The sequence below is a fragment of the Equus quagga genome, chromosome 14 (genome assembly GCF_021613505.1).
Source record: "Equus quagga isolate Etosha38 chromosome 14, UCLA_HA_Equagga_1.0, whole genome shotgun sequence".
In the NCBI taxonomy this organism is placed as follows: Eukaryota; Metazoa; Chordata; class Mammalia; order Perissodactyla; family Equidae; genus Equus; species Equus quagga.
In genome coordinates, this window is record NC_060280.1 from 40677523 (window position 1) to 40749611 (window position 72089).

At 39.7% G+C, this 72089-nt stretch overlaps 1 protein-coding gene across 1 annotated transcript; it reads right to left on the bottom strand.

Annotated features, from left to right (window-relative positions):
- Window positions 1–22962: 22962 nt before the first annotated feature.
- On the bottom strand, window positions 22963–58796 carry CTSC (cathepsin C). Its single transcript, XM_046685061.1, has 7 exons — window positions 58516–58796; window positions 56607–56752; window positions 38500–38666; window positions 35390–35545; window positions 30632–30747; window positions 25168–25299; window positions 22963–23859 (listed from the first exon to the last, which is right to left on the bottom strand). Exons 1-7 carry the CDS (start codon window positions 58685–58687, stop codon window positions 23357–23359), a joined length of 1392 nt encoding a protein of 463 aa, XP_046541017.1. The 5' UTR covers window positions 58688–58796; the 3' UTR covers window positions 22963–23356.
- Window positions 58797–72089: the final 13293 nt, after the last annotated feature.

The window sequence follows — 72089 nt, forward strand, 5'->3', positions numbered from 1 at the left end:
TCATACCAGGCACAGCCCCAATTTCCATCTGAAAGTTGATGATTAAAATCTTCAAATTTCTCTTGGAAATTGGCCTTCATTTCTCAATTTCTCATCTCTCTCTCTCTCACACACACACTCATACACACATATATGTGTATATATACATATATATATACCTACACATGTGTATGTATATAAATACATATACATGCACATAATATCCATACTTTACTGATTAATTTCCCTTTGATATATTGTGTTTAAATAAATTCCATTCCTGATAGCATGGATATTCTTTTGTATCCTCTCATATAACTCAGAATTCTTTTGGCTCCTTGTTTTTTTCAATCATTTATTTTTATGTTCTGGATTTCTTCAAAGTCTGCTCAGGGCCTACCTCTATAACTAAGTAATAGATTCAGGGCAACAAGAAATAGCTTTTTGATTTCTAGTAACCCAGGTGTGTTTCATGATATTTTAGTCCATCTTGGCTTATATAGGACATGAAGGTTTTATTCTGGTCACAAGAAGAAAGGAGTCCATGTTCTCCCTCCTTGGCAAGCAGCCTATTCTTCAGAGGTGGGGTTGTTGACCTAGATATACTACAGAGTGATCCGGTCACTTCTCCTGACTTACTTCCAGATGTTATTATATGGACCGTTACATAATTGCTAGATGACCTCTAAATATATCCTCCTCATCCTTCACACTTCAGAATGTCTGTGCCGTTATCCGAGATCAATATGAGGTTTACAGAGCAATTATTCCCCACAGATTCACTACCAAGACCCAGAAATAAAGCATGACTAGGTAAGGCACTTTATATGTGTGCACAAGGCAGGGATTGGTCTGGAAAAGCCAGAGAGGTTTACTACCCATGACAAAGGAACTATGGAGATACTAGCATTTTTACTCTTTATTAGACCTTTTTAGTCATATTTAGAACAAGTTATCCCAGAGGATCTTTGATTATCATAGAGGCCTGCCTTGTAGAAGGCCTACTCCTTCTTTGCCCTTATTTCCTGCTATCCAGCACAACAGAAGAACTCTCTTTTTCCTCTTCATCTACCTATCCAAGTATATGATATGATGGAGTGATTTTTAGAGTCTATTTCACTGGTCGTTTCCAAAACAATATCTGAATTTCAGCACAGATTAAACAATAATTTAAAGGTGTATAATTAGTAGATGGGACTATTCATATTATTCAACCACCAATGTTTTTTGAGCATCAATTACGTGGCAGCAATTGTGTTAAGTATGGAAAATGCATCATCTGATTTCTACATTTTATTAGGGTGTAGAAAGTCAGAGGGGAATGTTGCTTCCACTCTAATCATGAAGACAAGCTGGATAATATGCTAAACCTTAAAAGACTTTTTTAGCCTATCAGAGAATTGATGGTACAAAGTAACCTAATGAGCTGAAATGCAGAAGGTGACAAGCTTCTCTGATGAGAGAAAGGACTCATCTTTGGTGGGGCAGTGAGAGAAAGAGGCAGCTGCTATAGATACGGGTAAGAAGAAAGTAGATGGAATTTTAATTGATTTTTAAAAGCTGAGGGACAAAGATCTCCACATCCACCCACCACCTGTTTCCCCCAAGTCTTCACCAAGAGCTCACAAGAAAGATTGGGGATAGAAAAGAGGAAATAAAAGAGACTGTCTCTGTGGTGCAATTGTGGATGGTTACCTAAATCTGATGGTGAAGAAAGATAAGCCTTCTGCATCCCAGACACTGAGAAAGTTGATGTGACTTGTGATTTAAACAGTCGCCCTTGGGGCTGGCCCCGTGGCCAAGTGGTTAACTCACGCGCTTCACTTCAGTGGCCCAGGGTTCGGATCCTGGGCGCGGACATGGCACCGCTCATCAGGCCATGTTGAGGCGGCGTCCCATGTGTCACAATTAGAAGGACCACAACTAAAATGTACAACTATAAACTGAGGGGATTTGGGGAGAAAAAGCAGAAAAAAAAAAAAGATTGGCAACAGTTGTTAGCTCAGGTGCCAATCTTAAAAAAAAAAAATGTTGCCCACTCATTAACACCTTGCTACAGGAATCAACAATCTATCCTGTTTTGACATATCTATATCCCTGAATATAACATCTATTACCTTACTTTCTCTGCACAGGCCATGCTTTATTTGTCATATGTTGTATTCTTCACTGCAAAGCATCCATGTATTTTTCTGATTATTTATAATGAACTTAATGCTATTAAATTCAGCAAATTCACCAAAGTTTACAATCTCTTCAGAGAAGTATGATACAGAAACAGATAATAAGTATTAAAGGATTTGGTAAGGGTAGTCCATTCTACAGATATTTGGAAAAAGAAGTCTGACAAGGATAAAGGTGAGACAGACAACATTTTGAAGATATCAGCAGCCTCCTAATTGGGCTTGCTGTTTCTAGTCTTCTCTTCCTCTCAAATGTTCTTTAACGACGCTTAAAAATAGTATCGAAATAAAGATCTGATTATGTTATTTCCCTGCACAAATGCTTTCTCCCTACTGACTCCATCCTCATCGTCAGGTGGGTCTATCTAGTATGGTTAAAATCCAATGTATATGGGATGAAACCCAGGCCCAAAGCTGTAGCCTTTTTTCCTCCCTAGAACCTTGAACACTCTCCTAGATTGTACTCCAGTTTCCAGGCCCTCTAACCCCCCGCACCAGAGCCCTGGCCCATTTTCCTGGGTTCAGACACCATGCTTACCTATTATTTTTGTTGTGTCCTAACACTATGCCTACCCATCTTATCCAGGAACTAACTGAGAATCTTTTGCTCAAATTTAGAACGATGTCACTGCCCCAGTTTGTGTCCAGGAGACTTCTACAGCCAAGTTCCATCAACTATAGATTTCCCCTTATATATCAAAGCTGCCTAGATCACATCACCATGTTTCGCTGAAATCCATGGATTGGACTGTTGCTTCCCTTTATCCCACACAACCCACCTCTGCGGTCCTCGATTGTCTCACAAGTATAGGTTTATAACACTGTTCCATTTGACTCTTCCCTCACGGACTTCTAATCACCCTTCTCCAAGAAAAAGAACAAAAGATGATAGGAAGCAATATGCACAGGATTGAAATAAGCCGTAATTATTATCAAACTGAAAGACAGTGAGTTAATGCTATTGGCTTTTAATACAGAGGAGACAGACTATGTCCTTGTCTCATAACAAAGATCCCATTTAGAGGTCTCAGACTTCTAAATGATATGATGTTATGGGTTGGAGGATGGTGAATTTACAGAGGCAGGGGATTCTAGTTAAAATAAATTGTTTAGGGAAAAAGAACGTGGGTGATCCTAATTTACGGCACTAGAACATACTTACTTATGGGCGTATTTGTAGACAAGCAAGCCCACACCTGTTTTATAACAGATCAGTCATGAGTAAAATAATTACCTTTAAAAATATGTGAAAGTACTAATGTTGAGGAAGGCATAAATAATTCTCCAAGTCATTATTGGCTAAGAGTGGTGTATAATTTTCTGTCGGGTTCAGTTAAAGGAAGAATTACTAACTCAATGCCTACCACATTGCATTTCAGATGATAAACATTAAAAATAATGTGGCAAAATGGAACAAAAACAGGCTGAAGTCTAAAGCTGAGGATTCAAATACTAGTTCTCTCAAACACCCTTGAGCCAGGCTTTTGGTCTCATTGAACCTAAGTTCTTATATCTATAAAATGGGCTGTTAAAACCAATCTATTTTTTTCTATCTCATAGGTTGTTTTGAAGAACAATATAAACAGTACACTACCATGCAAAAGGTAGTTATTTTGTCTATTATTATTGCCATTATTATGGCACAGTATCTCATAATGGCTAATATAATGTCTTATTTTTCACATGTAAATGGACGGCTATTAAATGTTTTAAAACCTTCTTCAACACAGGAGATTTGAAGACTAGCTTTCCAGGCCAGAGTTTTGGGCAGAGGCCAAGATAATTCAGCTGCCAGCTACAAACTATTATAGCAAGTGCCAGAAACACTACTCATTTTTGAATGGGAAAATGTCTTTGCCAAACCACATCTTAAGGATTTTTATACTTATTTCTCGTATGTCCCTATGAAAACATTATTTTTCCTAGCTCGTTTTTGAATGGGGCTGTCAGGAAAACAAGTATGAAGTGTTTTCCAGGCCTGAGAAGTTGATTCAGTTAAAGTGAATTTCAGGATAAGGAGCATTTTAGGGAATCCAGTGACTTGGGTCTTGACGCCACAGGCAGCACAGGTTGAAGCAAGCACAGGTGTCTGGGCTATAGTTTATGGTGGGCACACCCATGTCTGCTTCTGCATAGGCAGCTCCCAGAAACACTCCCGAACCGGCATCAACACATCACGGGGACAACAGTCAGGGAAATTTTTGACAACCAATCATGTTACAACTGATTAGGAAATGCCATTTTCACTCTTAGCCATCCCTCATGGCCAAATTAGAAACAGGAGAGATTCGTTAAAAAAGCAGACCACAACATATCTAAATTCCAAGCAGCTAGAATTGAATATGCTTTGGGGATGAATTAGAGGTCTGAACTGATATGCCCAGGCCCCTCCCTCTTCTAGGAGCTGCATGAGAATATTTTCTTGTTCTTACATTGGCGTCCTGTGGGCTAGCAGAGACGCTGAGAGACTGAAATGTTAGAATAAATACGTCTGAGTTTCCTAGAACTGGTGTGTAACTTTAATAAATGAAAATGCCTGGAAAGTTATACGGTGGGACTGAAATATCTTCAAGAGATTCAGCCCTCCAAAAAGATAATATTTTAAAGAACAATTGACAGAAGTTATTGCAAATACAACCATTTTGACTTTATGTTCCCTATACTTGAAGTACCACACTAAACCACTTGTATCCTATTAAGAAGTTTGGATACTATTCATATAAAAAGCTATTCCCTTCATAAATATTTGTCAGTCAACTTCCATGTATCCCTACCAGCCAGGAAGATTTTGCGGAGTTTAAATTTCTGTAGCCCGCATTATGAAAACCACAGGTTTATTGAATGTTCATTTTCACACTGTTAGCCTTGTCTGCTTGAAATATTCCTGAGCTATGGGAAGCCGATTAAAGATTTTAAGCAGAAGAGTGACACTGTCACCATTGCTGTGGTGAGGATTGGAAGAGGACAAGGCTGCAAGTAGGAAGGTAGGCTAGGAGGCTATAGCAGTTACACACGTTACAGATCATGAAAGCTTAAACAGACGTGTATGGGGACAGACATATTTAGAAATTAGAATTAGTTGGTGGTCATGACTAATTGAATGTTGGGGGTGAGGAAGAAGAATAAATCAATGATAGTACCTAGGTTTCCAAGTTTGTAAACTTGGTGAATGATGATGCTATTAACTAAAAGGAAGAAAATGAGCTTGTTTTGGGGGATGAGAAAAAGATGATGTAGTCAGAGTTGTGCATTTTGCACTCACTAATGAGACTTGTACATCTATGTACAAGTGGGAAGTGAAATATCTGGTTTAGAGTTACAGTAGGTGTCTTTATGATGGCCCTGATGATCACCCCCTCCTGGTGTTCAGGCTTTTTGTAATACTCTCTCCTTGATAATTTGCTTCTGGCCAATAGAATATGGAAACATTGAGGAGATATCTTTTCCAAGATTAGGTTACAAAGACTGTGAATCCTATCTTGCTAGTACACTCTCCCTATTGCTTTCAAAGCTTGCACGCTTAGATGAAGAAAGCTGTCCTACTGGAGAGGCCCATATGGCAAAGCATTGAGGGTGGTCTCTGGCCAAGAGCCAGCAAGGAACTGAGGCCTTTAGTCCAAGAACCTCCAAGGAACTGAATACTGACTACCATCTCTGAGCGAGCCTTCAGATGAGACTGCAGACTGTGAACTGACTCCTTAACTGGAGCTTTGTGAGAAGCCATGAAGCAAGAATCCAGTGAAACTGTACCTGGATTCCTGACCCACAGCAATTGTAAGATAATAAATGCATTTCAGTTTAAATCACTAAGTTTTTGGGTAATTTATTGTGCCACAAAAGATAACCAATACATGTGCTCTGGAGATGAAGCCTAGATTTGGGATTCACCAGAATGTAGATAATATAAACTGACCGTGAAAAAGCTCAACAAGAGACAACGTGTAGTGATGGGGAAAAGGAGACTGGTGTGGAAGCTGGAGAAATAGTAAATTACGGCATACATGGAGGACCAGGAGCCTGAAAAGAGAACTGCAAAGAAATAGTGATCTGAAAGCTGGGAATGGCACAGGTAAGGAAGGCAAGACCAAACATCAAATGCTGAGATAAAGACTGAAACCTGCTTTTAGCAACAAGATGTTTTTTGCTTATCTTGACATGAACAGTCTCGAAGAAGTAACCTGGCAGAAGGCAAATTTCAATAGATTGAGGAGAAAACACAAAGCGAGAAGGTAAAAGAAACTTCTTAGAAGAAGCTTAGCTGTTGAGAGAAGGAAAGAATAATATGATCTTTACAGTAGGATGAAAAGTTGGTGGCTTTGATCTGAGGGGAGAGAGACTGGAGCATATTTATGTGATGAGGGCTTCTTGGTCATACAAATTTTGGTTACATTTTCTGTTATTTATTACAAAGCTCTTACAACAAAAACAATAAAAGAAATAACTTGTTTAGCCATTCATAACCTGCCTGCCCTTTTGAAGGAGCTTACGCGTCCATTTGCATTTTACACAACAAAACACAGCATCATTTTTCTACATATTAGAACATAAACATTTCCTGGTGTTGTTACATTGGTGGCAGGGTTATTTTTAGCATTGTATAATATATTGTCAAGCTTGCATTCTATAAATGATCTATTTCCTATTTGTTGGACCTCTAGGTTGTTTCCAACTGTTTATAACTGTAAATAACGCTGTGATTAATTGCGCAAAGTTGCTCTAAAACAAGAACAGAGAAGCTCCTCCCAAGAGACATTTTCTGGATGCTTGCCAAAGCCAACACTATTCACATGAACGGGCTCTGAGCTGAAGTCAATAAAAATTCATGCCAAAACTGCAGGGGCTCTTTCTTTTTTATTCTTTTATTATCCCAAACTACAAAAGACCAACAGGTGGGCAGTTCAAATATAAGAAAGAAATCATTGAGTGCCCAGATTGAAGTTAAACTTTCTGCAAACCCTAACCCAAGGTGTTCTGCGAACCCATCCTGAGTTGATGTCTCTCAACCAACATCCTGAGGTACATGAAATACAGGAGAGAGGGCCTCAGTCATCTTTCTTCTGTTATTTATTTAGTTTTTATATTGGAGCAAATGTTGTTGTCTTTCATACCTTCCTTGCCATTGCACTCCCAGTAAAATAACCCACTCTTGCTTGGAGGGCTGAGTGCACTGCCAGAAAATAATTTCCATTTGAGCTTACAGCAATTGTTGCAAATCTGCTAAACATTAGGTTCGCCAAATCCTTCTTAAGAATCGCTATCACATTTCCGGTTAGACACTTGCTGAAAGGAAAAGCTTTTCTGGCTTTTGCAGTGGTCAGCTGAAATTCAACATGTTTAAAATAGAGTAGGTCATTCCATTCTCACGGTTCCTCTCCTGACTTAACCTCTTTATGTCTCTGAGACCACCCTTCTTTTATTCATCCTGATTTAAGATGCTAAAGGCATCTTCTTACCTCTCAGCATTTGTGCAAGTATGAGAGTTACCCACAAAAAGACAAGGAAGAACAAAAGGGACCAGGACATGAAAAAGCAACTCTCCACTGGGGAAGACCCGGGAAGGACATGCTGAGGGAGGAGGCGTAGAGTAGTTAAGAGCTGTGGTTCTAGAACAAAGAGACATGGGTTCAAATCCCACGTAAATGGATGAGCTCTGTGATTTAGGGCAAGTTACTTAACTGCTCTGATTCCTTATTTGTGAAACAGGATCTTTACAAGGAATTGAGTGAGATATTGTATACAAAGGGCTAACCACACCATCTGGCACAAAGTAAGACCTTGATAAATGGCAGATATTATTATTATCAATAAAAACAGAACTGTTTTGAGGGCGCACGACTAACTGGGTGCAACAATAAAGCATAGTTTGGCAGTTAGAGCTATCTGCTGGGTGAAGCTGCTGCAGTGGGCAGTCAAGGTAAGGAGGCAGCAATAGGGTCAAGGGGAGGGGAAGGAAATGGTCTTGCCTCTGTGGATGGCAGGAGCACAGCGAGGGGGACTCCACAGGCTGCACAAAATGAAGAATTCCCGAAGGCAGGAAGTGGCATCAGACAGGTCTCTCCATTGGTGGAAGGTGGGGCTTTACTGGTCAGAGTCCTGCTCTACAGACACTATCACAGGAGTAAGGCTAGGTCCCGACCCCAGAGAAACCCGGACAAGGGACTGGGAACCACTAGGCTCAGAGAACAAATGAGCAGCTCAGTTTCCAAACAGCATCTGCCCAAGAGTGGGATTACGACTGGAAGTTGAGTTATCTACCTGGTATAGGCTCCCTGAATTCCCTGTGCCAAGCCTTTTCAATGGTCCCTCCCAGCCTGTAGCTGAATGAAAACATCTGCACTTTGGAATGGCTGCTTGCTGGGAGAAAAAGCACCTGTGTATGCAAAGGCATACTGTGCTGGGGCTTCTGAGTCTCCAAGAGCTTGCTGAAGTTTTATGCAGAATTCAGGATGAGCATGTGCCTTTTTCTCGGGAAAGGACCCATGGTTTTTATCAATCTCAAAAGGGTTCACAGTCCATGACCCAGCAAGGGCAAAGGATCAATGCTTGAAGCAAATGTTCTTTTTAAGCAAAAATAATACAGTCTACCTGTTTCCTTCTTATCCTTATCTTGATCAAATGTGTAGTGAGTTGAGATGGTGTGTTCATCTTCTATGGCAGAATTTCCTCACACACGTGGGCCTCCAATTATCGTTCTATTGTCCCATTTGCTCCTCCCCTTTTTTTTAAACAAGGATTTATCCAATGCCTGGTCCACTAATGACACCATTCTTCCTAAAAATTATGGCTCTGTATTTAATAAATTTTATAGCTTTTAAAAATCATATCAATGGGTTCCTGTTGGGTGGGGGCTACTGCAGAATGGGCTCAATCTATCGTCTTGAAACTGAACGCAAGTGCCCTCCCTGCTCTCATTACTTCAATCTTCCCCCTGGGCCTCGCATGTCTTCTACTACTCCTCTTTATCCTTCACAGCTCTGCTCAGGTTCCACATACAGGCACACCTCATTTTATCGTGCTTCACTTTATTGAGCTTTGCAGATATTGCAATTTTTGCAGGTTGAATCTTGCATCGAGCAAGTCTATTAAGGCCATTTTTCCAACAGCATTTACTCACTTTGTGTCTCTGTGTCACATTTTGGTAATTCTGCCAATATTTTAAACTTTTTCATTGTTATTATATTTGTTATGGTGATCTATGATCAATGATCTTTGGTTACTATTGTAATTGTTTTGGGGCACCACAAACTGTGCCCATATAAAATGGTGAACTTAGGGGAGGGCGGAACCAAGATGGCGGAGTGAGAGGTCTTCTTTGTCTCTCCCCCGTCGTATCTACAACTAATTGGACATTCACCGATTAACAAAGGATATGCAGATAGCATCTCAAGATGCCTAAAAGTCTCGTGCTACTACACATCAGAAGGCAGACGGACTTCCCCCCGGGAGGCGGTGAAAATAGGAGCAAACTCACCCACCCCTGACCCCCGACCCCAGGACAGCCTAGTTCCTGCAGGAGGTTCTCTTCCAGCGGACTCCCCCATAGTATCGCCACACACCAAGGGCAGGAGTGTGCACTCATCAGCGGAGTGATGGTGGAAACAGGTGACAACACCCCTACCCAAGCCCCCACGATCACACCTAAGCCCAGGGGGAAATCCCCAGGGTCCCACACCCACTGGCAGGGAAGGTCTCCACTCGCCATTAGCAGGGAGGCCCTGCCCAGAAGCCAGATCAAAGAGAAGCTCCTGGCAGGCCCAGCATGACACCAGACCGCAAGCTGCCACTGAGCTCACGGTCTCTGGCACACGGCTTGGTGCAGGGGGCGCCCAGACTTCCCGTAGACATGCTTGGGGACACGGTTGGAGCTCCAGCGCCTGGCTCTGTGGCACAGGGGAATGCTCCGGGGTCCCGCATCTCCCTGGCAGGGAAAGCCTCTGCTCGCCATTGGCAGGGAGGCCACGCCCAGAATCCAGGACAAAGGGAAACTCCCAGTGGGAGGGTCCCCTGGGGCGGCTCCAGGCCACAAGCTGCCGCTGGGCTCACGGTCTCCTGCACACGGGTCGGTGCAGGAGGTGCCCGCACTTCCCGTGGACGCGCTTGGGGACTGGGTGGAGCTCAAACACCTGGCTCTGTGGCCCGGGGGGTCGCTCCAGGGTCCCGCATCCCCCCAGCAGGGAGGGCCTCTGCTCACCATTGGCAGGGAGGCCCTGCCCAGCATTTGGAACACCAGGAAGCTCCCTAGAGCAGAATTCCCCACAAGGCAGCAGCTTACAAGCCACCGCCAGGCCCACGGACTCTGGCCGTGTCCCAGATGAGGCAAGAGGCTCCCAGAGATCCCGTGAGAGTGAAGTGGGGCAGAGTAGAGCACCGGTGAAATGGCTACGTAGCCCAGGGGGGATCTCCAGGTTCTTACAGCAGCCTCAGCGAAAGCCTCTCCACAGCACTAGTGGAGAGGTCCCAACTGGCAATCTCAAGGCAGGAAGGACCTGGGGCAAAAGCAGCACAGGTGAGCTAATGACAGACTGCAGAAGATACCCATAGCTCTGCTGGGACCTATAGTGGACAAGTGTGATCTTGTGGGCTCTGTTAGGGACAAATCGGAGATTATAGGTGATCCTGCTCCTGGCTGATGGGAAAGCCCACAACACTGCTGCAGACCACAAGGAGGGAGCGTGTCTAGGTGGACTGCAGCAGTATGCACCAGCAGCCTGAGGCCCCCTTGCAATTGCCCCCACAACCGATGAGGGACCCCACAGGACCACTGTGACTATGAGGAGGAGTCCAGGCCCAGTGTGTAACAGCTGACAGGGTTCCTGGTTGGGGCAGTCTAAACAGCTGCCCCACACACACACCAGACACAACAAGTGGAAGCAGTGACTAAACTCTATCTCTATGAGGAAGCACAAATCCACGTCATCAAACAGTATGAAAAAATATATTAACTCTCCAGAACAGAAGGAAAATGATAAGCACCCAGAAAACAATCCCAAAGACAATGAAATCTATAACCTAAATGACGATGATTTCAAAACTGCCATTATGAAAAAACTCAACAACCTAAAAGAGAATTCAGATAGACAACTCAATGAGTTCAGGAGCTATGTCACAAAAGAGCTTGACACTATAAAGAAGAACCAATTAGAAATACTGGAGATGAAGAACACAATGGAGGAGATTAAGAAAAATCTGGACTCTCTGAACAGTAAGGTCGATAATATGGAGGACAGAATTAGCAATTTGGAGGATAGGAATATAGAAATGCTGCAGGCAGAGGAGGAGAGAGAATTAAGACTGAAAAAAAATGAAGAAACTCTCCAAGAATTATCCGACTCAATTAGGAGATGCAACATAAGGATTATAGGTATACCAGAGGGAGAAGAGAAGGAGAAGGGGGCAGAAGGCCTGTTCAAAGAAATAATAGCTGAGAACTTTCCAAACTTGGGAAGAGAGATGGAACTTCATGTCACAGAAGCCAATAGATCTCCAAACTTTATTAACGCAAGAAGGCCAACCCCAAGACACTCTGAAGGACAAAAACCTGCAGCCAAGAATACTCTATCCAGCAAAAATATCCTTCAAATACAATGGAGAAATAAAAACTTTCCCAGATAAATAAAAGTTAAGGGAGTTCATCACCACAAAACCTCCTCTTCAAGAATTGCTCAGGAAGAAACTCATTCCTGAAAAATCAAAAAAAGGAAAGGGGTTACAAAATCCAGAACAAAGGAGATAAGCAGAAGGACAATAACACAAAGTAACAGCTCTCCATCAGGACAAAATGTAAAAGAACCAGAAAACAAGCGATAAAATTGCAACAGTAGGCCCCCACATTTCAATAATCACACTAAACGTGAATGGATTGAACTCTCCAATCAAAAGGCACAAAGTGGCAGGATGGATCAAAGAACAAGATCCAACAATGTGCTGCCTCCAGGAAACACACCTCAGCCCCAAGACAAACACAGACTCAGAGTGAAGGGATGGAAGACAGTACTCCAAGCCAATAATGAACAGTGAAAGCAGGTGTTGCCATACTTATATCAGACAAAGTAGACTTCAAAGCAAAACAGATAAAGAAAGACAAAGAGGGGCAGTATATAATGATAAAAGGGACGCTCCACCAAGATGACATAACAGTTATAAATATATACACACCTAACACAGGAGCACCAAAATTCGTAAAGAAACTATTAACAAAACTAAAAGGAGACATCAACAGCAATACAATAATAGTAGGGGACCTCAACACCCCATTAACACCAATGGACATATCATCCAGACAGAAAATCAACAAGGAAATTATAGAATTAAATGAAAAATCAGATCAGATGGACCTAATAGATATATATAGGACACTTCATCCAAAAACAGCAGGTTACACATTCTTCTCAAACGCACATGGAACATTCTCAAGGATAGACCATATCTTGGGAAACAAAGCAAGCATCAATAAGTCCAAGAGGGTTGAAATAATATCAAACATCTTTTCTGATCACAATGCTATGAAACTAGAAATCAACTACAAGAATAAAGCTGGGAAAGGGCCAAAAATGTGGAGACTAAACAACATGCTACTGAACAAACAATGGATTATTGAGGAAATTAAAGAAAAAATCAAATATTATAAGGAGACAAATGAAAATGAAAACACACTGTACCAAATTATTTGGGATGCAGCAAAGGCAGTCCTAAGAGGGAAATTCATTGCAATACAGGCTCACCTCAATAAGCAAGAAAAATCTTACATAAACAACCTCAAACGACACCTAACGGAATTAGAAGAAGAAGAACAAACAAAGCCCAAAGTCAGTAGAAGGAGGGAAATAATAAGAATTAGAGCAGAAATAAATGATATTGAAACAAAAAAGACAGTAGAAAGGATCAATGAAACAAAGAGTTGGTTCTCTGAAAAAATTAACAAAATCGACAAACCCTTAGCCAGACTCACTAAAAAAAAAAGAGAGAAGTCTCAAATAAATAAAATTAGAAATGAGAGAGGAGAAATCACAACAGATACCGAAGAAATACAAAGGATCATAAGAGAATACTATGAAAAACTATATGCCAACAAATTGAACAACCTAGAAGAAATGGATAAATTCCTAGCCTCATACAACCTACCCAAACTGAATCAGGAAGAAATAGAGAATCTGAATAGACCAATCACAAGTAAAGAAATAGAAATAGTAATCAAAAACCTCCCCAAAAATAAGAGTCCAGGACCAGACGGCTTCTCTGGAGAATTCTTCCAAACATTCAAAGAAGATTTAATACCTATCCTTCTCAAACTGTTCCAGAAAATAGAGGAAGATGGAGCACTCCCTAATACATTCTATGAAGCCAACATCACCCTGATCCCCAAACCTGACAAGGACAACACAAAGAAGGAAAACTACAGGCCAATATCACTGATGAACATAGATGCAAAAATCCTCAACAAAATTTTGGCAAACCGAATACAGCAATATATCAAAAAGATTATACACCATGATCAAGTGGGATTTATACCAGGGACACAGGGATGGTTCAACATCTGCAAGTCAATCAACGTGATTCACTACATTAACAATATGAGAAACAAAAACCACATGATCATCTCAATAGATGCAGAGAAAGCATTCGACAAGATCCAACGTCCACTTATGATAAAAACCCTCAATAAAATAGGTATAGAAGGAAAGTACCTCAACATAATAAAGGCCATATATAACAAACCCACAGCCAACATCATACTCAATGGACAAAAACTGAAACCCATCCCTCTCAGAACAGGAACAAGACAAGGGTGCCCACTTTCACCACTCTTATTCAACATAGTACTGGAGGTGTTGGCCAGAGCTATTCGGCAGGAAAAAGAAATAAAAGGAATCCAAACAGGCAACGAAGAAGTAAAACTCTTGCTGTTTGCAGATGACATGGTCTTATATATAGAAAACCCCAAAGAATCCATAGAAAAACTATTAGAAACAATCAACAACTACAGCAAAGTTGCAGGGTATAAAATCAACATACATAAATCAGTAGCATTTCTATATGCTAACAATGAACTAACAGAAAAAGATCTCAAGAACTCAATCCCATTCATGATCGCAACAAAAAGAATAAAATACCTTGGGATAAATTTAACCAAGGAAGTGAAAGATCTATACAACAAAAACTACAAGACCTTCTTGAAAGAAATCGACTACGACATAAAGAGATGGAAAGACATTCCATGCACATGGATTGGAAGAATAAACATAGTTAAAATGTCCATACTACCTAAAGCAATCTATAGATTCAATGCTATCCCAATCAGAATTCCAATGTCATTCTTTACAGAAATTGAACAAAGAATCCAAAAATTCATATGGGGCAACAAAAGACCCCGAATTGCTAAAGCAATCCTGAGAAAGAAGAACAAAGCTGGAGGCATCACAATCCCTGACTTCAAAACATACTACAAAGCCACAGTAATCAAAACAGCATGGTACTGGTACAAAAACAGATGCACAGATCAATGGAACAGAACTGAAAGCCCAGAAATAAAACCACACATCTATGGACAGCTAATCTTTCACAAAGGGGCTGAGGGCCTACAATGGAGGAAAGAAAGTCTCTTCAACAAATGGTGCTGGGAAAACTGGACAGCCACATGTAAAAGAATAAAAATCAACCATTCTTTTTCACCATTTACTAAAATAAACTCAAAATGGATCAAAGACCTAAAGATTAGGCCTGAAACAATAAGTCTTCTAGAAGAGAATATCGGCAGCACACTCTTTGACATCAGCTTCAAAAGAATCTTTTCGGACACCATAACCCCTCACATGAGGGAAACAATAGAAAGAATAAACAAATGGGACTTCATCAGGCTAAAGAGCTTCTTCAAGGCAAGGGAAAACAGGACTGAAACAAAAAAAACAGCCCACTAATTGGGAAAAAATATTCACAAGTTATTTATCTGACAAAGGGTTAATCTCCATAATATATAAAGAACTCACACAACTCAACAATAAAAAAATCAAATAACCCAATTACAAAATGGGCAGGGGACATGAACAGACATTTCTCCAAAGAAGATATACAGATGGCCAATAGACACATGAAAAGATGCTCATCATCACTAATCATCAGGGAAATGCAAATCAAAACTACACTAAGATATCACCTTACACCTGTTAGAATGGTAAAAATATCCAAAACCAAAAGTGACAAATGTTGGAGAGGCTGTGGAGAAAAGGGAACCCTCATACACTGTTGGTGGGAATGCAAACTGGTGCAGCCACTATGGAAAACAGTATGGAGATTCCTCAAAAAGTTAAGAATAGAAATACCTTATGACCCAGCCATCCCACTACTGGGTATATATCCTAAGAACCTGAAATCAGCAATTCCAGAAGTTCCATGCACCCCTATCTTCATTGCAGCATTATTCAAAATAGCTAAGTCATGGAACCAACCTAAGTGCCCAGCAACTGATGAGGATAAAGAAGTTGTGGTATATATATACAATGGAATACTACTCAGCCATAAAAAAGGACAAAGTCGTCCCATTCACAACAACATGGATAGACCTTGAGGGTATTATGTTGAGTGAAATAAGCCAGACAGAGAAAGACGAACTCTGTATGACTCCACTCATAGGTGGTAGTTAACATATGGACAAAGAGAACTGATCGGTGGTTGCCAGGGGAAAGGGGGGTCGGGGGAAGGCACTAGGGGTGAAGTGGTGTACCTACAACATGACTAATAATAACGTACAACTGTAATTTCACAAGGATGTTAACTTTTATAACCTTAATAAAAAAAAGAAAAAGAGAAAAAAAAAAAGGTGAACTTAATCAATGAATGTTGTGTGTGTTCTGACTGCTCCTGCTCCAGCGATCAGCCATTCCCCTGTCTCTCTCCCTCTGCTGGGGCCTCCCTATTCCCTGAGACCCAACAATATTGAAATTAGGCCAATTAATAACTTCTAAGTGTTCAGGTGAAAGGAAGGGTTTTTTAATCAAAAGCTGGAAATGATGAAGCTTAGGAAGTCATGTCAAAAGCCAAGATAGGCCAAAGGCTAGGCTTCTTGCACCAAACAATTAGCCAAGTTCTGAATGCAAAGTTCTTCATGGAAATTAAAAATGCTACTCCAGTGAACACACAAATGATAAGAAAGCGAACCAGAGTATTACTGATATGGAGAAAGCTTTCGTGGTCTGGATAGAAGAGAAACCAGCCACAACATTCCCTTAAACCAAAGCCTAATCCACAGCAAGATCCTAACTCTCTTCAATTCTGAGAAGGTTGAGAGCGATGAGGAAGCTGCAGAAGAAAAGTTCGAAGCTAGTAGAGGTTGGTTCATGAGGTTTAAGGAGAGAAGCCAATTCTATAACATAAAGGCACAAGGTGAAGCAGCAAGTGCTGATGTAGAAGCTGCAGCAAGTTATCCAGAAGATCTAGCTAAGATAATTAATGAAGGTGGATACACTAAACAACAGATTTTCAATGTAGATAAAACAGCCTTATATTGGAAGAAGATGCCATCTAGGACTTTCACGGGTAGAGAGGAAAAGTCAATGCCTGGCTTCAAAGCTTCAAAAGACAGGCCAACTCTTGTTAGGGGCTAATGCAGCTGGTGACTTTAAGTTGAAGTCAATGAACATTTACCATTCTGAAAATCCTAGGGCCCTCAAGAATTATACTAAATCTACTCTACTTGTGCTTTATAAATGGAACAACAAAATCTGGATGACAGCACATCTACTTACAACGTGGTTTACTAAATATTTTAAGCCCAATGTTGAAACGTGTTGCTCGGAAAAAAAGATTCCTTTCAAAATATTAATGCTCATTGACAATGCACCTGGTCATCCAAGAGCTCTGATGGAGATGTACAACGAGATGAAAGTTGTTTTCATGCCTGCTAACATAACGTCTATTCTGCAGCCCACAAATACTCAAGAAGTTATTTTGACTTTCAAGTCTTATTATTTAAGAAATACATTTTATAAGGCTATAGCTGTCATAGATGGTGATTTCACTGATGGATTTGGCTGAAGTAAACTGGAAGCTTTCTGGAAAGGATTCATTATTCTAGATGTCATGAAAAACATTTTTGATTCATGGAAAGGGGTTAAAATATGAACATTAACAGGAGTTTGGGAGAAGTTGATTCTAATCCTCATGGATGACTTTGAGGGGCTCAAGACTTCAGTGGAGGAAGTTACTGCAGACGTGGTGGAAATAGCAAGAGAACTTGAAGTAGAAGTGGAGCCTGAAGACGTGACTGAACTGCTGCAATGTATGATCAAACTTTAACGGATGAGGAGTTGCTTCTTATGGATGAGCAAAGAATGTGGTTTCTTGAGATGGAAACTACTCCTGCTGAAAATGCTGTGACGATTGTCAAGATGACAACAAAGGATTTAGAATATTACATAAATTTATTTGATAAAGCAGTGGCAGGGTTTGAAAGGAGTGACCTCAATTTCGAAAGAAGGTAAGGTTATCAAACAGCATCACGTGTTAGAGAAATTGTTTGTGAAAGGAAGAGTCAATTGATACAGCACACTTCATTGTTTTATTTAAGAAATTGGTACAGCCATCCCAATCTTCAGCAACCACCACCCTCATCAGTAACAGCCATCAACACTGACGCAAGACTTTCCACCAGCAAAAGATTATGACTTGCTGAAGGTCCAGATGAAGATTAGCATTTCTTATCCATAAAGTATCTTTTAATAAAGCTATGTACATTTTTTAGACATAACACTATTGCACACTTAACAGACTATAGTATAGTGTAAATATAACTCTTATATGCACTGGGAAACCAAAAAATTCATGTGACTCACTTTATTGCAATATTTGCTTTATTGCAGTGGTCTGGAACTGAATCTGTGATATCTCCAAGATATGCCTGCCCTTTCTGGAAGCTTCTGGGATAACTTTAGCCCTCAGAATTCTCTTCTTCCTCCAAAATCTATAACACTTATTTGGTGCTGGGAAAAAAGTGTAAGGGAGTTTGCACGTGGTAGAGCAGGCTTTCTCAACCTGGGCACTATTGCCATTTTGGGCCAGATAATTCTTCATTGTGGAGGGCATCTCCTCCCCCCATGTGACAACCCAAATGTCCCCTGAGGGACCAAATCACCTCTGGTTGAGCACCATTGTTGAAGCATGATCCCCACATATCAGGTAAGGGGCTAGACTCTGTACAGACTTTGCTCATGGTCATTTCCTACTTTCCTATCAATTTCCTTTACTTCACTTTACTCACTTATTTTTTACTTATTTTGTACTGCATCTTTACATTTGTAAAGCACTTTAAACCTTTTTTTTACAAGGCAGGTAATATATAAACACTCAGTGCTTCTTTCAAACCTTGCCACAACCCTTGAAAGTAGATATTAGCATCATCTTTTAACAGGTGAACACTGAAGACTGGAGATCTCTGTTTGGTAACTGAACTAAGGTCCAAATAACAAAGACTGGAGGAGCAGAGGCTGCTCCCAAAGTCCACGCTATTTTCAGGGCACAATACTATTTGCTTACTTTCCGTAGACTTATCCATATAGGTCAACTGAATTTTAACCCGCAGAGCTGGGATTGTGTCTACTCTCTCTTGGGAATACTGTGCATTTTTTGCGATGGCATAGGAACAGTTATCAAAAGGAAAAACAGACTTTTAGCACCCCAGTTTCTCTAGAAAAGAGAGAATGGGTGTATAAAAATCTGATACTAAAAGCATTCATTTTCCATCATTTATCTTACACTACACTGAAACTATTCAATACTTTTGAAGTTTCAGAAAATACATTACAGGAAAAAAATAAATCATCTCAATGATCACTTTAATGCACAACCTCAGCTTCATGGCAATTCCCTCATTTCCTCAGGTGAAGCCTATTTCTCCAACTTATTTCTTTTCAATTGATTGCTAGGATTTCAATCTCTTTAGACCTTTCGCATTAGAGGAAGGAACAAGTCTGCTCTTTTTTTTCTCAACTTGGGAAATTTGGAGTTTATCACACTCTTTCCCCACTTACCTACAGAATTGAATTTCAAAAAACAAATTGCCTTTTAGGACAGAAAGTTCAAAATCAAAGCATTGCCTCAGCATCACGTCCTCAAAATCAGAGAAGCAGAGGTTAAATTTCTCACTCCTGCTTACTCTTAAAAGGCATTTGAAGAAACAGGATCTTGATAAATGGACTTCTGAAAGGAAAAGGGAAGACACCAGCAAAGGCACGAGTCGCATTTTCTGTCCAAGGGCTCCATTATCTCCAGCAATTTTGGTTCTCCATCATCAGAGGACATTGTGTAGCATGGCTAGGTTTGCTGAGGTTTCAATTATTTTACAGTCCACGCAATTTCACATTTTCAATCAGAACTACAGTTCAATGACATCAATGTTTTACAGCTAATGAAACTGAGGCCCAATGGCTAACTTGACCCGCCACCAACATACAATTTTAAGTCCATGCCCTTCCCTTCAGAGCAGAAGAATTTGAATGTCTAAAGCTCTCCATCTTCGTCAGGAAGTTTCTACTTATCTATAGACCAAAAGTAAATCTTTATTACAGTTAAGAAATATAAATGTTAACCTCACTTTAATTAGAGGAAAACTGTTAAATTAAACCTTCTGAACACATGGATTGGAACTTAGAGCACTTGCCCCCAGAGACGAGAACAGGATTTCTGGGAGCTGGAAAGATCTTAGAAATGATTTTATAGAACAAGGTGAGGTTCTTTGTCTCACAACATTTAGATTTCTTTATTTTTCTTAATTGGGAAGCAGTGGGTAAAGTAGAAAGCTCTGGATACGCTGGGGTCTAGATTTATAAGCTGGAACTCCAGGCATGATACTTCATCTCACTGAGCCCATTTTTACTGACAGAAGTGGACTAGACGACCTTCTAGAACTATTGTTACGTGAATCTCTTATGTTTACCTTATCCTAATAGGAAAATCCTGAGGAGGAAAATCAAACTGTGACAATGTTAGATTAACCTTAGTCTTTTTCCCTTCAGAGTTAGTGACTTTACTGTCCATGGGGACCTGATTTTCATCTCCACTGTAGCCATCTAAACTTGATCACCTCTCATACTTCTTCTTCTGTCCACAAAGGCAGCAGCAGAAACAGCGTAGGGGTGAGTAGGGGGTGGGAGCGGGGTAATGTAAAAACCTCCATACCAAGAAATCAAAATCGTCTCCAAAATTCAGTTTTTTAAGGTTTTTCTCTGTCGGTTTCTTTGTGCCAGTGTTCCTCTGTTGATTCTTTTCTCCCTCTCAAAAAAAAAAAAAAATTCCTAAGGCCCTTCTCTTCCCTCTCATAGTAGGGTAGAGCTTGCTTATTAATAGAACAAGTCTTAGCTGCTTCCCCATAGCAAATGGTTATTTTACAATGTGCATTCAGAATGACTTGAATAATTAATATTTATATACTTCTTATTATGTTCCAAGCACTGTTCCACCTACTTTGCATGTATGAAGGCATTTCACCCTTTGAGAACTGTCAAGTAGGTGCATGTATCCCTCACTATCCAAATCTCTTCACTTCCTGAGTTCAGTGGTTAGAGGTCAGATAGAGTTCAGTGAGCAAGTTTAGATGGCCAGGGAACATTCATTACCCGCATTTACTTTAGTTCGCCCACGCGGGATGGTGAAAGGCCTGACTTTAAATAAAACAAATAATGTCAAACAAAAGTACAAATCCATTGGGTTCCTTTGTTGCAATGGCAAAGGTTTAGTCGGGAGAGTTCGGACAGTGAGCGAAAACTACACTATTATCTCCATTCCACAGAAGAGGAAACTGAAGCACAGGAAGCTGAAGGAAACTGCCTAAGGTTTCATGGATAACGAGAGGCAGAGCCAGAAATCTTATCCAGGCACCACAGCACCAGTCATGACCATGCTCATGCTAGACTGCCCAGCTAAACTTTATTTTTCTTTGTGGCCCATGGCGTCATCCATGCATATTATCACTGTAGTGTTTCTGGGAATGTCTTTGGGGAGGCTAGCCAGAATTCCCATCCCACTTTTTCCCGAGCTCCATTTGTCAAGAGACTTTGATTATATGTTCTATTAGCACCAATATAAACAAGTTCTAGATAACAAAACTTGCTTTTTGTACAGCTTAACAATTTAATCACATGGCTTGAGGACCCATGATGTTCCATTTAGTCACTGTCTTTAATGAATTCCGCCACTGTGGATGAAACAGTGATCTTTCTGTTGTATAGAAATAGGAAAAGCAGAAAGCAGACTCCCACAGCAGACAAACGCAGGCTGAAGTGCAGTGTAACTTGAGCTCTCATTCTGGGCAACCCCTCTTGCAATCTCTGAAAACTTTGGCCCTCTTCAAATCATTGCTTGTCCTCAACTGATAATGCTTGAGACCCGCGTGCCATTGCCAGTTAGGTTCGCACCTGTATGTAAGTCTTTCAATATTACCTAAAGCATTTAATGAAGGACAGCAGCAATGACTCTTCTTAAGAGCTCAGTCAGGGCCCCTCAAGAAATTGTGCAAAAGCAGGGGTGCAGTGCATCTTCATGACTTGCTCTTCTATGTGTCAGCTGATGGCTGTCCAAGTAGAAAACCAGAGGATAAGCTTATGACTCCATGTTAAATAAAATCTCTCCTGTTAAGCTGACAGGTAGCATCTTTATAAATTTTACTAATAAATTCATACTTGATTTCAAAGTCTACTTACACTTTCACATAGTCACAAGGTTAGGCATGAAGTAGGAGTAAACCTACATTCAATCAGTAAAAGTAACAAAGAAAATACACCTCCTTGGAGGCCTTCCAGATGCTAAGGGCCTTGGCTATGCCTGCCACTCAGACTGCCTGCTGCTTTGTCATCATGTGTTGAAAAGGTGAAAGGTATGTGGCAGTGTGCCAGGAGGCCCAAGAAGCCACACTTTAAACATGGGGCAAACGTCTGGAATAATACTTCAGTTCAAAGAAAGTAAAAATGTCATGAATGTAGTGAATTGTAATACAAAGTATATGAGGTTTAAAACAAAACTCTGAGACTTAACATTTCACGGTGAGATTTCCAAGCATGCACCCGGTATCCCTGGTGATTCTGGATACTCTGGTGCAAAGTGCTGAGATTCTGTGTCTGAGGTTCTCAAGGAGAACTGAACTGACAAGACCTAGGTTCTCATCCAGACTCCGTCACTTACCAGCTGTGTGACCTCAGACAAGTCACTTGCCCTCTAAGTCCTAGTCTCTTTTTCTGTGCAAAGAAGAGGTGGGATTGCATGATCTCTGGGGTCCCTTCCCGCTCCAAAAGGCTGGTGGTTCTTGTTTATATTTGGAGCTCTAACTGCCTAGTTTTGCCTGATCTATGATTTCTAGTAGATGCCATGTGTTTACTCAGCATAGAGGTTTCACATCACTGTGAAATATCCCTTGGCGATCCCAAAGATCTGTCCAAATCTAACATGCTAATATTCCACTGATTAAGCCATTACCCCTAACCCAATGAAGGCTAACCAATACTTCCAAATGCAAGATACACCGTAAGAAAGTTTAACCAATATCCAGACTTTTGCCAAAACTCTTATTTCTTTTCTCCATGGCCTCTGGCTCATCAAATACCCCGGAGATGACTTTAGTGTTCACTAGTCATTATTTGAATATGCTCCTATCATAAACGTTCATAGGCTTGCTGTTTTTAATTGAAATACCCTAAAATCCTTTTCCTTCTTAAAGTATTTACATAAGTGACACAAGCGAATCTAACTGGAGTCAATAGTAAAAATTCTCTTAAGCACACGCACATAAATTCTATAACACACATCACCTGAACACTTACAACACATTTTAAAAAAATTTAATAATCACTGCCATATTTCCTTCTGATGTATACAATTTAAAAATAAGTCTTGTGCTTTCACAAAGATTTTTTAAAATACAGCACCTGTTTGCATTACAAATGATTAGCAAAATTAGCAAAATCCATTACTTCATAGCTCACCATCATCCGTAAAAACCTCAATTAATTGAGTACTTAGAAAAAAGTTGGCTGGTGGTTGATGGGAAGGTACATTAAAATCAAGTGCGCTTTTCATTTTAAAGGCAAAAAAATCTTCATCATAGGAATCTATTTGTAATCTTCTCAAATTGCTGCTGTCAAAGTCTCCAGTCTGTGAATACATCGATCCCCTTTCATGACTGACAGGGGTCAGTATGAAATGCTGGGAGGTATACCCTACAATTTAGGAATTGGCGTGGCTGCCATGGCTATGCTTTCTATTGCACACTCGTCAGTTCCTCTGCGGATCCGGAAGTAACCGTCCTCGCCCCAGCTGGCGCCCCAGCTGTTTTTAACAATCCAGTAATCCTGCCCGGAGGCTGAGTCAGTACCATAGCCCACCAGCAGAACAGCATGATTAGTCAGCTCAAACGGGTTGAAAGGGTCTCTCAGACCAGTGTGGTGGTAGATCCCGTCATGGTAGTGGAGGAAGTCATTATAGACTTCAAAAGCAACTGCCATGGGCCCATGGTGGACCAGCTCAAGCTTCATCAGGGCTTCATTGCAGCCCCCATAGAAACCTCCCACATAGTGGTAATCGGAGGAGTAGTAACGAAAGCAGTCCTTCTTCAGTTTGCATGGCGAATCGGTGCCTGTGTAGGGGAAGCACCCCTCTTCCACCACCCCAAAATCTTGGGCGTACTTTCCTGCGATGAGGTATGGGAAGCCACCTTCACAACCTGAGGATGAATAACACACAGAGTTAGAAAGGGACACAGGAGAAACTGTCCCATTTCCTTTTGTCTTTTCTACTCCATTAATTCTTCTTTATGTAACCCTAGGAAGTTGTTCTTAGTTTAAATGTCACTCCATTCATCCACCCATTAGCCATCGAGCTACCTATCCTCTCATCTCCATCTATCTAACAGACATGTATTTGGCACCTGATGCGGAAGGTGGCTATAACATAATGGTTAAGTGGGAGGCTCTGAAGCCTGACTACGTAGGTTCAAATCCAACGCTGTGTGAGGAATTTAACTTCTCTGTACTTCTGTTTACTTATCTGTAAAACAGAGACGGCAATAGTAACTTCCTTGTAGGATTAAATTACTTACTTCAAGTAAAAGCAATGAAAGTTCGCTATTATCATCATTATTCAATAGCCAGAACTATACGTTGGCTTTTCCTCAATGAAGTTTTCTCTGACCACTTTCTGCAGAAAAGTCTAAGTCAGCTCCTCATGTCCCTCCTCCAGTCCTGGCCCTATTGTGCACATCTGTAACCCTGTACTTTTTCTTCTAATTCTTCAATTTCTATTTCCCTCACTTAACTGTAAGCTCCACGAGGGTAAGGACTCTCTTGATACATCGGAGTCCTCAGGGACTAGAAGTCACAATGTCAGTGTTTAATAAGTATTTCAGAAAGAATGAAAGGCTCACTGACAAATAATCATTCACCAGCAGTTTCACTGGTGAACTGAGGAACCGTCTAGTGCCAAATCTCGGGTTGACAGAAGAAAACTTTAAAATGGAAATGTTTCTTCCTCAATCGGTGGCAGCTGAGCTTTCTACATATATTATGTATGTCCTGTTCTGAAAGCCTATGCATAGAATTTTTAAATTCTCCTAGAGAGAAACCAGTGTTAGTATGGTTTTAGTAAGAATCAGTTTTTGAAGGGAGACCTTCCTTGGAACCGAAACTCTAACGCTTAGAAGCTGTGTGGCCTTCAAAATATTAAAGAATAATGTATCTATTTCCTCTCTATAAACAGGGATCATATCTACTCTTTCAGGGTTTTGAGCGTTGTTGGGTAATGTATGTAAAAGGCTCCTAAGAGCCAGTGCTCATTCAATACATAGTAACTACTGACATGTTGCTGGATGGGGCGGTGAATTCCATGAGAAACCACCCATTACTAAGTGATATGGCCAGAAGTACACCCAGGTTTTCTGACTAGAGACCTGTGCTCTCTACTATACCACCCTTCTGCCTTTGCCCACAAAGGCCAACTACATGCAGGTAAATAATGCCTGAAATATGCAACTTACCTTGAGCATACTGGCTGCAAGACACAACCTCCTGAGGACTCAAGATTGGGGTCTGAGAGTTGTTGGTGAGGATACGGATTCGTGCTTCCAGCATACCCATAGAAGCAAATGAGTAGCAGCTTCCACAAGATGCTGGTGATGGAAAAGAAAGCTATATAACCCAAGGGACCTTTGAAGCACTCACGAAGAAACAGAAACAAACTTGAGTCGATGAGATACGTTAATGTATTTCTATTGGGTATTGCTGCTGCTGCTCATAAGGAGCAGCACAATAAAGAGGATTCAACCAACAGACACTACTAACCTTGCAGGCAAACACTAAGATTTCAGCTTTTTCATCAAAAGGCAAACATTACCACATGGGGCTTTCCTTGAGAATATTTTAGGAGAAAAAAACTCCTAACTTCTGCAAAGTATTTGACACTATTCTTGAAAATGAAGAAACGATTTATGTCTGCAACATTCTGAGCCATCAGGTTGAGAGAAATCTATGGAGGGACACGTGAAAGTCGAACTTTTAAATAGCCCCAGAGCAGCATCTTCCAAAGCAACTTGTTGGGTGGAAGTGACCCTACGAATAGCTCAGGATGGGTGTATTGTAGAGATCTGGATTTAACCAGGGTCAAGGAGGCAAGAAACAACAAAGCTGAAGAAAGGTAAGAGAGTAACGCTAGTGATGGATACAGCATTCAAGGTGGCCAAGGAGGAAGGAAAGACATAAGGAAAATAGAGGTAGTGAAATGGAAAACAGACTGGCTCTAAGGGAAAAGCGTAACAGCACACAGCCACGTTCCCCGAGACAGTGTCACCAAGCAGAGAGAGGAACATAAAAGCCAAAGGGAGGGAGGTGAGAAGGTAAAAGAAAACAGATTTATTGAATACCTGGATGCTCTGGCAAGAACAAAACATGTTTACGTAAGAAGCATATGCTAGGAATATAGTTGCTACTTCAAGAGAAGGAAAATGTATTATGAGATAATTTATATAAACATTATTATTTTTCTATATGTGTCTTCAATATGTGTGGGAAAAAGAAATACATGTAAGAAAATATGGCATGTATTTAACAAAACTGGGACTTCCACTTGTTAGAATTCTAGAAAGAAAGGAGCATAATTTAATCTATTATTATACAGCCTCTTTCACTTCTGCTACTAATACAAATTCTTCAGAGATATGCTTGTACCAAATCCAAGACACTGGCATTAAATGCAGTTATACACAATTGATATGTTATTCAATTTATTAATCTATTAGCTACCAAATTATTTGAATGGTGAGTACTCCCTTAAGCACTTAAAATAAGATTAATGAACAGACAATATTACAATTAAAAAAATTCATCCTACATAAAGAGAATGCTGCTTTTGTTCTCTTTATTAAATCTGAATTTAGTAATTTAATAACTGCCTTCCCTAGACAGAAAAGTATTCAAAAGAATATTACATATTCAAATATTATCAGGAATGTTGTTTTTCCTTTCTCCAGGTGACTTGCTTCACGGCCTTCCCTCAGTACAAAGGAAAGCCAGGATAGTCTACGCTAGGATAGTCTGTGCTCAGCCTCCAACATGCTAAACTCTACTTGAATTACTTCTGTTGTTTTCCTCGAACTAAACTGTGACTTTCCTTGAGTGTTCACAGGAAATGTGTTTACTTCGTCTTGGTGCCTGATGTAATGAAGGAATTCAGTGCATGTTTGTAGAAAGAAAAGTCAAGTTATGAACAAGTGGATAAATATTTACATCCAGGAAAGCAAGTGACACCAGTGGAAAAAGTCAACTTGTTTCTAAGCTATAAAGGAGACAGAACCCTAGGTGCTAATGTGAGCTTTCTCTAAGTAGTTCAACAATACCACAGGGCCTAGACTTAGGGTCTATTAGAGCTCTACTACCATTTAACTGCTATCATTTCTGATGTTCTCCAAAATTCTCCCACAAACGCGTTAGATTTATCCATACCATACACTGCTTTTGCTGCTGAAGGATCACCTAAATTATAAAGATTAGAAGAAAAACACTCGGAAGAGGGCCTTGGAATTCATCTAGCGTGCAACCTACTACTTGATAATGCATACACTGAGACTCAGAGAGAAGCAATGATCTGTCCAAAGTCACAAGGCTAAGAGATGGCAGGTGCTAGCAGCTGAGTGTCTCCCAATGCAGGACTAGCGTCCTATTCTGTTTATAGGTCTGTATCTGCTTTAAAAAAGCTTTAACTTTTCTTTCTCCATCATCTAGTTACTAGATAAACCCAAATTAACTTGTACATTTTGCTTTTAAAACCACCCAAATACTACTCTCCTTAGGATCCCTCTTTCAAATGACAGAATGGCAAAGAACTAGATGAGTGATAGTAATAGCCAAAGCCAGTGTTCCTTTAATAAGACATCAGGTCTTATAATAAATAACACCCCAGAGAGTCTGGAAATGGCCCCATTTTCATTCCTGGCTCATGGCAGCCACAGAAGTAATCTCTCTTGGTATTAACCATGACATTATCATCTGACCATCCAGCACTGTGGGAGGACAGGCCACATGAACATTCAAGGGCTCAGAATGTGCTCTGTTAACAGAGAAATCACAGGAATGAGGAAAGGAGATAAGCTTCCCCAAGCCCCTGATGTTCCCAGAAGAACTGTGTCAGCTGCCAAGGTAACCAATGCCTCTTTCCAAAAGTCAAGGCCAGAATCCAGATTCTAAAAGGACCATTATCCCTTAAGAAGACTATGATGCAAAAAAGAATAAGAAGGGGCTCTGGCTTAGCAGAGCTCTGCAGTAATCAAATTTCCACAATCTCACTGAGACAATATGATCGCCACATAGTTTAATTATGTTCAGCTGCACCTCCCAACAGTGGAGAACACACTGAACGAGGAGTAAGGGTTCTTTTCTGGCTTTCTTTTCCCCTCTCTCTCTCGCCTTGTCACTCAGCGATGTGATTCTGGGCAGGCCACTTGACCTTTTTGGCATTTCTGTTTTATTTTGTGTGGAAAATGAATAGGGTGAGGCAGACTGCTTAGAGTCCCTGCCTTCCAGCTCTAGAGCATAAATGTATATAGAAGGAGACTTCAATGAACCAGATTTTAAACATTAGGAAAACATTCTGCATTTCCTAACTGATGCGACCTGAGAGACACTCCCCTTCTCTCTTGAAGACACGATAATAAATAAAGACAGCACAGCTGGGAGAAGAACAAAGAAAGTTCCCATCTTCCAATTGCCTAGCCTATCTTCCTTCTTGCACTTCAAAGTAAATCTAGCTAGAACGCTGGAGCTTAAAGCTGTTTTTAAGCAGAACGGTAAAAATCTCATTTGTCCTTCCAATATTTCTTTTTTCATCAATCTTGATTTGTGCTTTGAATAGAAAAAGTTGTGAATTCCCTTAACTGTGGGTAATTTTGAATTCTGGGTTATGTAGAATACTTGGTATTCTTCAAGTTAGTGGAAATTTCCAAGCAGCCCAGTTAGCAGGAAGAGAAAATAATTTTTTCCCAAGCTAAAGTACAGAAAACCAAAAGGAAGTCAAAAGAGGAACCTCTAAGTACATTACTTTCTCAAGTATCTGATAAGATACTACAGACGAGGGATCAATTCAAAAGCAATTAATCTATCAAAGCTATCAAAGCTATCCAATCTATCCTATTTATAACACTCGAAAAATATGCAAAACTGGAGACAATAATAGATTTACCAAGTTACAAGAAAACCAGTGTCAAAGAACATGCTGCAAGTTACAAGAAAACCAGTGTCAAAGAACATGGCTTTAGAAAGTCTGATTTCCTTCCTTTGAATTACAGTCTCATCACTCAATCATATCTTTTGGAAAGTGAGTGAAACTAAACTTTTCTTTCAACCTTCTATGCTCCCAAGTGAACTTTAAAAACACTTTATCAAAGCAGTTTATCATATTGTATTTTAGTGTTTTGCTTGAAGGTCTTGCTAAACTGTAAGTCTCTAGGACAAGGACCATGTCATATTAGTCTTTATATCCTTGGCCATGAAACAAGAATTTCCTAACATGTTGGATGCTCTATAAACACTGCAACACAGCAGAAGCAACCATGTACCAGGCCCTCAATAATCAACACCTGACATGCAGTATTTACACTTAACCCTCTCAAATAAGTATAGGGAATCTACTTGAGGATAAATTTTAATCCTCTCTTAACATCACCCCTTTCATTTCATGTTCCATTCATTTCTCAATTACCTTCAAATTTCTCTCATTTCCAACCCCTCCTTTCCAAGGAAGTCCTTCCCAAGAAAGAAAAGGTAGGGAAGGATTTCAGGAGCCACACTTTCTCTAGTGCAGAAAGGTCTCAGAAAAACTGGTACAAAGGAAAGAGATGAGATGAGACCTCTGGTGTCAGATGGCGGACAGGAAGTTTGCTGACTCGCTGCTACAGACCTGCTCAAAGCCCTGCATGTTCAGAACACTTGGCAAGAATTCAGTGAGGACGGAACTGAAGGGTCAGTGGTAAACGCTGAGAAGTGGGAGAGGCTGATAATCACCGGATTTTTAGAAAGGGGAAGAACAATTTATCTTTCAGCATTAATTTATAACACTCTCAGGAGACACTAATCAGAATGTTTCCAGACAGCAAATACTACACCTATTTTACAGTAACAAATCAGTCATGTGTACTATAATTATCTTTCAGATGAGCTTAGAAGTAGTGAACCTGAGTATTGTATAAATGATTCTCCAAGTTATTGTTGGCCAAAATTGAGGATAACAAGATAATTTCTATCAAGTGCTATTAGAGGAAGAACTATTAAACCTACTCATCCTGTATCCAATTTCTGAAAATACCTGGTAAAATACAATTAAAGGGATGCTTTTGGTAAACCTGGGCTCTGCTCCCAGGCCACCATTCAGGAAGCTGCGTTAATACTTATTACCATATGTTATATTCTGACATAAAGTGAATTGAAAGGTCTTTAAAAAGCTCACAAAAATCTACTTTACCAGAACAAATTTCTAGGATCCATCTTCTGCGCTTCTATAGCAATTAAAGACTAAATAATGTCAGGCGGGGAAGTGGGGAGAGAGTGGGAAGACAAATAGCAAAGAAGGATTCCAGCAAACCTCTTGCAGAAGGAAGACCAATTTGAGCTGTGTGCAATTCTTTGTTCCTACACTAGTCTCTCCTACTAGGAGAGCAAATGAGTTGGGCTTGCAGATCACTCTGATTAATTTCATTAGCTACTGGAACATACACTGAGAAGGAGACCGAAGAAATGCCGAGCCCAGCTGGAGAGACTATTTATTACCAAAGCACGTCATGGATACAAAAGGAAGAAGTGAGTATTCATTGGCCATATATTGTCCATTTCTTTACTAAAGTGGATCATGCCCCCTTCTCTCTGCATCCCCAGAATCTACCCCAGAGCCTAGCACACAGCAAATGTTCAGTAAATATTTCAGGATGAATTAATGGAAAAGCAGACTTTCCTTTTTACCTTGGTTTCGAACAGGGGCAACATAATTAATACCGTGAACATTTCTCCAGTCCCAAGATGTCGGCAAATGTAAAATCTTTTCCTGTATTTCAGCAGTCAGTGGTGCAGGTTTGGGCCTAGGATGGAAATACACAGGCGACGTCAATATATAGTCTTTCCTTCGAGGATGATTTCCTAAGCTCTAATTCCATGATTTCAACCACCTGGCTGGCTAGGCTCTAGGATCAGACCCAAACAGCAGTTGTCCCATCAGTGTTTCAAGATGTCTATCATGCAATAAAGTGTCTGTTACACAATGTGTCAGTTACACAACTAAGTCGTGTAAATGGTTTCCATTATCCATTTCTTTTTCAAGATCTAGTAACTCAATCCTATGAAATGACACTGGTTTTGTAATCACTGTGATGTTATTTTTTAAAAATGTTTTATATTTTTGGTGAGGAAGATTGGCCATGAGCTAACATCTGTTGCCAATCTTCCTCTTTTTGCTTGAGGAAGACTGTTGCTGAGCTAACATCTCTGCCAATCTTCCTCTATTTTACATGTGGGACGCTGCCACAGCAAGGCTTGACAAGCAGTGTGTATGTAGGTCTGCACCCGGATTCTGAACCTGTGAACCCCAGGCTGCAGAAGCAGAGCATGCGAACCACTACACCACGGGGCCAGCCCCTGTGATGTTATTTTTAGTATGCCTAAATAGTTGCATTCTCTTACTTCTGACAGATTTTGACCAAGAAAGAAGAGATGGGAAGTTGAACATGGCCTAGAAAGGATACAGAGAAAACAGAGGTATTACTGATGGTTGACTCAGGAGATAGTGAAGTGACTATAAAGGAAGTGAAGCAGGCACAGAAATAAAAGGTATAAGTAGAAAGTAGGCAGATTAGCTCCATAAACAACAGACAAAACTGCTTCATCATTACAGAACTACACCTCACATGATATGGTTGGAAAATAAGACAAGAAAAGGAGAGTTGCCTGGCACAATGAATGATGGATAGACATTTTCTGGAAATGAGACAAGTGTTCTGTCAGCTTCCCTGTATTACAGATTGAAAACAAACAAACAGCATTCTAGCTCTTGACACACTAGACTTCTTGGAGTTTCCCCAAGTCTGTCAAATGCCCACAGTGTTCCACATCTTGGTGCTGTTGCTCCTTTTCTCTAACATGCCTGGTTGCACACCGCTTAGAAGAAATCCCCTTCGAGTTTTTCCTAACCTCTAACTTTAAGGACACCTCAGAGAGCAGCCCCTACCCTCCATCAGCCCCTAACAAAAACTCACTCTCTGTGCTCCGTCAACTCTTTTGTTAGGGCACTACTGTCACACTGTGGTAACATGTATTTTTCTGTTACTGTAAACTACTTGAATTTCTTATTCCATTCAGCATTGTCATACCACACTGTTCTAACTTTTCAGTGGTTACCCAGTTGGTTTTTCACCAGGTTCCAATTTAGTCACTGGCAAAGATTCTTTCTGGATGTCTTCATGTCCTCTGCAATTATTCCCACTTGGTTTCCTCTCTCACACACTTCTCTTAGAGATGATATAAGTTAACACTAAGATAAAATGGAAGTAAAACGAAATGGAGAGAGAAAAAAAAATCCCTCATGACTAGCAATCATGACCTTAAAACTTATAAAGAATAGAGAGCATGTTACGTACAGAAATGTCAATTAAGTTTTCACTAAAACATTAACTAAGCCAGGTACACTGCTAGAAGCTCTACGTAACACAGAGATGAGCATGAGGTGGTCTTTGACCATATGAAAGACAGCATTAAGAGACATGAAACATACAGAAATTACCAAAACAAGTACAAAGACGCTATAGTGATGTTATAAAACATACAACTTGGATCATGACCATGGAATAACCAAGGTACATAAAAAGCTAAGCACCGTGGAAAATTTTAGATATAGGGTGGGGAAAAACCAAACCAAAAAACAAACCTTAGATATTTTGTCTGAGATTTACGAATAAAAACCAGGTGTAAACAAATTCTGGAAGGAAACAGTTTCTGTGATTTCACACTGAGAGATCAGGAGACTCAACCAATAACTACCATCACCATCATCCATGCCATTAAGAGGACTAAATATGATACTGATACCTTTAAGCTACTATCTGGCACAAAACAGGCATTTAAATGTTAACTTCCTTCTTCCTACCATCCTATAAGGCAGAGTGTTTGCCCATCAATGTGCACACAGACAAAAACAACGTGACAACTAAAGCTCAACGGTGTGAAAAGGAAGAGAGCAAGAGGAACGTGGGAGATTGAGAAGTGAGAATTACTAACATTATAATACGCTACACCTCATTAGCTCTTAATCATTTAGGTCCACATTCTTTAAGAATCTGGTGAAAGCTCTGGACTCAGAGAGATGTCCATACACACTAAATTTTTCTATAATTTCAGCAGTTTCACAAACTCCCTAAACCTCAAGTTAAGACTCTCTGAGAGTTTTTATTATGTCATTGGATTCTTTGAACTAATTTATCCAAAAATGCTACTGAAAACCAGCAGCTAGACCACAATGTCTCCTTCAATATTTCGCACTGCACTCAATTCCATCTCCTTATCTTAAATATTCTATGGAGACTTAAGACTTAAAAGCAGCCCTTCACGGCCAGCTTGGTGGCACGGTGGTTAAGTTTGCGAATTCTGCTTTAGTAGCCTGGGGTTGATGGGTTCGGATCCCAGGTGCAGACCTACACACCACTCATCAAGCCACACCATAGCAGCATCCCACATACAAAATAGAGGAAGATTGGCACAGATGTTAGCTCAGGGCCAATCTTCCTCACCAAAAAAAACCAAACCAAAACATAACAAAAATACACACATAAAAAGCAGCCCTTCATAAAGCTAGCCCTTCTCTAAAATAAAGGTAGTTGGGTGGAGGGAGAAAGAATCAAATACAAAAGACTTCCTCAGCAGGGCTGACCCAGTGGCAAAGTGGTTAAGTTCACACATTCTGCTTCGACAGCCTAGGATTCACAGGTTTGGATCCCGGTTACAGACCAAGCACAGCTTCTCAGGCCATGCTGTGGTGGCGTCCCACATAACAAATAGAGGAAGACTGACACAGATGTTAGCTCAGTGACAATCTTCCTCAAGCAAAAAGAGGAAGATTGGCAACAGATGTTAGCTCATGGCCAATCTTCCTCACACACACACACAGAAAGAGTTCCTCAGAAATACGGGAGATGACATATGGCAAAGCAGTTGTGTCTGAGGCTCAAACCTTTCAGGCAAGAGCCCCAGTCTCTCTGGGCTCACATGCTGACAACACCTCCCCTGATGCTCCTCTGGATGTTTTTTGAACAGCTCGCAACTTCCTGTCGCAGACACACACAGTAAGACTCTTTCACTGTAGCAACTCTGAGAAGGGATACGCTACGCTCTCTCTCCTAATTTCGATTAACCAGAGCATCTCATGCATGAATAATTCCTTAGAATACACTCCGAGAAATACTGTGTAGGATTCTTTTGAGAAAGGGGCAGAATTACAAGAATACCATCAGCTGGATAGGAAAAAACTCCATACAGTCTCACAGTTGAAAAATGCCAACATCAGGATTACTAGCCAGATGAAAAAGTTGGCAATGCGTTTTAGTTAACAATTAATCAAGCCATTGATTAATTAATTAATTGAACACTGCCTGCTCAAACAATAAAACTGGAACCAAGGACCCTACAGACGTAAAGGAAATCATCATTGTATTCTCTCAACATTGGAAAATGTTTCAACCTACTAAGGGAAAATAACCTATCTAAACAATTTTATTGACTCCCATTGGCTTCCCACTGGTTTCCAGTCCGCTGCCCCTTCAGTTATATCAATTTCTTCTGAAGCAAGGTATGGCATATCACCAGAATAGCCGTGGCCATTTAACAAATGTTAAGAGACTACATACTCTGCCAAATTCAGCTACAGCTTTGAAGGAATAAAAGAAATCTACCAAATTCCTGACTACATAAATTCAAAGGATGACATATTTTCCCAAAGAAATATACCATGGGGTACATATGCTAAAGAAGGGAAATGCCACATCTGGCTGAGGGTAGTACAGATCTATTGATAAATATGGAACATTTTTTGCTGGATGTTAAAATAGAGAAAAGGTTTGGAAATTTTTACAGGTGGCTAATGCGACAGTTTTTATAGGCAAGTTGAGGGGTATTTGAGGCAAAAGGAGTGTTATGAATGGAGGAAAACGAAAGGAATGTTTTCAGCAAGTATGTGTCATTGTTTGAACTTAGATCAAGGTAGTAAATATAGTTATGGTCAAATTTAGATGGCTTTGGTGGCCAGGCGAAATGTATTCATTAGACAATAGGTAGTAACTCAATCATAGCTATGTATAGGAAGATAAAACTGGTAGTATTTCATAGAACAGCTAAGAACTGGGACAAGGAGGAAAAGAGACCAAAGAGACAGGACCAGGGAGACAGGAGGCTGATCCATAATGCAGGAGAGAAATGACAAAACCCTAAGTCAGAGCGTAGGAAATGGAAAGAGAGTAATGGAAGCGTCAGACACTGTGAAAGCAAAGCCCATGAAAAGGACTTAGAGAGCATTAGAGTATGAACGAATAGGAGAGGGAGACAGTCAGAACAAAGATAACATGAAAAGTTTAAGTTGGATGACCAATAAAACGGTGGGAAACCCGGAGAGAGCTGGCTGGAAGGGAGGATGTCATTCAACATAAAGATCCCTATTAGTGATGAAGAGATGTGCTTTATTACCTTGGGATTCTCCGGCTGTGGCCACCACCTCTCCTAACCATCTCTTTCAGGGTAAGGGTCTCATACTCCATGTATGTGGTTGCAGTCCAAGACTTCTGAGCAGCATTGATGGCTTTCACAAAGTCGTGGTTATATTTGTAGAGCCTATTAGAATGCCTGCCAACAAAAGTAAGACAGCTTCAGATATAATCTTTACAGATGTAAATAGACTCCATCAAAATAAGCATTCTTATACTCTGGGCCTAAGTGGAAAGTGGTATAAACTTTCAGGAAGACGGCTGAATATATCAATCTATTTATCTATATCTGTATATATATAAATAGCCTGGAAGTGGAATGTCTCCTATGAAAATAAAAGTTCAAGTTAACTAAGATATGTATAAGGACGTTCAGTGAAACACTTTCATACTGGTGATAGATTGTAAACAACCTAAGTAAATGCTGTAAGATAAGGGATTGATTAAATCAATAATGGTCCTTCATTTACTATAAAGTTTATTCAGTAAAAATGTTTGGAAGATTATTTAGTGATATGGAAGAGTGTTCACACTATATTAAATTTAAAAATCAGGATATCAAGGAAGTTTAGACAGAATTAATCAATTTCTATGAAAGTATATATATTTATACTATAAGTACATTAAAAAAAGCCAACCACGGTTATTTCTGAGTGGTGACAGAGGATCATCACCTGCTCCCCATTACAATTTCTACAATGCACCTTTATAACTTTGTAATAATAAAAAAGGCAGATCACAGCAGAAACTGGTTACAACACACATCCAGCGAGGAAGGCACTATAACCACATGATGCAAAGAAAAGTTTTATATCCTTATTACTTAAATTTGGTTCTTGAACCAGTATCAGCAGCAGCACCTGGAATCCTGTTAGAAACGCAGACTCTAAGTATCCAACCTAAACCACCTGAATCAGAATCTGCATATTTTAATAAGATCCCCAGGTGATTCACAGTGACATTAAAATTTGAGAAGCACTGGTTTATCTGATGTACGCTTGGATATGGATATAAATAAATCTAACAAACAAAGAGCATGTTTACAAAGCAAAAACTTAACGGAGTTGATTGCTCATTTAATTTAAACATGTATCGCACCTATGCGCCAGGTGCCAGGAATTATAGAATTCACCATATTATTTCTATTAAAAAAGATTCTGTGGCTTAAATGTGACTCACTATCCAAGACTTCCATTAACATTGAACCATGCAAAGCAAGATACCTGTAACCTGAGGAACATCTTAGGCATACTGTGAACTTTTCTTTCTCTTTTAAATTAGATGTTCACAGAGAAAGTATTTTGATACAGTCAGAGAACCTGGTAGCACAGAAAATAATAATAAAAGTGTACACTCACATTGATAATAATGTTTTTATGTTTTTATCAAAGTTCTTTTCCACTTGTTGCAAAATATGACACCAGAGAGGTACCTTCATGAGATTATAAAACTGCCTGTATCTTATTTCTGACACACTAACACACAACAAAAGTGAGTTACAGTTGTTTCTTTAGACACAAGAGTAAATTTTAAGGTCTATCTTGACATATTTGCCACTGATGAGAGTCATTTCATTGACTCTAAGCATTTGAGAAGCAGTAACTACGCTTACTTCCCTTTCTTTATCATAACCTCATACGCCATGTGCATTACAGTAATGACAAACTAGGTCTTAAACATTATTATTTTCAGTGTTGAAGATCCAAGGAGATTAAAAATAATGTCCCTTACTGTGGGAATAACAGCTCATTAAGAGCTGAAAGAGACCTTGATGGTAATTTAGTCCCAATGCTCACTTACCCGTGAGGCAATACAGGTTCTGAGCATTCCAGTTAGCAGCTTCTTCATTAAAGGAGGCAATGTTTGAAATATCAAAAAAAGCACAATCGTACATAGTACACGTAAATGGCAGAGCGGAAAGTAAACAGCTTACTAGGAAATGTGTTGCTCCAGGATCAAGACAAGCAAAGCAATTTAAAAGCTAAACTCAAAATGGAGGGGATGAATTAGTCTAGATTTCGGTCAGCACTTTCCCAGACAAGTGCAATTCATCCTCTTTGAACTCACGTCCCCTCCCCTCTGCTGCAGACATTCGTTGCCAGTGTGGCCTGGCTTTGGATGATCCGTTCACGGCTCCTTTCAGTGGATTTCACAATGAAACAAAACAGAAGAAGTTGCTACCGATAATATTCATTTATCTTTTCCTTCCAAAATGAATAGAGTCTGAAATCTCTTGTTGTGTGGCTCAAAGTGGACCCAACTTAACAAAATATTAACTGCATGTTACAGGCTGAACTGTGTCCTCCCAAAATTCCCATGTTGAAGCGCTAACCTCGAGTACCTCAGAATGGGACTGAATATGGAGACAGGGCCTTACAGAGGAAGAAATTAAGGTAAAATGAAGTCATATGGGTGGGCCCTGCTCCAATATGACTGGTGTTCTTATAAGAAGAGGAGATTAGGACACAGAGGGACGATCCTGTGAGGACACAGCAAGAAGGTGGCCATCTGTACGCCAAAGAGAGAGGCCTCAGAAGAAACCAAACCTGCCAACACTTTGATCTTGGACTTCCAGCCTCTAGAACTGTGAGAAAATAAATGTCTGTGATTTAAGCCATTCAGGCTGTGGTACTTGTTATGGCAGCCCTAGCATACAAGGACACTACATAAATACTAGGAATTTTAACTTCAGATACTTTTGCCAGGTTTAAAATTTATGTTCAGTTAGTATTGCCTACATTTGCTGTAATAGAAACATATGTGTTTGCAAGTATTATGCAACATGTTTTTACATGGCAATAATAAAATGTTTTTTCTCTATTAGTTACTGCAATTCTGTAGTCCTTTACATAAATTTTCTTTAAAGCTATCATTGGTCCATTACTTCTGCAGTGCTTTGAAAAAAATACTTTCTTCCCTCAATGACATCAATCAAACTATTTTCCCAGTAAAGTTTTATATAACGTGGCTTAGGTTTCAAAGACAAATAAATTCTATGTAATCAAAACAAAATTTTCCACGAATTAACATACACACATACTTATACATACCATAAAACAAAACTAAATGTATCTTTCACTGGTGACAACTCACTTTTCCGAGAGACTCTTAAGGTTTGCTGTCTTCTTGCTCATGGTCTCAGAGGTGGTCCCCACCTTGCTTCCGGTGAAACAAGCCCAGTTTCGGCCCAGCACATCATGCACCCAGCCAGGCATCGTCTCATTGCAGTAACTGGTTACCTGGATGCCCTCTTCTTCATACTGTGACCAAATAAAGGAAGGAAAGGCCGAGTGAGTCTGTGTTCAACTCTCAGGTCCATTTCTCTGGTTCCCATTCACATTAAAGACATCCCTTTTTCGGTTCACCTTAGGGGCCAGCCTCTGCCAACCAAATCAAAAACTTTCGCCTGAGAGCTTACATCCTGAGAATTAATCTAGAAAAGGAAGAGAAATAAACGTTTATGTGAGTAGTATTGTTGGCCACCAAACAAAATCTACATAACAAAACACTTGGGAATGGAAGGCAGGGAAAGAAACTAACGTTTTTAGAGCATGGGCCACTTGCCAGGCATTTTCCAAAAGTTACCTCATTTACTGCCACAGTAAGCCTGTGAGGAGGCAGGCAGCTATAACCTTATTTTACAGTGAGAAAGTGGAGGCTGAGCTCAGGGAGGATGCGTAGCTCCCACCTAAGGAAACAGAGCTGTTAAGCGGCAAAAACAAAATTTTGCTCAGTCTGTCAGATCATACTTTTCCACTCAGAGAAGAATCACTCCAGCAAAGTACAAAACAAATGATGAAAATTTCCTGTAGAACTAAACAAAATCCTTTATTCTGTCAATCCTCCAATTTAATAGGATATTCTGATCATGAGCAAACTAAAGCAACCTGATTATTAAATATTCCCTCCTCTTTATTTCACTAATAGGGGCCTTTGTCTTATTTCAATGTTAGTAGAGAAAAATAAGTATAAAGTGATAGATCCAGGATTTGAACTCAGATGCTTTGACTCCAGAGTCTAAAAACCCTCATGTTATAACATCTCCTCGTGGAGGGGGGACACATAACCCAGAATGAGAGAGGAGTGTGGAAGGAAGAAAGGAAAAATGCGTGCTAAATTTCTATGAGGGGGCACTGGGGGAAAGACAGTTTCAGGCATTGACTTAATGGAACCAAAACACAAAAGCAGTCGAACACAACACAGAAATTAATCAGCACAGTGGTCAGCTGCGTTTCAATGCTGTCCTTTACAAGAGTACACAGTAGGTTGGTTTTGGCCCACAGGTGGTAGTTTACAGATTCCTAATCTAACATAACCAATACTACTTTAACTGTGTACAGGGCTTGGCAAACTTCTTTTTTAAGGGCCAGTAAATATCTTAAGGTTTGCAGGCTATAAGGCCTCTGTCACAAGCACTCACCTCTGCCACTGCAATGTAAAAGGTGCACAGGGAACACATGAATAAATGAACTAGACTGTGTTCCAAGAAAACTTTATTTACAAAAACAGGCCTATAGTTTGCAAACCCCGAGTTTAGAGGAATGTGTGGGCTTAACTGTACTTAAAGGTAAAATTACCTTATTGCATCTCTCTCTGAATTCAAATCATATTTAGGGGTAGAGTTGAAAATCTACGGACTTAGAATGCAGGAGAGCTGGATCTGAATCCCAGGATTCATCGCCCACTAAGCTACAGAGCACAGGATAAGTTACTATAGCTACCCGTTCACACATCTTGCTTCTATCTTGGTGGTTCATGATATCATGAAGCCCATCCATCGCCCTCTGGCTAAGAATGTCTTCACTAGCAAGAGTCCAACTCACCACTCAAGGCCCTGTGAAAGCCCCAACTCAGGACAAGGAAGACTGAAATCAAGGCCCAGGACACGATCAGGCTGCCACGTTAGAGGGTGCGCTGTGTGAAAAGGTTAATAAAATTTGTATTTATTATGCTCAACTACACAAAACTGCTATTTTTATAGACCAAAAGCAGTTTAATATTGGAAACCTTACATGATGCAGCCTAAATCTCATAGAGTTCTAGTCAGTGTTTCTCTTTGACCCAGGCTCCGGATCATGTTCCCTTTTCTGTGTTGCATGCTGGTCAGACAGGCCAGCTGAGGCTAATCCACTACCCACCCCCCACCTCGGCTGTTTTAGAAAGCAGTCTGACAGGGCTTTAAGAGTTCTTGAGATCTCCCATATAGAAATCGTCAAATACATACAAATGGAAAAAAATACTAAACACAGGAAGAGGTTCATTGCAGCAGGACAGAAAAGTTAAAAACAAAACTTGAGAACAAGAGAATGTCCTAAATGTTCAAGTATAAAAATGATTAAGTAAATTAATAACTCAAAGGAATATCATATAATATTTTAAATGATAAATATGAGTTCTGTTAGGAGAGAAATGAGCAAACTAAGGCTGGGGAAGGCTGCCTGCCGTATAAATATAGTTGAGGGGATCAGAGCCAGGCCCACTTGTTTATGCACTGTCTGTGGTTGCTTCTATGCTACGGCGGCAGAACTGAGCAGCTGCCAGAGGCCACAAGGTCCACAAAGCCTAAAACATTTACTATCTGGCCCAGAGAAAAAGTTTGCTGACTCCTCTAGAGAACAATAAAAAGAGAAAAACCTATGATATATGAAGAGGAAAAAAATGACAAGATAGTACTTAAGTTGAATGCAAATATGTGAAATTTTTATGAAATGTGGTTTTTAAAAAATGGAAATGACAGGTGAAATGGGTCTCTGGGTGGATTTTGTTTATTTACAAAATGGAGATTGCTATATGAATTTTGTAAAGTTAATCACTTAGAAATACTCTTATTCCCTTAGAATGAGACTCATAGGATACAAAGTCCTAGAAGATGACATCTATGAGAGGTGGTCCAGGTATGGCTAGAGGCTGCTAACTTTGATGTCTGGGATTATGATTACATTTCCTGAAAAAAATCATTATATCACCTATTTTGTATTTTGCTAATAAGCTCTTTCACTTATTTATAAAATACTTATTGGTCGTATAGTATTTCCCAGGCATCATGAAAGGTGCTAGGCATGCAAGCACATATGTACTGATGTGGCCCCAGCCCTTAAGGAGGTCAGAATTCAATGAAATTAACAAACATAGAAATAATTCATTACAGCACCATCTGGTTCAGCAAGCTAACCACGCTTGGAGAAGCCCGAAAATTCCCCATCTAAGCAGAAATTTAGAACACAAATGAAATGACTTTCACGATGTACCAAAAGAGTTAGGCGCATTCAAGTTAGAAGAAATGGGCCCCAAGTTTCTCATCAGTGTGGTTTTGCTCACCTAGCTGGCACAACTGAGTCATAGCTGTAAGCATGATGGCTAACACCAAATGAACTTCCCCTGGCAGGGCAAGGAGGACTTGTCATTTCGAGAGGAGGGGGAAAAAATCACTGGAGCATAATTGATTTTGCAGCCGTCCCTTGTCACTCATATTTGTTCAAGGACTCTATACTCTTCATCATCAAAATTACAGAACGACAGGACCTTAACATTTACCTCTCACTTCATACTTCATAAACATTTTACAGATTACTCATAAATCTTAGGGGCTCAAGATTTGAAAACATGGAGATAATATAGCCTCAGGGGACAAAAAGAGAGACCAAGAGGAGGTGGTTGAACTAGAATTTATAACCAAGGACTCCTAGAACCAAGTGTTCTTCTCAATAGCATGCATCACTTCTTCATACACTTGGTTGGCCTATATGGCCTAAACATATAGGCCAACCACCAAAAACACTGAAAAGAGACACCTAGAAACCAGGTAGCAAAGGCGTAGAACCCAATTTGCAAAAAGTTTCCATCTTCATCATTTGAGCCTCACGATGATTCCTTGGGATAATAGGCATTATTCTTCTCAAGAAAAAAAAAAAAAGTGGCTTTGCAAAGTCAAACGGAGAAGGGAGAACTCAAATATGGCTTCACAGGTTACAAGGATCCTTGCTTTATCCATTGTTCCCTTAAAAAAAAGGGAACAGTTGGAGAAGACTGACTGACTCTTGTAGGTCAGGTCCAAATTGTTGCCCAAGGCCTGGTAAGGGCCACCTAAATTCTCTAGCAGTCCTAAAGATCACTGCCTGCTATACAGGTCCCCATGTTGCCTTGGCTAGTTCAGTCTTTACCATTTTTGCCAAGGTTTTTGATGCAGGACAGAGGTAAAGGACACGGTCTGCAGGCTTGACTGCCTACATGGAATCCAGCTCTGCCACTCACTGGCTGTGTGATCCTGAGCAAGTTAACGTATCTTCTCCGTACTTTCCATGTCCTCATCTATAAACCAGGATGATGCTAGGAGATGCAATTTCACAGGCTGTGTCTTATATATACTAACTCATTTAATTTTCACAGCAGCCTATGAAGTTGTACTTTCCACAAAAACATAAAGCACTATGAGAACAGGATTTCTTTTTCATTCAGTTAACTAGGAAACTGTCTGGCACTAGGAAGCAATTCGTTATGGAATGAGTGAATAAATGAATGAATCATAGAAGAGAAAGAACAAATGTCAAGTCCTATTTCAACAATAACACAAGAAATTCAGAAAAGATATGAAGTTTATAATTAATAGAAGGGTGGTGCTTCCAAGATTTCACAGACCCGAATTCTGACTCATCACGCTAATTTAGAAGTGTCAATCTTCCTCTCCACACCTCAGCTTCCCTATCTATAAATTTAAGTTGACCTAGAAGTTCCAAAATATCCCTTGAAGCTTCCTAATTGCACAGTCCTTACAAACGTGGATTGCTTATTTACTATTTACAAAGCCAAGTGAATAATTCTTAGACACACTCCTTATTTATACACTTGAGTATTTATATACTCTAAGTAATCCTAAAAAACTACAGCTGTTTTTGTTGTTATAACTCAAACAAATTTGCTAAGGAAGTTATCCATTTGTGTGCCATTTTTGACACATAAAATTGAAGGAAGTATTTTCCATTTTAAAACTTTACTTTAGGGGCTGGCCCGGTGGCGTAGTGGTTAAGTTTGTACACTCTAGTTTAGCAGCCCCACGTTCTCAGGTTTAGATCCTGGACGCGGATCTAGCACCACTTGTTAAGCCACGCTGTGATGTCTTTAAAAAAAAAAAAAAAGAAAAAGAGGCATTTACCACTGGAGAAGCCAAGTACTGGGTACCTTAACTTCAGGACCACATACTGTGTCCCTGTTACTTTCTTGATTTGAATGTTCTCATGTCATCTTTCATTTTACCTGCTATTGTAAAATACTTCTTATGTGAGTTTTGACATTACCACCAATTAAGAAGTTAGAGTTTTAGCCAAACTATACAGTTTGAAATGTAGCCAAAACTTTTTCTAAAGGGTTTCATTTATATAAACATCAGTCTCTGAAGACTGCCTTGCACAGATGGGCTAATTAAAGCTTCTATTCATTTACGCCGATTTCTGTTACAACAAATAGATAATTTTATAAAATCTGAAGAACCTCCAAACCTAGCACTTAAGTTTAGAAAACTACTAGGATGCAATAACTATCCCTTTCCTTCTTCAAAATCACCATTTGGTTGCCAAACATTTTCAAAACCCCCTTCTTCATTTCCCACTCATTTAATCAACTATCGAATCACATCTACCAATTACATCCACATTAACCAAATGAAAAAGAACAGGTTGAGATATTTTAGGAATCCTGTTATTTATCCTGGATCTCTTTCTCAACTGCTTTTTGACACTGGGGGCAAGGGGAATCACTTACACCTTGTTCCACTGTGTCCCAGATTAATACTTGAATACTCACTTTCTGTAGTGCACTGCGTATGAGACACATATAGTTTAGTAAAAGGTCTTTGCCCTTTAAATCGCAGTTCTGCCACTTATCATTCATGTAACCTTGAGCAAGTTACAACTAGGGAACCTCAATTTCTTCATCTGAGAGTGGGAATGGTAGCCACTGCACTGGACTCCTCTGAAGGATAAAGATGACACTGAAGTTTGAAGAGTTTACAAAGTTATAAAACACTCAACAGGCAACAATATAAACACTACCATCTGTTACCTCAGAGATAAAGCTGTTGAAGGTTTTATCTGTGCCATCAAAGAACTTATACTCTAGACCAAACTGTCAACTAAGCAGTTGATATGGGTCCTATCCCGTCAACCAGTGGTTTCCAGAAGGACATGAAAAGATGAACCACTGGAATAATGGAAGAAAATACCTACTTTCTATTCCTATTTGTAATAGAGAAAGAAAACTAAAAAACCAACTTTCACTATTATTTAAGATACAGATCAACACTGGGAGCCCCACTCAGCTCCCATGTCAGATGTTCACCTGTGGTGTAGCGTGCTACCTCTGAGATAGTTAGGACACAGCATTTCCCTTTCCATGTGCCTGCTTAAACTGACTTAAGCACACATCTGATTTAATTAAGCTAAGTCTCACAAAAAGAACTAGTGGCTTAAAAGAATACTTGCAAAGAAACCAGGATTTTCAAACACTAGTGATGCAAACACGAGAAAAGTGACAAAGCTTACATTTGCCCTATTCCTAGTATGAGCTCTGTCAGCCATGTTAAAAGATAATAAGTTTTGAAAACAGATGTTTCAAGATGGTCCCATCACAGCAGTATTCACTTTTTAATCCTAATTATCAATAAAGCATATGCTTCACTTAAAATGCATCTATTAAATTGTCATCATCTCTAATACCAAACAATAATTCTTCTAAACTCTTCAAAAGCTGTGACACTTTCATACTTTTAACAAAATCAGTCAAAACTACTGAATTTTTTTTTTTTTTTTTGAGGAAGATTAACCCTGAGCTAACCGCAGCCAATCCTCCTCTTTTTGCTGAGGAAGACTGGCCCTGAGCTAACATCCATGCCCATCTTGCTCTACTTTATATGTGGGAGCCTACCACAGCATGAGCTTGCCAAGCGGTGCCATGTCCGCACCCGGGATCCGAAGCAGTGAACCACGGGCCGACGAAGCGGAACGTGCAAACTTAAGTGCTGCACCACTGGGCCTTGGACCCAAAACTACTGAAATTTTTTACGCAGGAGATTTTAAAATACATTAGAAAACTCTGTTTCCAAATATTGAAAATTTGCAGTAATGAAACAATTTATTCGTAACAGAGACTCCTGCACTACTTCTGGCAACAAAATCATGATAATGAAGCATATTTTATATCATTTCAAAGGATCATCACAAAATGTATTTTGGCAGGATGCATTTTTGTGACAATAAATAACCAATTATTTAACATTACTTCACACGTTTGGTAGCAAAGACATTAGTATAGTAGTGAATGTACATAACTTTTGAAATGTATCTATATATACTATGGAATATATAATAAAAAATTTGGACATCAGGTCTAATCCATCAGGATCTACCATTTCAGAAAAGAATGCTTGGAATAAGTTGAATGATGTAATGATAAACCATGTATGTGGAGACAGTACATTCCAGCAATGTGGAAGAACAAGGCGTGTGTATTCACTTCTTTGCCCTTGTTTACTCTATGTAGCTACATAAGTGCAGACAACCACCTCCACTTGCCGTCAGGTCTGGACTGTAAGCAAAGTCAGCAGAGGCAACAAAAGAGAAGAAGGCACATTTTACTAAACTGCTATTTTCCCAAACCCACCCAAGAGCACCACATCTTTCCTCAGAAAGAAACAAACTTCCCTATGTCAGTTTCAAGGATCGGCTCTAGTTTTCTGCCTAGTAACTAGACTTAACCGTTTATTGAAAAAGCTAAATTTTAACGAGTTGTGAAATGCCAGGAGATTGTTCTAGTGCTTGCAACCAAATAACTTACAGCATTTTACTGAAAGAATTGGCAGCTAGATTTACCTGTGAACATGGAGCGTCATAAAAGACATTCTGTTTAAATCAAAATATATGTTCCAGAACTAGTTAAGAAAACAGCAATTTACCACTCAGCAAAGTAGTCCAAGTCCCTTGGCCCATTACTCACTCATAGGCTCTTAAACTGTGAGGTTGGAAGAAATCTTAGCGTTCATCTAACCTCACCTTCAGCTGGGGCTTCTCACTGTGCTGAACAGAGGCGGGGCAAAGCCTGCAGCTTTCCAGGCTGGCCCCAGTCACTAACTCCCCAGGACTCAGCGAACTTGACGACTGCCAGGGTCCCTACTTCCCCACAGCTAATTTAGTTTTTAGTAATTCTGAAAGTTAGAACTTCACTGTTCTTAACTTTGAGCCCTCTCTTGGCCTTCAGAGTCTCACACAAAAATTAAAACAAATAAATAAACAGAACAGAATTTAAAAGTCTCATCTGTCTTACATGAAGTCTTTCAACAAATATGGCCTAAGGGTTCACCGCAGCCTCCAAGGACACAAAGGTAACAATACTTCCAGAAAAATATCAAACAAAACAAAGGAAAATGCAATGATATATTATTCATTCTTTCTTTTACAAATATTTATTGAAGGCCTATTATTTATCATGTATTGTGTTATACATAAGGAATAAAATGGTCAATAATACAGAGCTGACCCCTGCCCTATGGAGTTTAAGGACAAGAGGAAAGGACAGACACGCAATTACAACAGAGAATGCTAAGCACTATTATATTACGGGGCCTTCTCACGCATACATCTGTAATTTGTACCCACCACGTCTTTTCTTCCACAATCAAACCAAACATTTAGATACAAAGTTACTCAGAGAAACAGTAAAAACAAAACAAAACAAAAAAACAACCAACAACCATCAGTAAAGGTGATTTTAAATTCCATTTTAAATCTATTCTTATATACATCTGTTGCTTTGTGAGTATTTACATCCTGAAAAGCTGTTTGAAAATACATAACTCTTTTTACAACTCTGGAGGCAGGTAACCTGATATTTTTTACAGCAGAGAACCAAAAATAAATAGTACCATTCCTGATTTGTGCTTCTAGAACCCTACAGAATTAACTCTTTGTAAACTGGTATTACTTGTGAAAGTCTTTGAAAAGACAACAGAAGTGTGGTTAATTTACCAAGCACCTGTAAAGTTCTTGTGCATTAGGTGCTGAGCATATGCAAGGAGATACACAGATTTTCAGTCTGAAAGAAAATGAAGACATGCTATCAAATCATTCCATTACAACAGTTAGTATGCACAGCACAGCTCTCTGGAAAGGACCATGGAAACCAAAATAACGGCCCTTCTCCTACTAACGGTGAGTTGGGGAGCGTTTCACAGAGGTGGCATCCAGGTCCTGAGTGATGAAGAAGTATGAGATCCAGAGGTAGGATGGAAGAAAAGTATCCAGGTATAAGTAGTTGGCTGCACTGTTAGTTCACCTTTATTAAGATAAAACCTTTCCAGAATAGCAGATCAGCGCCCCTAAGACGGTATAAAACGTTATCTGAACCAATAAAGTAACGATGGCCACCTGCTATCTAGAGAAAGCTTCCTCAAGCAGGGATGCAGGAGAAAAGTCCTGCAGACAATCTGGATTAGGTGTAGCCTCACATTTTTGGTTTACCAAGGCTGATATTAATCAGCTCTAAGTGACTGAGGAGGAAACTAGTCCATTGTTTAGCAGGAAAGAACTAAAGGACGGCAATCAGTGTGAACAATAGTGTAATTAAGAGAAGTCAGCTTGGCAAGGGCACTTAATTTGTACTTTGCAGTTGATAAAGCTCTCCTTCCAATTTTGGGGACTACAAACAGAAGGAGCAGGAAAATTTTTGTCTTGAATGAAAGGACCCTCGCTTAAGAAAGTGAGTAGCCGCTTTCGGTAAGGAAACCTAAGCTTCAAGCCAATTCTCCTCCTCAAATTTCAACAGGAGCCAATGCAGTATGTATCCTATTCCATTAAACTAACATCTGTGATGTTTACAGACTGGGAATCACCAGAAAATCTATCCCAATGTGACTCCAAGTACCACTACTTCTTTGTGAAACGGCTTTCTTTCATTCTTTAGCCCCAGGGAAGTCCTTAGGTTTGAAACACCAGCCTTTATCATTTTACGATTAGAAGCTGTGTGAGCTTAAGCACTGTAGGAGACTTATTTTTCCTATCCATAAATTGATGCTGGTAATATCTACTTGATAGGACTTTCGCAAGGTAAAGTATGTCAAGTTCTCAGCACAAGGCTGGCACCTAATCAAAAAACAAAAAAAAGGTATTAATCATCTTTCTGGCCAGGGGGATGGCAGACCTACAATCTACAAAGACAACTTCAGCAGTGGCTTCTCTCAGAAAGCCTCTTTTTCTCCCCTCCTTTAAACACATCTTCCACAGGACTATCTTCCCACCAATAACATAATCTGTGCATCCCGAGACATCCTAAGCCTATTTTCTCCTTATAATGGGTGCTGGGGCTCCTGCAAGTAATCAGAGAAAGAGAAGGCACTCAGGAAAATAATTTAACAGTGAATAAAATGTGCACTATCAACAAATAAAACACAAAATTGAAATCCTAACCAGTTTGGAAAAATCACTTCAATATAAGGGTATTCCAAAGAGAAAAAAACTTGTGTTGCATATTGTTTCTTTTATTCAAAGCCTAAATGGTGAAGCCACCTAAGACTTCCAAGTTTGCTTTTCTTTTTCCTGCGCAGTCTCTGGCTGTTCACATTCCAAAATGGTGGTTGCTGCTTTCCAAGGAAATGTTCCAGAGGGCAGCTGCCTTGGAGGTAGGTCACCAGGACTCCTCTGCATTTTACATGCACACAAAGACTCCAGAAGGGTCTGTAGCTGCCAGAAGCCTCTGCTAGCTGTTAGAGGTAGGTCCACTGCTGCATGCTGCTCTGCCTCAGCCCCAAAGTCTGTTTTTGGCTGTGGTTTTAAGAGAGCGCCTCAATGGGTACTCTATTTAATAACTAAAAGACAATAAAAACTAGAGTTACAAGCCAACAAGGATCATGCTGTCTCTTAAAAATCTTTCATCATATTAATTTCTTTTAAGTAAAAAAATACCAGTACTAGTATTTGAAATGCTGGTATTTTTTTTTTAATGCTATTTAAGACATTCACAAAAAGCTGCCATTCTCTAAAGCAGAATGCTTAAGCCACACATATTGCACTTACAGCCAACATGCTCAAGAAGCACATGCAGATACATTTGAAATGAACCGCCACTGCAAAAACCTAACACAATTTTGAAACGTGCTTAAGAAATAGGCTAATCTCACAACCTAGATACATTAACATGTACAAATTCTAAATGTAAGCTTAATGCTGCTTTGATCCATATTTCCAGGTACAAGGCTATTTATCTCACTTCCAGAGCAAATACTAGGGTTTATTTTCTTTACTGGTAGAGGTGTCTCCCTAATTAGGAGGAAGAGTGAGAATTTTAAGACAGAATTTTGTAAACTGCATTCTGAGAATAACTTATTTTTTGTGAGGAAAAAGCGATGAACTTATTTTTGGAAAGTTTCTTATTCTATCTTCCTCCTGAGCTACCACTCTACAATATACTAACGATTCTGAGAAGTTCTGAAATAAAGGAAACTATTTAACACAATCTACACTTATTCAACTATCAGCAGAGAATTCAGAACAGCCTATTAGTTCCTAATTTTCACTTTGACCTGTTATTAGTGGCTGCCTGGAACAACCTTTAAAGCTTAACAAGAGAAGTGACACAACTGATGAGCAATTCCTACCGGGCAGATGGTGTGGGCTACTGTTGGCCCATTAAACAGTGTGGAAAACGCTGATAGAGGATAAGGCTTTGGCGCTCTCAACACTTGCCCAAGTTCCCCTTTTCATATCACACTTCTATACTTAAGAGCTAAGTAAAGGAGGAAGGGAACAGGGTAAAAATGTTATGTTAAAATGCAAGGAAGGGTAAGTCCCTATCAAGTTTTCTTGCTAACCACTCATTTTTCCACCAACATTTTAGACATCTAAATGTATCAATCCGGTGAGAGTACTGATTTAAACATCTATTTTGAAAGTGTGAGGAGACTATAAAGAGTGAAAGAGATCCTCTTCTTCCCACTCAATAATCTATGTTCTGAGAAGGAGCCAGTTTAAAAAAGATGGGCGATGGCTCACAGGGATGCGTGACAGGTCTATGAGTTTCTCCGGAAGAGCCACCTTCTCTACTGGAAGACAGATCTAAACTGCTACGGCCTCACCTGGTTTCCTCTTAAGTCTTTTGAGGAAAAGAATAAGCAACCTGAGGCAGCACGGCTACTTCCAGGACGTGAATGGAACTTGAGCCAACTGGTTCTTAACTGGGTCTTTACCTTTTGGGGTTCATGTCTACTTATGTTATGAGCGTCGTACTTGGCAGAGCTAATCTGAAGTGTGCAAACAGCAGACACTAAAGTGAAAACCACTCACATAAAATAGTGCAGGCAGGTAAGAAGTAGCAAATAAGCAGGCCCAAGCAAGAAATCTATAAAAAAAAAAAAAAAAACCCGTAACATCTCCAGTCTCCAACTCCCTCTCTCCCTGATGAAAAACATTAATTCGCATAAGCCTCTAGGGAGGAGAGAAGCTTGCCTCTAACAAGAAAATTAAAAGTATTCAATGGTGCTCACCCAGTTTGTTCCTCAGATGTGGCAAATCATATATCCCCACAGTTCCCAGTTGCATGAACAACTGACTGACAAAATCAGTGACATCCTATGAAGAGTTTACAATGGTAAACTGAGTCATTAAATGTTGAGATTAAGCATTATCATAAAAGAAAATGAAATAATTAGGCATGCATTAACTTCTGATTCGTTCCCCAACTGAAACACTCTTAAAAGTAAACCCCAAGTTGTCAAAAAAAAGGACAAAATCCTGATCTTGGTGTATTGAATCTATACTAAAACAAGTAAATCTACCCCAATAACAAGTATTCTAGAAGCTAATTGTTCTATCTTAGAAATGAACCCAGAAGGCACGGTGGAAAACATGGTACAAGAGTCCCACATCGTTTATGGTAGAAATACATGATTGACATTTCTGGCTATTGTGACAAGCATGAAATTTACAAGTCACTAGCACGTAAAATGGGTAAATAAATCCTCTGGTATGAATTTCCCAACCTACTGTTCTTATTTTGAATAGCAACCTGTTTTAGAAACACCCATAACAGTATTTTTTACCTTACAGTTCTACTAAGACTGGTGGACGCTCCAAAAAAACTCAATTAGAAATCAATGAAGATTGACTAGCACCAAATTTTCAGCCATAATGAGTCTAGTTTCCCTTCTATGCACTTTCTTCAGCCCTTGAGTGGCTTAATCTTCAACATAAAATCTGAGTTCCTTCTCTAATGCTCCCTTTTACGGCCTCAGAGAAAGTGAAATGAGAAACAGCAGCCTGTTCAACTTGAAGGCATTCCTGGAGCTTAGTTTGTTTCATGACTTCCTTCCTCTAGGCAAACAGAGGATGGAGTACAGAGCAGCTTTATACAGGCTCATCATAAAAAAGGAAAAAAGCACATAAAAGCCTAAAGACGACGAAATAATCTCTTACCACCCATCACATAAAGTCAGGCAGAATTCAACATCCTTTGTTTTATTACATTGTGTTTTCCTATAAGAGGTTGGTTGCTTTTAATCTGCAGGTACTTATAAGGGGGTGCAAATTTGTTGGACTGTGCCAATTATCACCAAATGGTAAACGCTATTAAAATCTGATAGTCTTAGAAAGCAGCCTGCAGACAGTATTGCACATTTTATTTTGACCGCCATTGTTTTACAAGAAAATTGCAGGTGAAAGTCTCTAGGAAAGTTCCCATTGTGCCATAGTTCTAATTACTCCTTAACGTTTTATATAAGGTTTGTTTCAAATGCTTAAGGGTATCTGCTTGGGTAGGCCCTAAATGCATTTGAGTTTGTAACCCCCATAAAGTGTTCAGATAACTGAATGTCTGCAGGAAGTTGAGTGGAAAAAATGTACCTTTTAAGAATATATACCTAGTGATTCCCACCCAACTCAAACTACGCAAAAACTTTCAGTGTCAAGAGTTATTTCCTTCCAAGCTTTCATCTAGGTTGAAATCACATGCAAAAAAGATAGATTATGCCCACTCCACTCCCAATTTCTCAAGCAGTAAAAAAAAAACTAAGGGAAAAAAAAGCTTAGGAACCTCAAATCATGTAAAATGGTCATCTTCCGAGTGAGGCCTGAATATGGAGAATTGAATAAAGCAAGTTCCTAACAACAGGAGTGGTATCACAATTGCTTCAAAGTTGGAGTGCGGGGAGAATGATGTGGAAGCTGTCTGCTCAGTGGTGCTGCAGGAGGCTCTGGGGGAGCTGAAGGTGGGATAGGAGCCTAATAGAACACCTTGCAAGTACCACCTACTCAACAAACTAGCTGGAACAATAAGAAACAATCCGATGAAAGAGTATCTGAAGAGTGCAAAAGGAAATAAGCGGTATGGTCTGGTATAAGTCAAGGGAGAGATCTGGAAAGCCAACTGATTTACAGAATAACAACAGCAGATGTACACAGGGCAAAATACTTCCGTAATGGTGGTAGGCTCAGTGGACTATGTTGTAGTTTATGTAAGATACTAAACTTGAATAGCAAATGCTTAAATTTTAAGAATTCTTCATTTTTAAAAACAAATCAAACAGCTGGCCCAGTGGCGTAGTGGTTAAGTTCACACACTCCACTTCCGCAGCCCAGGGTTCACAGGTTCTGATGCCAGTCACAGACCTAGCACCGCTCATCAAGGCATGCTGTGGCAGCGTCCCGCATAAAACAGAGGAAGACTGACATAGATGTTAGCTCAGCAACAATCTTCCTCAAGCAAAAAGGAAGATTGGCAACAGATGTTAGCTCAAGGCCAATCTTCCTCACAAAAAAGTTAATTAGTTAATTAATTAATTTTCATCTGAAAGACACTTTCTAAGCTTGTAGGAAAAAGTCTCATGCACTTTACTCACTAAATAGCTTTGTTTTTTGAGTTACGCACCCAGCATGGCTTCCCCAGCAGCACTGCAGGGAACACCCTGACGCTTGCAGGAAAATCTAGCTCTTTGTGTTAATAAGTGTCACCCAAAGTGCCTGACCTTCCTATTATCGAAAGTCAACTCCACTTTATCATTTTTCTTACATTTTTTAAAACTCTGCTGCCCATTACTCTTTCATTTGGATTTGCTGAAAGAACATGGTGTTTTATCACTCTGTAAAATATGTTCATCTGGAAATACTTGATTATGTTAAGAGACAGTTTAAAACCAAGTATCTTACGTAATTCTACTCTGCTTTTATTGAAATTATGATCCTTATCACAAGAGCTAACTACTGACCAGTCAGAGTGGTTGATTTTTCAGGAGAAAAGGAAAAATGGCCCTGATAATGGTTCAGGTCAAATGGGCACTTTAAAAAAAATACACTGAAATCAGGAGCAGCAGCAGAGCACTCTTCCTGTTTTTATCCCTAATGAGAGAACGCCACCCCGAAGCATACAATTAGGTAGGGTTCTGCCCCCCACCAGCACATATATTGACTCTTCTCACTTATGGTCGAGAACACTTGAAACCCTATTGGTACTAAAGAGGGGGTTTCTATTGAGCTGCAATTAATGTTCTGAGGCTATGGAAAAATACCAAATCTGGTTACGCTGCGAGTTAAGAAGAAGTACAAGGAAGTGTTCCAATTCCTCCTTCAGCCACCAGCTCTGTCCCCACTAGATCTGGACTCCTATTACGCTGAGAGCAAACTGATGAAAAAATATTAGTGGAGAGAAATTGCCTTTGTCTATTTCAGATTATGGCTCTGGTAATTAAATGGTGACTTTGTAAGTTTCCCCACCAGTTTCTCCAATTTTACAGAAGACTAAAGAGTTTTCTAAGCCAAATGGGTAAAACTATTCACTCATCTATTTATACACTACTCCTCATCTTGCAATTAAATAATTTGTTCAACTCCTATTTCTCAACCGAATTCCACTTCATGGATTCATTTTCTTTTTTTTTTTTTTTTTTTTTTTTAACAAATATGGACTAAGTGCCTATTATACGTCAAGCAAGAAAGGGGAAGGGGCAGGAGGGGAAGATGATGGGAAGGAGGAGAAAGAGGGAGGAGTGAGGACACGGGAGGGGGAGGAGGAGGGTACCTAGTAACAATTGTGTTGAATCTCTCTTTTCTTGTGCATCAATTCCATAAATAATTGTTTCTCAACTTGAAGGCAAATAAATTTGAAAGGCTTTGCAGAGTACCTGTAAGAGGTGTGCAAAGCCTTAGGCTCATAAATATGCAGACCAAAAACTATATTCAGATTGAATTACATTTACCACACATGCACGACAATTTTAAAAATTCATATAGACATAGTTATGATGTTTTTAAAAAGTACAGAGTATCCAGGGATGATATTAAAAATGCTTAATAACTGGTCAAGCATGGGCTTCAATTAATCAAATGGACTGCTGGCCCTCAAAAACCAGCATGAACAGACCAGTTCCCACCAGGTGAACATGAGACCAGCCCATCCAGGTGAGTGGAGACAACTTTTTCCTCTGTCTCTTCTTTTTTCATATTAAAGAGGGGTCCTGATAGTGAAAAAAAGTCATTGGGAGTTATTATTGTAAGAAATATGGTTGGCTCAGATGTAACACCATATCCTGGTGATTAAACCACAACCCATGAAAGAAATCACAATAATCTAGAAGTTAGGCTTTTGTTAGCGCTTTGTCTTTCATCATCTTAGGCTCACTCCCCACTTTCCCACGAATCCCTATAATTGGTCAATTCTTACCAGATGTTCCCAGGTTGTAAACCCTATCCCACGAAGAAGCCTGTCTCTATTTATAATAAGAAACAGCTCGTCTCAGGCTTGTGGATTCAATTTACTTAAACCATTTAATACTCTGCTAACAGGAAAAATTCCAACTTCAGAAGGCTATCTGGCATGGACTGCAATCCGTGCTCAACTATTTTACCCTGCAGCGTGTCTGCAATTGGAAGCAATGTTAGAACACAGCAGTCGCCCCTTATCTGCGGTTTCACTTTCCGCGCTTTCAGTTACCCATGGTCAACCTCGGCGCAAAAATATTAAATGGAAAATTGCAGAAATAATTCATAAGTTTTAAATTGCCTGCAGTTCTGCGTAGTGTGATGAAATTGGTGCCATCTTGCTCCATTCTGCCTGGGTCGTGAACCACCCTTTGTCCAGCACATCCACACTGTATATACGCTACTCACTCCTTAGTCACTTAGAAGCCATCTCGGTTATCAGATCTACTGTCGTGGTATCGCAGTGCTTGGGTTCATGTAACCCTTATTTTACTTAATAATGACCCCCAAGAGCAAGAGTAGCGATGTTGGCAAATTCTGATACGCCAAAGAGAAGCTGAAAAGAGAAGCTTCCTTTAAGTGAACAGCTGAAAGTTTGTGACTTAACAAGGAAAGAAAAAAAACTGTATGCTGAGGTTGCTAGGATCAACGGTTACTTTCATTACAGTATATTGTTATAATTGTTCTAGTTTATTACTATTGTTGTTAATCTCTTACTGTGCGTAATTTATAAATTAAACGTTATCATAGGTATGCATGTATAGGAAAAAAAACAGTATATATAGCATTCAGTACTACCTCGGTTTCAGGCACGGTTTCAGTCTTGGAACATATCATCCCCTGTGGATAAGTGGGGACTAGTGTGTAAGAATGGAAAGCAGTTCTTTACTAGTGAGAGAAGAAAACACGCTGGGCTGGCTGGGCTCCCTTTTACTTTAATTAGCCCAAGGAGTAACTGCGAAGCTCGCTCTCTTTATCTTAGTTTAAATAGCTTATTCACTTTAATATATTTAGTACATTACTTCACTGAGTCATTTAGGTTAATTTCTCAGAGCCAACAAGCAATGATAAGAAGGATAACATAATGACTCCAAGAAAAAAACATTTATAATATCCCTATCTTTCCTGCAGATTCAGTACAAAGCCAAGGAAGGGACTAAGGCAATATTGAGAAATAGAGGTGTGGTGATAAAGAAAATAAATTAAGCATTTAGTCATACTTACCAAAATGTAAATTTAAATATGGATGGATTGTACATTTTCAAATATAGATCAGGTTTTATTTTTTTTTAAAACCTCTTGAAATCATTTCAAATAAAGTGACAAAATTACACCTTCTAATTTCTCTTGGAAAAAAATGGTGTCAATTCTGGTTATCTTCTTAATCAAAAATTAAATTACAAGGGTCTCCTGATTAGAAGAGGTTTCAGATATCAAATCATGGAAAATACGAATGCATTTTCCAACAAAACTAACCTTAAAAAAGGCAAACCACTTGTAGTCATTCAACACAATCTCAAAGCCTTGATTGTAAACGATGGTGAAATGGCCAGAATTGCCTAAGTCATCATACGCTGTATCCAGCTTCTCAAGGTGCACCACTACTTTTTTTTCTGGTGGTCCTAGAGAAAAGAAAACGCACAAGAAAGGAAAATTATTTGGACTTCAATGGGAGCAAAAAATCTCCTTCATAATTTCCATTCTTTGTAAGCTGTTGCCGTTCATGCTACTCAATTTGGGCCAATCTGCCTTATGAAGATACTAGTCTCCAGTGTGTTGCCTCCAGCCGTAGAGTCCCAGAGGGGTCTCAGGCAAGCCTGTGAAGTGAGGACTCAAAAGACAGCAAGCAGAGAGACCCCAAAAAGTACAGCTCCTACCTTCCCTGAGCATCCAAACACTGAAGGAGAGAGAGGGGATGCTAAAAATGACAGGCGGAAATGGGAAGACAAAATGGTAGTCAAAAAGTGGAAATCTAAAAATATAAAAAGACCTGCTATCAGATGATAAGGACAAAGGAAATGATCTCTTCAGAGAAGAAACGGCGTATCTTTCTCCTCAATGGCTCTACAGTTCAGAAACTCAGAATCGGAATCCTTCCTAAGTATTTGGCAAACTCGAAGTTTCTATCCTATAAAGCTAATTTGTGCAGATAGGAACTAACCTTTTAAACTTCAGAAGATGGGGGCATCAGATCTGTGAGTGTCTTTAATTATTAGGTTAAGGTCAAAGGTATGGTCTACAAGCAGAGGCTGCCTGAAAAGGGTTCTGCTGTGTTCGTTCATGTGGAGGTTTCCACACTTTGGATAGTTTTTCCACCTTTCAGATTAATGCTCTCAAATAGGAGATTGCATGTGACAGAACAGTGCAAATCCCAACCTCCCTTCTGCTTTGGACCTCCCAGTTCAACTTTTAAAAGAAAAATGGTAATAATGCCCAGGATTCCCAGATACCACACAATCATCTGGAGTCAGACAGTTAAAAAGGTCTGTTTAGTAACAGATGACCTGGCAATCTTTGTTCTGCTGACAAGGAAATTGCAGCTGAGGGCTTCACTCCTTCTGCACAAGCCACACAGTGGTAAGGGTTTGGGCAGAACAAGAGTGCCTCTTCTGACCCAAGAGTCTCTGTTTTTTCTTCTCCCTTCACTAAATTCTTTGTTCCTGGTATAGACATGTTATCTGAGGATTCATGGAATATCCCAGTGTATTCAAACATTAGATACTTATTGAGAGCCTTCCATGAGCCAGGCATCGTGGTTGGCTCTGGGCATTTCCAAATGTAATTACCGGCTGAAGAGTTACTAAAAAAAAAAAAAAAAAAAAATTATATGCCTCCTTGCCTACATGAAACAGTGCAAAGTGGTACCAGAAATTTTCTCGGACTAGTAGCATCAACACATGTCCAAATCAAAATCGCTGGGCATAACGGCTCTTTCCCATAACCTAACAAAACGAGAAAACTTTTCCTTCTGTATTCTCGAGCATCTTTGAGCTTATTTTTCACTGGCACAATTAAAACTGCAGATGGGAGAGACTGCACAGTCTCAACTCTCTTCCAAACCAAACAAACCAAAAAACAAAAACAAAAATGAAGGGGAGGAAAGAAAAAGTTATTGAAAAAAAATGTTGAGGCCCCGGGAATAATCAAGAAAATGTGAAATGAGAAGTTCTCAGCAGCTGAACTTGGACTTCCCGGCCCTGGCGTGCGCGAGGGCACCCCAAGGGGACCCAAGTCCAGCCAAGACGTCCGGACCTCCCACTAGCATTGACCTCCTGCATGAGCGCTCGTGGTGGCCGCTAGGGGTGAGGACGGCTTGGGGACAGAAAGGAAGGTGTCCCGGGCTAGCGAGGGAAGGGAGCGGGTCTGCGGGGCGTCGGAGGCTTACCCACAACGGAGCAGTTGACGTCGCGTTGGGAACCGCTGCGGCCCACCTGGAAGACCCAGGTGCCCAGCAGGTCAGGGTAGGTGCAGTTGGCAGGTGTGTCGCAGCGCGCGGGGCCCACGGTGGAGAGGAGCACCAGGAAGGCGGCGAGGAACGAGCCGGACCAGGGACCCATGGTGGCCGGGGCCCGGAGGGGAGGTGGGAGAGGCAGCAGAACCGGAGGGCGGCGGGCTGGAAGCAAGGCGACCTGCACCTCGCGCGCCCTGAAATAGCCAGCTGGGCCGGAAACCCGCCGCGCGGCGGGGGCGGGGTCTCGGGGGGCGGGGCGTCCGGACGCCTCCAGGCTGGGGAACCGGTGAGCTGGAGAGCTGCGGGGCTGGGGGGCGGGGGGAGGTGGAGACCGGGAGTGCTCGCTGCCCCTCACCTGGCTTTGGCCCGACCTTGAACCTGGGGAGATCCCAGGGACCGGTTCTATTGCCAAGGGACGTCTCAAAATAGGATTAAAGAGCCACAGTGGGCCCGCACGCGACCCAGACTTCGCTCCTGGAGAAGTAACGGAGAGAGAGAGAGAAATTTGGGGGGCGGGGGGGGGGGGGGGGGGACCGCCAAAGGGCAGAGAGAGAGAGAGAGAGAGAGACAGACATGGTGGTGGTGAGAAACAGAAGGTGAGAAAAAGCCCAGAGAGGGAGAGATCTAACAAGTGGGTTTCCTTTTACTTGCGTTTCTTCCCCACTTAGTCCTCACCAACTCAGTTTTTTCTCCTCAAAAATTGTACTTGCTACCCCCAGCCACCCCAGCTGTTTGAGAACTGCTCTTCCTTCCGTTTTCCAAAACTTTCACTACCTTTTTTTTTTTTTTTTTTTGCTTCGTTTTGTCCGGTTTCCTGTTAATGTTGTTTGCCTATTATCCACTGGAGAATTCAATTGTAGTACAAACGTACTGTTTTTGTGTATTAGTTGTTTTTTTTTTTTTTCCCTGCAAACTTTATAGGATTTAGTTACCACACACACAGACTCGCACAAAAGCTCTTGGAGATTAGGTTGCCAAACCCTTCTCCTCTTACGGCTGAAAAACAAGAAGCCCAGAGAGAGGAATGAACTTGCCCGGGATAAGGAAGAGAACTGGTGTGAGAAAGCTGGTCTAATGAGCAGGTTCCTGGGTACTAGCCTGATCACCAATAATTATTAGTAGCACTATTTCCAGGTGCCTCCTCGCTCGGTTTAAATATCACCCTTTTCTGTGAGAGCTCCTCTCACCTTCCTGGCTGTTGCTGGAAGCTGGGGCTCCTTTCCTGCAAAGCCTGTTAGGTATCAGGCCTTGTGCCAGCGTTAGGGACCAGTGATGCACAAGACGGACCTTCGTGTGCCCCTGCCCTCTAAGGCACGTGCGTTTTGCACTCATCTCACTGGTTATGATAAATATTTATATGTCCACATTTTCCACCAGGTTACAAGCATTCAAAGGGAGCAAATTCACATGATTCACCTTTGTCTCCCTAGATTCTGGCTTAAAAACACTCAGAAAGTGTCCGGGGTGTTAAATGCACTTAATAACCTTTTGGTTTCTAGGCCTGAAAGTCAGTTTTGATTTGGCAAGAGTAGCTGCCCTTGAAAGCTCAGAAGTGAAAATGCTCTCTAATGTAGGCAGAAAAGACAAAGGCAAGGGTGGGGCCAACACCCTACTTCTAGGTTTTACAGCCCTTTGCTTAAAATTAACTGCTGACATCGTCTAATTACTGTTGAGAGACACTGATGGAGTAACATTGCCTTCCTAAGTTTCTGGGAAAGCATGTCATTGGTTGTTAAAACATTAAAACTTTTACTAGGTCATCAATATTGAAGAGTTGAACAGTCAAGTTGGAAATTTCCTTAATGGTTGTGATCAAAGTAGCACACTTAACTGTGAAGGAAGTTTGAAACAGTCTTTACTCAATGAATAAGTAGAAAGGGATCTTGGAGACCTCTTAGTCTAATAGATTCATTTCAATATTGGGAAATGGAGATCCTAAGATAATAGTAATTTAGTGCATGTCACATTGCCAATTAGTAAGATTCAGGAATAAACCTCAGGTAACTTCATTTTCAATTTAGTTTATTGCTACTAATCCAATAATTCCCAAAGTATTCTTTCTCAAAATAAAACACTAGACCTCTCTCCATTAGCAGAAGGAAAAATTAATTAGTGATTGTCAAACTGACCAGACCCAGTTTTATTTTTATAACAAATATTTTATAGAAACCTTTTGCTATTCTGAACTGAAATTCATGTATAAGCTACTTACACACTTAATAAAAAAGAAAAATACCAAATGTAATAAAAGAACACAAAAAATATTTTAAATAAATTCCAAATAAAAAGACCTAAATTCCATTGTCTAAAATGCTCATGTATGAATGTACTGAAAAACAGAATGAGACGTTCAGATACCTGTTCTCTGCAATTCTATGTAAAACTATAGAATCACAATTGATAAGTAAATGAAAAGCAATAGGATATATTGGAGTATATGAGGAAGCCATTTGGTTACAAACTAATTTGACCTGACCTTGTTTTTCTAAAGTGCCTGACCTGGCCTGTTGAGCATGCATTGTACATCTGCTTTAAATATTTACAATGTCCCAACGACAAGAATGATGCCCTTAAAGATAGGGATGTATCTTCCCTCATATTGGCGTTTCCTTAAGGATAAGCATCTCTTACTAGAAACTAAGGATTAATTGCCAACCTGCTGTGCTCACCTTGAGACCACTGATTTGCTGTGCCAGCAAAGCAATCTCATGACAATTATAAAAGGGACATTCCTATCATATATGATGTATGCTCTTTGTTCCAAGATAGTATATAACCACTCTGTACACCCCACTTCTTTGGTGTCCTTTCTTCCTTGGGGAAGGAAGTCCCCAGGCTATAGTCCTCAGGCCTGGCTCATAATAAACTCACCCCAGTTTTGATTTACAGATTAATTATGGATGGTTTGCTTCAACACAATGAAAGTGACAGATACCCTTCTTCTGAGAACAGAAATTATTTCAATGAGTTATAACTCAAATACCTTATCAGGTGGTCATTCAACCACCGTACCTCAGTTGTTGTTGCCAGACAACTCTTGGTCATCTTCCCAGCAGAACAAAGTACAACGCTCTGTTGATTATCTGAAAGTCGCATTCCTGAAAATTTGGTATACAGGTTTCCCCGACTATCCAAAAGTTTGCTTTATGCCACTTGCTTTTACAAAAGACCTACAGTAGCACATGTTTTCACTAACTGAAAGAAATGTGGAGGGAATTTTTGCTTTTATGGAAAAAGGTGAAAAGTGAAAATAGCATTCAGCATTTGTTTTGCACTCAGCAGTTAGACAGGCAGCGCGCACCCCAGCAGTGAGAGTGGGGTCACCACTCTCCTTCCCCAGGAACTACACTCAGCATCTTGGCATCAAGTGGCCATGGCTTGGAACTGTGTCTGTGAGCATCTGTGCTTCATCTCACTTTATCTTGGTAGGTAATTTTTGGGGTATGGAAACACTCAAAAGTTTTTCCCTTATAAGTTAATGGTAATTGCTTCTTCACTTTACGCCATTTTGACTTAGGAAAGGTTTCGTAGGAACCCTCTACTTTCAGATAGTGGGGAAACCTGTATCTTAGAATGAAGTGAAACATGAGCAAGTTTATATGCAAACCAGATTTTGATGCTAGGCTCATGTCATAAGTAGCTTTATAAAGAGGCAGTGTGGCTTAGCAGTAGTTCTTGATGTGTGGCCCCAGAACCAAGAGGACCGGCAGCATCCACATCTCCTTGGAATTTGTTAGAAATGCAAATTCCTAACCCCCACCTCATACCTATTTCATCAGAAAATGTCTGGGTAGGTCCTAGCAATCTGTGTTTTAACAGTCCCCTTTCAGGAGATCCTGAAAGCTGCAGTTTGAAAATCACTGGCTGAGAGATTAACAGCAAGGGCTTGAGTCACACTGCCTGAGTGTGAAGCCCGGCCCAGCCCCTCACCAGCTGTTTGACCTTGAGGAAGTTTTCTCATCTATAAAATGTACCCTATGACTACTTCGTTTTTTTTTTTTTAAGGTGTGCTTTTTGGTGAGGAATATTGGCCCTTTGCTAACATCTGTTGCCAATCTTCATCTTTTTTTTTTTCTCCCCAAAGCCCCAGTACATAGTTGTATATCCTAGTTGTAGGTGCTTCTAGTTCTTCTGTGTGGGGCGCCACCTCAGCATGGCTTGATGAGCGGTGCTAGGTCCACGCTAAGGATCCGAACTGGTGAACCCCTGGCTACCAAAGCAGTGCATGCAAACTTAACCACTACGCCACTGGGCTGGCCCCCTTCATCTGGTTTTGAGACTACTAAGTGAGTTAATGCATATATCTGCAGAGATCTGACTACATTTGTTATTGTGTATATTTCTATTAGAAAACTATCCTTATTAATTAGACAGTTCCAAATCCTGTTCTCCATTGTAATCCCGCTGCCCTCCATAATTTCCAACACACAGTAAGTTCTCAAATATTTTTTTGAATTAATGAATAATATTATGGGCATAAATATATCTATATTTCATTGTATTTGATAAAAAGCATGATTTCCATGTTCCCTACCTTGTGAATAAGTTTGAAAGCCACTGGAAACGTTCTGGAATGCATATCAAAACAGATCTTAGAAAGCTCTTAGAGGGAAAATTTGACATATCACTGTAGAATGCTATTTGGTTTTGTAGACACTTCTGTCATTGGTAGTCATAATAATACCCATAATAATCTTATTTATTTAGGACTTTACATTTTAACAAGATAATTCACTTATATTAGCTCATTTAATTATCACACAATTGTATGAAGATGTTACCTAATTTCCAGTTTATTGGAGACAAAACTGAGGTTCAGGGAATTTATTAGGGAATGATGCCTATGAAAGCGGAAGTGGAGAGGAAAGAGGAATAAGAAGGGAAAGCCTATGACTGCGATGTAGTTCTGACGTCTGTGAAAGGAAGGAAGGAGGACTGGAGAGAAAGAGACTGAGGACTACAACCCTGATTTAGATTCAGCTGGTCAGTAGGGAACTCTGGTGCAATGACACCCATAGAGGAGTCTGGCTTGAGCAGAAATGGCCAGGCCCCAGGTCTATGCTGCGCTTAGTCATTGCCGTTAACTGGAAAGCTGAGGTGGACCCTGAAGTCATGACAGCTGGGGGCTGGCAGCAAAATGCACTCCTACCATCAGTTCTCTCTTGAAGAGAAATTGGAGCGGTGCACGCACCACCATGGCAACTTCTGTTTGAAATTAGGGGTTGATCCACAAGTGCAAAAAGGACACTGGAACATTTGTTGAGGTCTTGTGATGTGCTAAGTCCTGAAGTCTGGTTCAGTACTTCTGAATCTCCTAGGCAGATGTCAAAACTCTGTCTTCTGTGACCTCATGTTCCTGCTTTCAAATTTACTGCAATGATCTGATTGACTGCCTTTTTCACTAGGATCCATGCTCCTTGATAGCAAGACTGTGTTATTTCTGTACCTTAAGGTTTTTGACAGAGTCTGGCCGATATTTACTCATTCGTCCTGTCAATAAAATTTATCAAAGAAAGGAAAGTAGGTCCGGCCCGGTGGCTTCGTGGTTAAGTTCACGCACTGCACTTCAGCAGCCCAGGGTTCACAGGTTCAGATCCCGGGTGCAGATCTAGCACCGCTTGTCAAGCTGTGTTGTGGCACCATCCCACATAAAATAGAGGAAGATTGGCACAGATGTTAGCTCAGCGATAATCATCCTCAAGCAAAAAGAGGAAAATTAGCAAAAGATGTTAGCTCAGGGCCAGTCTTTCTCATGGAAAAAAAAAAGAAAAAGAAAGGCAAGAAGGCAAGAAGATAAGCAGGAAGGAAAGAAAAAAATAATTAGCTTTCTGTGAGTGAAAACTCAGCTGCTTAGAGCTTACCCTGGATGAAATCAGTCACTTAGTAATGCTGTCCAGGTTGGTTGATTGCACTATACCAGTGTTTCTCAAACTTTTTGTTCTTAGAACCCATTGGCATTCTCATCAAGACTCCAAAGATCTTTTGTTTATGTGGATTATATCTGGCAATATTTACCCCTATTAGAAATTAAAAGTAAAAAAAAAATAAGTATTGACCTATTTAATAACAATAAAAGTAACACATTTTTTAAAAATATAGCTATATTTTAAAAAAAATTAGTGAGAAAAGTAACATTGTTTTACAGTTTTGCAAACTCTTTAACGCCTGGCTTAACGGAAGAGCGCTATATTATCTTATCTGCTTCCGCATTTCATCTGTTGCGATGTGTTGTTTTAGTTGAAGAACATGAAGAAAACCCAGCATTATGCTGATATGTACTTGACAAAGGAAGAACCTTGTGAACTCCTGAAGGAGACTCATGGACCCATGTTTCCTTAGACCACATTCTGAGAACTTCAATAGAATAATTTTCCACCTGAGATTCTTTCACTGTCACCTATTTCAAAAATGTCTACTTGGTAGACAAGGTGAATAGGGACCAGCAGAGAGTATGGTTATATGAGCCCAGATACAGTTCTAAGAATGGAAAAATCACTCACAGCGCATTCCCTACTAATTGTGGGTCACTAATGTCATTATTGTATATCAGAGGTAGGAATATTCCAGGTTTATTCAGTTAAGAAATCAAAATAAGAGGTGGACATCCTTGAATTTGATGGAATACGAGCTTATGAAGTTAGAAAAATAATAATTATGCTTTCTATTTGAATAGCTTATTATCAATGGCAGCGTACAGTCACACATTATTTCAGTCTGATAGTAATCTCTCAGGTGTTATTACTCCCATTTTACAGATAAGGCAACAGAGACTCAGAAAGGCTAAGTAACTTTTCCACTGCTAGTGAATATAGATCTGATCACCAACAAAAAGACTTCCTGTTTTAAGTTAGATTGTTAGAATGGAATTAAGAAAGTGAAGTTTTGTCTACTTATTGATGCCGTCAGATATAAAATTAAGAGAAAGAAGGGTTTGACACGTGAACTGGACAGACGATGTGTGTTGAGGCAGCTGTGGACCTGTGAATGACTGAGATAGTCTCTACTATTTGATCCCATTCTCACTTCACTATTTCCTTCTACGCCAAGTTTTTCGTATGAAAATTTTGAGATGCATTATTTTATACTAATAGACTAGGATTATTCCATAGGCCCCACAGAATAAGAACAACCCTAAGGAGTCAACAAATTTAATGATTTTGTCTACTTTGTGTTTCTTGCTATCAACACCACTGTGGTCCAATATGCCATCATTTCTTGCTGGACAACTGCAATTACCTTCCAATTTCATCCACTTTTTCTTGAATTGAGTGTCCAAGCCAGGAACCTAAGTGTCGTCCTTGACTCTTTCTTCGCCCAGGCCCCTGATCTGATCAGCCAGTGCATCATAGTGAGTCTACCCTCACCACTGCGAGGTTTTATTTACATGTAAATCAGATCAAGTTACTCCCTATATTGCGAAGCTAAATACTTCCCAACAGGTTACCTTTTCATCATCTTTGAATAACATCCTGTAAGACCCTGCCTGATCTGCCCCACCCAGCCCTTCATTCTTCCGTTGTTCTCTGTCCCAGAAACGCTTGCCTTCTGTTTGATCCTCAAACCCTCCACATTCCTTCTCTTCCTTATGTTTGCCCTTTGCTATCTTGTCTGCCTGAAATAATTCGTCCAGTTTTTCACGTGACTGCTCATTCTCCCTGTTTATGAAATTCTCCCTGATAAATATTTCACCTCCTCAGAGAGGCCTCCTCTAGCCATGTTCTCTGAAGTGGCCTTCTCCAGCTATTCAATTTTACAGCCTGTTTATTTCTACAGACAATTAAAACAGCCTATAATTATTGCATTTTCTTGTTTATTATGTATCTGCCCCACGGGAACATAAGCTCTATGAGGCTTGGGCCTTGTCTGTCTTGTTCGCCACTGTATCTCACAACATAGTAGGTGCTCAAGAAATAAATGTTAATTGAAACTCCTTACTCTCGAGTTTTAAGAATCAGGTTTATTAGGAGCAAATTTTCACTGGGCAAACATTTGTGTCACTAGATGACTAAATAAATTTTTACATTTCACTTTCAGAGATATTCAGTTAGCATAAGGGACCAACTTACCAGCCCCAGTAACATCTGGATTTTAAGTTCATGTACCTGTGTGGATTCGTTTGGAAGTTGACCCCGACTACTTCCTAAATATTTGACTTCCTATTCTGAAGTCCAGTATAAAGGCATGTTGGGCAATAGGAAGGCTAAGCCATGTCTCAGCATTTTATTTTTCAAAGTTTTGTGGTTTGATTTGACTTCCCTACTTTCTATAGATTATTGCTGAGAGGGAAACAGGAAGTCAAACTAGGTAACTTGGCTAATGTAGCAAAACTGTAGTCTTGGCATGACGAGAACAAAACTAGACCGGGGGACTGGTTTAAAGGTCAAGACTATCAGTTTCTCCAAGTTGAGAAAGTGCATTCCTTTTCCAAGAATCAGATAACTTACCCAGGTAATGAGATGGGAACATTTAAAATATTTCATTTTGTTAAATAAAGTTGACTTATTTATTATTACTTATTATTTAAGTAAAAAAGATCAAGCTAATGCATGCATTCCTCCTCTTTTTTATTTTTATATTTTTGCATTTATTTATTCAGTTTTTTTTTTTTTAAAGATTTTATTTTTTCCTTTTTCTCCCCAAAGCCCCCGGTACATAGTTGTATATTCTTCTTTGTGGGTTCTTCTAGTTGTGGTATGTGGGACGCTGCCTCAGCGTGGTTTGATGAGCAGTGCCATGTCCGCGCCCAGGATTCGAACCAACGAAACACTGGGCGGCCTGCAGCGGAGCGCACGAACTTAACCACTCGGCCACGGGACCAGCCCCTATTTATTCAGTTTTTAATTGAAGGAGGATTGATATACAATATTATGTTCGTTACAGGTGTAAAACTTACTGATTTGACATTTATATACATTACGAAATGACCACCACAATAGGTTAGTAACCGTCTGTCACCATGCAAAGTTATTACAATATTATTGACTATTTTCCCTAAGCTGTGTATTACATCCCCATGACTTATTTATTTTACAACTGGAAGTTTGTACCTCTTGATCCCCTTCACTTATTTCCCCCATCCCCCAACCCCCTCCCCCCTGGCAACCACCAGTTTGTTCTCTGTACCTATGAGTCTGTTTTTTTTTTTTTTTAGTTTGTTCCATTCCTCTCCTTTTTTAAACAACTCCTAGTATATTCAGAATTTAAAAATAAATAAATAGGTAGGTAGATCTTTAAATACATAAATAAATAACTTTAGTGCAGAGACAATTAAGGTAACAGAACTCTGAGGAAAAAAGCCCAAAAACGTATCATTATTTTCATTTGTTCCTACTCCTTGCCTTTTTCCCTTCTAGTTAACCATATTTAAGGTTTTATTATATGATGAGATATAAAATTCAATACATTTTACTTAAAATTACACCAAGTATATTTTCCATTGGGCTCCAGGTTTTTTTAATCCTACCTCCCCCTTTCCTTCCCACCCACACCTGCCAAGCAAGGTAATCTCCGTGCACTCCCTGGTCTGTATACTGAATTTACCTAGCCATTTACAAAGATGCGTTAGAAGCATGTGTGACCGTAGGAAAGCTATTTATCTTCTCTGACTCAGTTTCCTCATCAGTAAAACTGAGATAACAATAATACCTACTTCAAAAGTCTATAACAAGGTTTTGAATGAGTTAATAGGTGAGATGCTTAGAACAATGCTGTTACAGAGTAAGCATCATAGAAGTGCCAGCTGTGTATGTATTTTGGAGTTCATTTTCATGAAATGGGAACATACTCTATACATTTCTCCTCAACCTGATTTTCATTCTTTCTGTCACTCTCATCAATCTGGTTTCCTTCTTAATGAAATTCTTTCATTCTTCAAAATGCATTAGAGAGATCTCTTCACATCATGAAATTGAATTCATTTAGGGAAAATAGCTGCATGGTACTTAAGGCATGTAACAATCTATTTAACTGTTATTAAATGGGCATTTGGGTTGTTTCCAGGTATTATATCACTAGTATTTTTTGCCACTGCAGACACTGTTTCAGTAAGAATTTTTGACCATATATCCTTCCTACAGCTGCTTTATTTTCTAGGGGAAAGTGACAGGAACGAATTGCTGGGTCAAATAGACGTTGCAAGATTAAAGTCCCCAACAGGCCTAGCAAAGCCAGTAGACTTCTACCCACCCCCACCGTACCCTCTTCCTGCAAACCTCCTTTCTTCCCTGAGTTGTTTTAAATATTTTAAATTTAAATATTTTTAGTTGTTTAAAATTGGTTGAAATATTTTAAATAATTATTTCATTTTAGCTTTGTGTCTCTGAAGCGCCTAAGGTCTATTTTTGTATGTAGTGTGATATAGGGGTTCAGTTATCTTTTTCATTTAGCCAATCAGCACTGTATATTAAATAAACCTTATTTCATCTAAATTTAAAAACCAAATTTGAATATACTCAGTTCCCATAAATACTGGAATATTTTGTTTTGTTTTGTTATACTGATTGACTTTAAAGCAAGTTCGCTTCCTGTTCTTCTTTTTCATATTTTTCTCAGCTCTTCTCAGGTATATTTTTCCCCTCCATATGAATTTTAAGATCACTTTATTTGTTTTAAAATTTTTTCTCACTTTCAAAATTGTATGCTTTTGCTACCTTCCTCCCCTTGCATTTTTTTTTTTTTAACTTACTGGAGCATTGATGGATTTAAACTTTGAACACTATTTTCAAAGAACCAACTTTAGATATATTTATCCACCCTAATATTTTTGTTTATTTTTGAATAAGATAATTTCATCTTTTACTTGGAATAATTTTTTCTTCCTACTTTGTTTGGTTCCTTTTGTTCTTCTTTTCTTCATTTATCAACACGAGTTCTTGGCTCCTCATTTTCAGTCTTTTCGTTTAATAATGAAGGTGTATTAAGCTTGCATTTTTCTTCTGAGATGGGCTTTACCTGTATCCCATGAGTTATTGTATGAAGCACTTTTTTTCTTTGTAATTTAAATAGTTTATAAGTTAGCTTTGGTTTCCAGTTGATTCCATAGGTTATTTGGGAGTCTATTTCTTATTTTAGGTAATTAAGTTTTTATTTCATTGATTTTTTTATTTTATTAGATTATGTTTGGAGAATGTGGCCTATAAAATATCAGCATTTAAATTTTATTAAAAATTTCTTTGTGGCCAAATCTATGGCTGAGCTTTATAAAATTAACACATGAACATTATGTGTTCTCTACTCAAAAGAATGTTGATATACACTCAGTGATTGAATTGATTCTCTATGGCTGTGCTTTATTTTTGTCTATTACATCTTTCAATTCTGAAAGAGTGATTGAAATATTTCAGTGTGACTTCATTCCAGTAAAATTCTCAGTTATCAATTCATTTGTTCTTAATATTTTGATTGCTTTGTTATTTGGTACATTTCCATGTAAGTATATTATATCTTCTTTGAAATATATGCTTTTTGCCTATTCTTAGATGTCCTGCAATAACCCTCTCCTCTGGAAATTCTACCTAAGCCTGCAGCCTCAAAAGTACCCTCTAAGACTTGCTAGCTAACCAGTCCCAGGTGTTGTCTTGTTCCAAGACCTAGTTAAGATTGAGTTTAGTGGAAACAAATACTTGGAATGCAAACTCACACTCTGTTAGGTGCTTTAGGCTTTTAATTTCTAATATAGTTTTTTCCTTCCTGACTTTTATGATTTTAGCAGACCCTCTCACCAATGTAGGCTACAGAATACTGACAAGAGTATTAGTAGTAAACTAAGAGTAATAAAGAAATTGAATTAAAAGTGAAAGCATGGAGACAGGCACAATGTGCCGGTATAATTCCTTCTTATGATTACAATTACATTTATTGAAGGTCTAATATGTGTCGATACTACGTACATAAGCATACTGTCTAATCTCTACAGCTGCACTATAAGGTAGGTATTATTTATTTCATTTTAGGAGTGAAAAAGTGTTTGGAACAGAGAGATTAAGTACCTAGCTAAATGTCATAAAATTAAGTGGCTGAGCTAGAAAGTTTGGCTGATTCCCACAGTATATCTGATTCCCAATGCCCATTTCTTTCCACTCTACCACACTGCCTTACTGTATTTGAAGTACCTGTGAGATATCAGAGTGGAGATGTCTAGTAATAAGGTGGAGGTATTGCTGTAGGATTCGAGAGGGGACATTCTGTCATTCAACAGATATTTCTTGGGCATCTATTCTGTTCAAGGCATAGGCAGGCAGTGAGAGTAGCTACAAGGTGTTCAGACTACTTTAGGTGTTGGATGAATACAATTTTTATTAGTCATCACCAAATAAATGAGCTAACATTATAGGATTAGAGAGGATCGCCAAGAGCAAGCCCATAGAATCCAGGGAGAAAGTAGGGGGAAGAGACTGAAGACAACTTAACAATCACCAACATTTAAAGGATAGCCAAAGAAAAGGACTTCCTGAAGGAAAAATTAAGAGAATCAGAATGAGGATCAAGAAAGATAATGATATGACGAAAGCCAGGAAGAAGAAATTTTTGGTCTAAAATTTAATGAATAAATTTTTGCTTCAACTATCCCTAAGTCATGACCAACTTTGGCTTCCACTTCCAGGACCATATGCTAAATTGGTGTCCTATTTCTTGTGCTCAGGGCAAAGACGCCAAGTTCTTTAGGAAATTGGTCAGAAACCTGGAGTTCACAGTCCCAAAATCCTCTAGAGAACTGAGGGCTACCTGAAACTGCAGCATGGCCACTCCTGATGGACGTTACAATAAGCGTTGGTTCATATTTTGTGGTTCTATGATATTGATTGAGTAGCATCTTGAACATTCTCAGTTCCATTATACCACAATATGACACATACTGAGAGTTGCTTTACAAAATACCTTTCTCATATCAAGTTATTTATCATTTGCCTCTCCTTGTAAAAGGATACAGGCACATTACCACAATTTGAAATTTCTAGTTGCTTAGAACCTAAATAAATAGGAATAAATAGAAATTATTGTGCCATGCATGAATTTCTTTATTGATTTTTCTTTGAAAAACTTATGTTGTAGGCATCAGACCTGTTGCATAACTGCAAGAGCTAATGAAAAAATTCATCTGAACGCGATTCACAGGACATGTCTGAAAGTCAAAACAAAAGTATGATCTCATTTCCTGTACAACGTTAAGTTCAACATAGTTCCCTAGAAGACAAGGAAAATAATTGTTCTCTCTATAGTTGTAATTCTTGATTTGGCTCAATTGAATCCATTAATAGGGAAATAATTGAGTCTGACATATTATCTCTACAGACAGAGACTATAATGTGTTTAGAGAATCTCTATGATTATCCCTAATTAAGACTCCATCCGTAAAAATATATTAATTTTAGTGATACAAATATTCAAAAATTTACTGAAGCATTGATCGTATGGGAGAAAATATCTGCTAGGAGCCAGGAAAGCTGAGTTATAATTATATCTCCGCCACAAACTCACGTGGTGACCTTGAGGAGATCAATTCAAACTAG

Coding starts and splice junctions, on each gene's coding strand:
- CTSC (XM_046685061.1), bottom strand. CDS start 58,687: ATGGGTCCCTGGTCCGGCTCGTTCCTCGCCGCCTTCCTGGTGCTCCTC. Junction 56,753..58,515: donor CGTCAACTGCTCCGTTGTGG/GTAAGCCTCCGA, acceptor TCTTTTCTCTAG/GACCACCAGAAAAAAAAGTA. Junction 23,860..25,167: donor TTGCAGCCAGTATGCTCAAG/GTAAGTTGCATA, acceptor ATTCATCCTCAG/GTTGTGAAGGTGGCTTCCCA.